At 36.0% G+C, this 72,089-nt stretch overlaps 1 protein-coding gene across 1 annotated transcript; it reads right to left on the minus strand.

Annotated features, from left to right (window-relative positions):
• Positions 1-16,785: 16,785 nt before the first annotated feature.
• LOC131028849 (WD40 repeat-containing protein HOS15) lies at positions 16,786-45,558 on the minus strand. The gene is made up of 14 exons (XM_057959219.2): positions 45,250-45,558; positions 38,067-38,212; positions 37,536-37,971; positions 36,962-37,059; positions 36,816-36,862; positions 35,564-35,714; positions 35,385-35,448; positions 34,541-34,699; positions 34,276-34,397; positions 31,500-31,574; positions 31,361-31,414; positions 31,184-31,257; positions 17,432-17,506; positions 16,786-17,177 (listed from the first exon to the last, which is right to left on the minus strand). Exons 1-14 carry the CDS (start codon positions 45,308-45,310, stop codon positions 16,958-16,960), a joined length of 1,782 nt encoding a protein of 593 aa, XP_057815202.1. The 5' UTR covers positions 45,311-45,558; the 3' UTR covers positions 16,786-16,957.
• Positions 45,559-72,089: the final 26,531 nt, after the last annotated feature.

Here is a 72,089-nt window from a genome sequence, read left to right on the forward strand (position 1 = left end):
CCTGCAGCAAAGAGAACACCTGTTAGGAAAAATAATACCTCTTTTGTGAAGATTGTCGAGGGTTAATACCTTATTTTGGATGAAAATCCAAAAGAAGATATTGACCTTAGGAACCAACTTCTTGTTCCAGACTTTAGCCCAGATGGGAATTTCTTCCACCGGGGCACTGTGAATAGCCACTGCAGAGGAAACAGAGTATTTCCCATCCAGAGTTTCCCTCCATATCAATCTGTCATCTTTGTTGTCTCTAGGGATTTTGGCAAAGAGAGCTATTTGAAGGAACTTGAGTCCCGGACACTGTTGGCTAAAGTCAATCCATTTCCCATTTCTCCAGTAGTCTCTTACCATTTCTCCATACCTGCTTTTGAATCGGTCTTTCCAATCTTTAATGATTGGGATTTCCTCCAAATGTTTATCCAGGATCCATTTATCTTCCCAAAATATTATTCTCCTCCCATCTCCAAGGTTCCAAGTTATACCAGCAACAGCCCAACTTTTAGTTGATTGCACAACATTCCATATGGCAGATCCTTCAACATTAAAAGAGTTGTCAAAGAATTCTTCCTCAGAAGGTTGCATATAGAGATATTTGTTTTTCCAGATAGAGATCCATTCTCTTTCTTCTTCTTTGAATCTCCATATTTGTTTGGCTAATAAAGCTTTATTCATAGTACCAATGTTCCTTATGCCCAGCCCACCAGAGGCCTTAGGGGAACAAATTTTATTTCAGGCAATAAGGGGGATTCTGTTTTTAGCTTCCACTCCCGACCAAAGGAACTTTTTTTGGATTTTTTCAATGGCTTCCGCAAACTTTGAGGGGATTTTGAACAATCTAAGAGCATACACAGGAAGATTTTGGAGAGTGGCTTTGAGCAGAGTGATTTCTCCTACTTGACTTAGGACAGCCCCTTTCCAGCCAGCAAGTTTCAAGTTGATTCTGTCAATTAGCTTGTTCCAGAAGGAATCCTCAGGCTTGAGACACAGAGGAAGCCCCAAATAGGTAGATGGAAACTCAGCGATGTTGCAGCCCAGGATCCTGCCAATCCTTATTTGCCTTTGAGTCGAGGTGTTGATGAAAAAAAGAGAGCTTTTATCCTAGTTGATTTTTTGGCCAGAGGCAGATTCATAGGTGTTCAGAATAATCTTCATATTTTTAGCTTCAATGATGGTGGCTTCCCCCATGGTAATAGAGTCATCAATGAATTGTTCATGAGAACAGACAACATTGGAAGAAGAAGGTTTCAGGCCCTTAAGATTGCCATCTTCCACATTTTTAAGGATGAACCTTCCCAGGCATTCAGCAAGAATAGAGAACGGGATGGGGGATATAGGGTCCCCCTATCTGAGACCTCTAGAGCTTTTGAAGAAACTGGACGGGGAGCCATTGACAATAACAGCAGAGGAGGAGGTTTCCATAAGTTGAGAGCAGAGTTGAATAACTTTGTCCCCAAAACCGAACGCTTTCATGATCCTAAGGAGAAACTGCCAGTTCACTCTATCAAAAGCTTTAGCCATGTCTAACTTTAAGAAGAATCACTGGTTATTCGCCACTTTCAGGAAGTGAATGTTTTCGTGAATGGAAATGATGGAGTCCAAAATCTGTCTTTCGGGGACAAAGCCATTCTGCTGGACAGATATAATCCTTGGAAGAATTTCCAATAACCTGGAAGTCAGAACCTTAGATAAGATCTTGTAGACATAGTTATACAAGCTGATGGGTCTAAACTTGTTAAGAGAATCAGCTCTGGGGATCTTTGGGATTCGGACAATGAAGGTAGCGTTCAATTCCTTTAGGAGTTTTCTAGAGCCAAAGAATTCCTTAACACCATTGCATATGTCAGCCTCCACTATGTGCCAGAAGTTTTGGAAGAAGAACGTGGGGAAGTCGTCCGAACCAGGGGATTTATCACCCTGAAAGGAGAACACCGCCTTTCTGATTTCCATATTAGAGGGGATGTGGGATAAAAGGTGGTTGTCAGCTTCCGACAAGATAGGAGGGATAGCTTGTAAAAGGGTATTTTGCTTGTTCAAATCCAGGATATCCGCATCACCCAACAGGGTACTAAAGTGCTCGAGAACTTCCTTCCTTATGTCACAGTCCTTTGTTAAGATACCTTTATTGCAATTTAGTCTAGATATTATGTTGGTTGCCCTATGCTTAAGAGCAGTAAGGTGAAAGAAGCGGGTATTTTTATCACCTTCCTTCAGAAACAAAGCTCTAGATCTTTGTCTCCAGAAAGTCTCTTCATTAGAAATGATGGAATGGTATTTAGATAAAAGATCATTTTCAGCCGTCCTAAGATCTTCGGTCAACCCCACCTCTTGGATTCTATCCTGAATATACTTTATTTCATCTTTGACTTGAATTTTGTTCTTGAATATGTCCCCAAAAAACTTTTTGTTCCAAGATTTAATTTTGGCTTTTATGATATTGAGCTTTTTGGCGATTCTAAAAAGAGCCTTGCCCTCCACTTCAGAGTTCCACCATTCAGCTATGCAAGCTTCCAGAGAAGGATGGGAGAGCCAAGCTTTTTCAAATCTGAAAGGGAAGTTTCTCTTTGCCGAAAAAGAGTTGGCAGTAAAGGAGATGGGGTAATGGTCCGAACCAATTTTGATAACAGAGGCGAGGGAACAATTATACTTAGAAAGCTAGTCAGGAGAAATTAAAACTCTATCAAGCTTGACTTGAATTAGGTTAGCTCCGGTTCTTCTATTGGTCCAGGTGAAATTGATGCCCTGGAGATCCACATCAATGAGAGCTTGGTCGTTAATGAAGTCCATAAGGTCTTGTTTCCCATCAAGATGTAAGGGGATACCTCCCATCTTTTCTTCATCTTTGAGCGGGGTATTGAAGTCTCCCATAATAATCCAACTTTGATTAGCAAACTGGAGTCTGTCAGCTTCAAGGCTTTTCCAATATTTGGCTCTCCCGGATTTGGTATTAGGCACATAGACATTAGATAACACCCAAACAAAGTTGTCCTTAATATGCTCAAGCTTAAAAGATATCCTATTAGTAGCAGAGATGATTTCCTTTCCAGTAATGGATTTTTGGTTCCGAAAAATCGCAATTCCTCCAGAAGCTCCCTCCGAGTTTGATCCTATTACTCCATTTTCTTTGAAAATTCTAATCTTTTCAACTTTTTCTTTAGACATCTTGGTTTCCTGAACAAGGACTACATCCGGTTTATGATCTTTGATGATGTTCCGTAACACATCCTGCTTATGAGGTGCATTCAGCACTCTGATATTCCAGGATATTATCTTCATACTTTAACTAGGGATAGGGTTGACTCTATGGAACACTATGTTCCATCAGCACAGTTCTTCTAGCTTTCCTATTCCCTTTGATGTTTTAGGGATGGCCTACCCTGATTTTTGTTTTGGCTTCCAACATCTGCCTCTTTCTTGATCTTGCTTCTGGTTGAGATTCCTCCATTGAATTCCTCCTTGTTCGATTTTCCTTCTCTCGTTTCGAGTATTCGGAGATTCCCATCCAGCAAATCCACACTATAAGAAGGGGTTTTACAGAGGTTGTGCTTTGGGCTTCCATTGGTTAAAAGTAGTAAAGGCTCAGAATCAGAAGGGACTTGAGCTTCATAAAAAATTTCCTCAATCGGTTTCGATAGAGATAGGGTTGGAAAGGTCTCTTCCTTCTCCTAACTCACTGATCCAACCTCCTGGTCCGGAGTAGATTCTTCCTTCTCCTAACTAACAGATCTAGTCTCCTGGTCCTCTAGGGTTTTTTTATTGTTCAACTCAGTTCCTTGCTCTGCTTTTTTAGTTCTCTCTGGTTGGTCATTGGAACAGACACAATCTTGTTGGTCGTTGCTACTACTCCCATTCCTCTTGGCTTCATTCAAAAGTTTCGTCATATCCTTATTTTGGTTACTCTCAGATGTTGATGAGTCTCCTTTTTTATTTAGCATTTTCTAGGTCTTTTTGTTCTTGTTGTTTCTATCAACCTTATTTTCCTTGTTTTTCTTGAGCGGGCAAGATTTAGCCCAATGCCCCGATTTTTTGCAGTGGAAACAAGCAAACGGTAGAGATTCATATTCAATAGCTTGGGACCATTTTCCAAGTTTAGAAATGATGTCTATGGATTGAGGCATATCTGTCATTTGATTAACATTTATGCAAATGCGAGCAAAGACTAACCTTGATTTAGCCGCCATCATCGAGTCGATCAACAAGAGTTCTCCGAAGGATTTCGCAATACCCTTGAAGACTTCCTCATTCCAGTGTTCCAACGGAAGACCTGGGAGGCGCATCCAAATTGGCGCAGAAACAAAGAAGGACTCATCGAGGACAAGATTCGGGGCCCATTTCTAAAGAGCAAGGGATGACTTGCCAAACATCCAAGGGCCTTCACAAAGAGCATTATTCATGTCTTCTTCAGAGTTGAAAGCGAAGGTAAAAAACCCTCTGGGCAGCGCTACCACTTCCACTTGTCCTTTAACAAGCCATTTTCTCCTTATGAAATTCCTAACATCATCAATGTTAGGCCTAAAGCCAGAGAATCATCCTACTAATATCATAGAAAGGCCAGAAATAGTCATATCGACCACTTTGTCTAGAACAGAAATGGCAAACTGTCCTGAGGCAGGATCTGAAATGTTTGTTACTTCCGGGAGCCCAAATTTAACCAATGGTTTCATTCCGAAGAGCGAGGACCATTTTTTTCCCTTACCCCTTTCGTGTGGGTCCCTGGGGTTCAAATATTTGTCCTCTCCCGGGTTTGCTTTTTCCTTGTCCTCTTTTGACCCTTGTGGCGCCTGACCCCCTGCCTGATCGCCAGTTCTAGTCCCAGAAAAACTGCAATCTCCATGGAATCCGCAGTTCCCAGGGATTCCGCCATTTCCCAATTTGAAATTTGGGATTCCCGCTCCTTTTCGCTCCGCGCTTGCCGCCATCTCTAGCATATCATGTTAGCATAGTTTGTTAAAAATTTACTATAACTTCATCATCATCGTAGCTTAGTATCATATCTTAAACACATCATATAGATCTAGAATGCATTGCATATAGATCATTATCATTTTATCACTCATTCTTGGAGTTGTCATTCCTAAGTCTTTTGCTCAATGATTTGAGAGAAAACATTGGCTTGAGGGATCCTATGAGATAGAGAACAATGAGACACATCTTGGGAAGTTAACTTGTTTATATTTGTTTAAACTTAGTTAATCTTTGTACTCAAAAGTTTCATTGGTATGTTATCTTTTGATCTCAATTTTATTATTTTGATCACACTAAATCACACTAAATAAATATAACCCTTGCAACCATTAAATCTGACCATCTAGAAAACCTAACCTTTGACCATCTAGTTTGTAGACGTATAAATTTGATAATTTAGTTTAAAAAAATATTTATTATTTATTTAACCATATTCCTATTAATTAAATTATATTTAATTAATCCCCCCACATTCCTCTATTTGATTAAATAAATTATTCAATTTAATTCATTTTTCCACATCCAGCCCATTAATTAAATAAATCACCTTTATTTAATTAAATCCCCTTTCCCATTTAATTAAATTCCCATTTAATTAAAAATCTCCTTCCAATTTAAATAAATCAAACTTTATTTAAATATCTTCTAAAAATGCAAGTTGTCATCCACTTTTTGGAATAAATCACTTTATTTCAAAATTAAAATCCAAAAATACCTCCCACTTGCATTCTCCTAACAAATCCACTTGCATAAATAATCCTCTTCTAGAACCTTCTAGATTCTTCTAAATCACCCTAATTAGCCTAATTCATCTCTTAAACATTTGCACATTCCTTAAGAGAAGTCACTTCTCAAAAATGCCTCGAAGTCTTTGACATGCATGGAAAGCTTTATGTCCTCAACAAGTTAACCTTCAAAGTCTTCCTAACCATTAATGGTTAATCCAACCTCAACTCATGGTTAGAGACTTTCTCTCTAACTTAACCCTCATTTAACCCAGGGGTCTCATCAAGCACTCATTGTTTTGACCCTGGTTATCCTATTAACCCTTGCACAAGAGTTTACCCTTTGGGTAAAAGCTTTATCCACCGGTTCATCCTAATTAACCCTAACCACACTCTCCTAGGGTGACCCTCATGTCTTCTCAAGCATGTAATGTCTCTTACATCTCCTCTCAAGCCACCTCTTGTTGACAATTATCACCATTTCATTGGTAAAATTTGTAAACATGGATTGAGTAACTTTCAATCCTAGCCCCTGTTAAGATTATTGAATCTTAACCATCCATTTCCCTATTTTCTCTATAAATAGGACTCACTTTCTTCATAATCCATATCCAAGTCTTTTATGCATCTACACTATAGTCTAATTTCATTAAAGCATCTTGCCTCTCTTTGTTAGAATAGCAATTTTAAGCATTTAGAAGCAATTTTAAGCATTTAGAAGCATTTCATAACATTAAATATAGCATATCCATGTTAGTATATCATGTTAGCATAGTTTGTTAATATCCTTACCATAACTTCATCATCATCATAGCTTAGTATCATATCTTAAAAATATCATATAGATCTTAGATGCATTCATGCACATAGATCATTTTATCACTCGTTCTTGGAGTTGTCATTCCTAAGTCATTTGCTCAATGATCTGAGAGCAAAACATTGGCTTGAGGGATCCTATGAGATAGAAAACAATGAGACACGTCTTGGAAGTTAACTTGTTTAAATTATTTTAAGTTTAGTTAATCTTTGCACTCAAAAGTTTCATTGTTATGTTAGCTTTTGATCTCAATTTTCGTATTTTGATCACACTAAATCTTGCATACATTTTTTGCACCCACCATGGGGCCCATCCCCAAATCTAACATCATTTTTCACGCAGGTTGAAGACAACAATCACGCCATAATACCAAAATAGCGCGTCTGCGAGCTTCTGTAGTGCATTTATTGCATTGTTTAGTACATAGAAATCATATTGTAGCGCATAGGAATGTCATTTTAGCACTTAGTTCTGTCAAAAACTTCAACACGTAGGAACATCAATTTAGCACATAGAGGTTTCAGAGTAGTGCATAGGCTTTACCTTTTAGCACTTAGGCACCATTCTCTAGCACATCAGTTCCATAGTTTAGTGCATAGACCAGACATGGTAGGAAATTTTGTAACAGAATCAGAAATTAGGTTTGTGAAGCCCACCATCAAGATTTGATTTTTGCTAACTAATTGTGTGCAGGTTCTAACAGTTTTGTGCAGGAACAGAATGAGTTGGTTTAGTTTTCTTTACTTTATTTCCAAGTTATTAAAAAGAGCCCATCTTTCCTTTTCTTGCAAAGGTTAAAATGAACCTCATGATTTCTAATGGTGCTTAAAGCAAGACTCAATTTTTCTTGCTTGCATAGGTAAAAAGAAACAAAAAACTCAAATCTTTCCTTTTATGCAAGTTAGGATCACATTTCTTTGGGCTCTAAAAAGAATAACACAAAACTTTCCATTTTTTGCAAAGAGGTTAAAATTGAACATCACTTTCCTTTGGTGCTCATTAAAATGAACCTCACTTTTTATTTGGAAGCTTAAAAAAAAACCTTCACTTTACTATTTCAAAGCTTTCAAATTGAAGATCGTTGTTATTCATTTTTGTGAATTTACTTTGGTTGACCAGGATTTCATTTGTTCAAAAGTTTTTACTATCACACACATATTGCTATCTTGGGTTAAAAAGAACCACATGTCTTTTTAAGCAACATCTCCAAGGTAGCTTTTTAGAAAACAATTGCGATATTGGATAATAAAAAAAGTGTGTATTCTGTGTTTCGGAGGTGTTAGGTATATGCTCTCCCCTTAATTGGGTAATCAAAAAGCCAAACACACCATTTTCAAGGTTTCTTTCAATTTAGCATTAAGATAAATCCTTTAGCAGGCCTACCCTCTCGAGGTGCCTATAAGGCCAGTGTGAGGGGAATGACCTAAGTGGGGAACGACTTTGTCGTCAAGTATTCCAACCCACTATAGTCAAATGTGGAGGCTAATGAAAATCCCCTCCAACAGTGTTTCTCAGTGATTAGCCTTCCCCCAGTAACCTTGTGATACGTAAAGTCTTTGTTCTAAAGGTTGGGAAGCCTCCCGAGGGAGTTTATCACTGAAAACTGAACGGAAGCTTGATTACAAACTTTAGAACTAGAAGCCTCACCATGTCATTTTTACCAAACATTTCTAATATCATAGTGCAAGGGTGGGGAAGAATCTGCCCCCAAGACACTCGCCATATATCTCCCAAGAAAACGATCCAATTGAGGAGCAATCTTCTTTGGTTCAACTTCTGGACAAAGGCAAAAATACGAGCACACCTTAGGGTGTGACAGGGTTGTTTGAGTTGATGGAGTATCAAGTGTAAGCTATTAATATTTTAAATGTCCCTTGAGAGTAGAGAGGTCTATCTGATGTGTATTTCTTGTACAAACCAGTGAAAACAAACAAGGATTTGAAAAGATCCTATTGAACATACACTCATTGTTTAGAATAGACAAACTATCTTCTTACTTGCTATTGTGTTTTCAAATCATTTTTTCAGAGGATCATCCATCAAATGAGCAAAATTTTCACAAACACGAGACAAATTATCCAAAACTTTCAATCACAGAGCAGTTTAGCGCATCTAAGGCAAACATTAGCGAGGCGAACATTAGCGCATCTGAGGAAAACATTAGCGCATCAGTAAAACAAAATTTTCAGCCACCTGGAGCAAATTAACACCAATTTAGCGCTTTGGAGGATAAATATAGCGCACTAAACTCAGATTTTAGCGCATTCATTGTTTGTTTTAGCTCATCAAGTTGTCATCACTGAAGACAGAGAGCAAAATAGGAATTTTCTCAGAAAAATGAAACCACTTTCAGACACCCTTTTTAGAGTAAAGTTTTTCTTTTATCAAAAGACAGTTTAAAATCTAGTCATTACAAGTGTCAATTGTCAACTAAACTTAGATCAATCAAAAGGGAGTGCAATTGATCGTTCTGATCTTTAGCTGAGTTTCATTATCAAGATATATTGTTCCTTTATCGCAAAACAAGGTTGCAAATCAAATTACCCTAAGTCATATCAATAGGAAGGATCTTTCCTATTCGACTTAGGTATCTCACATCACATTAGCACTCAAACAAAGATCAAAAGTTTAAAACAATTTCAAACACTTGTATGACAATTCATCATAAAACCGAGAAAAAGGAAACTCAGTCAAAGGAAATGAGTCCTAGCATAAATCAATATCACGATATCATGACTTTCAATCTGACCCCATTTTTTATCAAGATCTCGCCTGTCAAGAATCTTATGATGATCCCCTAGGCTTTTGGTATTCCATCCACGATGATCCCCTTTCATCAAGAGAAAAGTGTCCTCTCAAGTCTCATTCAACACCCACTGCTCAAGCAAGATCATGATATCCCTTCCATCTCCTTCAATGATCCAATTCAAAATCTAGAGCAAAGCACAAACTCAAATGATCCTATTCCAAGTCAAGATCAAGGTATCCCTTCATCCTCCAAATCCATTTTAGGTCCTTTCATTCCAAAGTTAAAGCCTTCCTTCCTTCTATCCATCTCAGGACATTACATCAACCCATCCAAAATACCTCTATATTAGTAATATCCATCCATGAATCCCATTCCTTTTGGAAGAAATTTGGATGTCACGAATAAAATCCATGTCTAAATACCCACATACAACCAAAGATCAACATGTTCAATCTAAAAGACATGTCAAATCAAAGAAAAGTCTGATCCAAAAGAAAAAAGCAATATCCAAAAGGATACAAAAGCCCTTTATGCAAAAGGAAAAATCAAAAATTATTTGGCTTCCTAAGTTGCTCATAAAAGCATTGCAATCCAAAGAAAAACCAAAATTGGTATCTAGCCTCAAAGCTCCAAAAGCTTCTTTCGATCATCTATCTATACATCTTCCACTTCCCAAATATATTTTTCCATCATCTCCTTCATCCATTTTGGGTCCTTATGTCCTGAAATCCACATCCACTCCTCCCTCAAAATCTCAACATCTAAAATCCACATTTCCTTCATCACTTCATCACCTCTCAAGTTGTGTGCCAACATTCATCTTAAAAAGAAAATCATCTATTCTTGCACAAATCTTCCAACAAACTATCTATTATCCAACACCTCTTTTCCATTCTTCCATCCCTTTCATTCAATCCTTTGCATGAATCTTTCATCTGTGAGATAGGTGTTTGTGTCATTGTGTCACACGCTTGCCCATGCTCAATCTTATGTTCAGTCCATTTCCTAGATATCTATTCATGAAATGCTTTAGAATCTAAGGTTGTTCCTCTTTAATATTATCTTTTGGTTAGGATGCATACTCAATCCAGAATAGAACCACTTATTGTATCTTGGTGTCGGTATCTTTTTTATTACTATATCTCATACACTTAATCAATTGCCCAAGGTCATTGTGATTTCTTAGTCAAAGACATGGCTAGTGAAAAATCTAAAATCCTACTTCAGCACCACTGTAACTCTCAAACCCACGTAAGCTTCATTGTTTACAAGCCAATGAAAGAAAAATAACAAGAGCAAAAAGCAAGATCAAAAGATCAAAACAAAAGCATGATCAAGAAAAGAAAAAGATGCAATGAAATGCAATATCAAAAGGCTTGGCTATGGGAACATGCAAATAACTCCATCGGGGCTATGGATGTCTGGTTGGCAATGGAGCAATATTTGTGATATTACAGCGATAAACTCTTCGGGGCTATGGACGCTTGTTGGCAGTGAGGCTCTATCCAAGATGCTTTTGAAGTCAAGGTAACTCATGTAGCTAGTCATGTCAAAATCTAAAGATTACCATGATCATATGAGCTAGAATAAACCCACTTGCACACACATGGGTAATCAAAGATTAGGTACCTCGATCCAGTTTGGGATTCTTCTTCCCTTTTGAGTATGCTTACTAGTCGCTAGATATGTTCGGTTGAATTTTCCGGAGGTTCTAAGTGTGGGTTGGGTCTCTATCTTTGAAATATTCAAGAACATTTATTCAGATGGTGCTAGATGTTGTGACAATCTCACATATTGACTTTTTGCAAATGGAGACCTCTATACTTGGGGGCAAGTTTCATCCACTCTATTCTTCCTACCACATCTCCCATTATCCTTCCTCCAATGTCCATTAACCTATCTAAATCCATTGCTATCTATGATATTGCTTCTCTATCTCCTATCCATATCCTATCTCCATCCACATCCCCTTTTCCATCCTAGATCTTGATCAAAACTAAGGACAGAGAAAAATGCATACACCATCCATCGAATCAAATCAACAACAGGCAAATTCTCCAAAGTCTACAATCAAATTGATCACATGTCTTGTTAATCAATCCATCGCTCAAAATCTATCAACATCAACTTGTCTTATACAAGGAAAGGTACACTCGAAACCAGACAGATCGGTCTTACATGGGGTACTCACTCTTTGAAACTAGACATCATTGTTAACCATCACATTAAGCAATTGAAAACAAAGACACATATCAGTATCCATCTAACTAATCTACCATCTCCTTCATCTATTCCTATACCTATCATATATCCACTATCCACTATCATTATCCATATCCATCCAGAAATTAGGCCTTGTATATATCTCGAGCATCGCAGTAAACATCTCACCATGGCTTGGTGATCGTCATCTATATCCATAACAAAGGTTGTGTCAAAACTGGGGGCAAAATCCCGATCTCAATATGGGCAATCCGTTTTAGGCATCATTGCATAGACAACCAACAATAGGGGAAAACACATCAAAACAAGGATCAAAACATACCTCAACGACAAATACAAAGCCAATCATCAAACTCAATATCAGGATCGAGTGTGTAACAGAACACAAATGGATAATATTTTCTTATTCATGATATGATTACTTTAACATGCAGTTTGATTGTTTGTATCTTGATTTTTGGGTTATCAGATCTCCAAAGCAACTCAAGGATGTCTTGAACTAGAAAAGTAAGGAAGGAGTCTGATATTTTCTTTGTTTGCTATCTGTGAGTGGAGCGGCCATTAATTAGCTTGCTAGCCCTACTAGAACTATAATGGGGGGTGATCATTAGTATTGTGTAAAGTTGTCCCAAGACATGATTAGAAACATATCATTAAGGATATTTCGCATTTGCATATACTAAATGGTTAACTCTTGTTTGTTTTACGCAAACAACACTCAGGTCATCTTGGTTCAATTATACCTCGACGCTTGTGTCATTTTGCAATATCAAAATCCATGTAAGTTGTACTCAGGTCATCATGGTTCAATTATACCATTGATGTTTGTATTAACTTCCAACATTTCAAAAGCTCAATGATGACAAAAAGAGCACAAACAATTGACTGATGGAATAACGACGTGTACAATTAGGCTTGCATCACTAAAATAGATCATCATTCATCATTGCATTTAGTTGCATTCATATCATTTAAATAAGCATCAATAAACATCAAGATACATGCATAGTCATCATATGAACATATCACAGTAAAATCATATGCACATCTATCACATCATCGTAGAATCATTCCTCACCTTAATATTTTCATCATTCATTCAACTGTCGTCTATTGTGTCTTATACAGGATGTATCTTTCCTTAAACCAAATGCGATCATCTATCTTTGTCTTATACGGGATGTATCTTTCCTGAAACCAGACGTTTTGATCATCTTCCTTATACAAGAGGTGTCATTTCTGAAACCAAACTCGATCTTAATCTTATCGATCTTATTGATCTTATCAATCCGATCAATCCAATAATCAAATCATCCTATCGAGAGATGAATCGATCAAAAAATCCTAAAAATTCCAAAATCTATCTGATTCATCTCCCGAGGGTGCATCATTATCGTATCAATTCTAACAATTAATATCAATATCCGACAACCAATATCTAGGGCAAAAATAAAAAAATTTGGCAACATCATCAGGGGATTTTTCTTTGAACTAGTGTGTGCACACACATCACTTCAAAGGGGCAAAATTTAGACGTATAAATCCGACCATCTAGTTAAATAAATATGTATTTATTTAATCATATTCCTCTACTATAATTTAATTAATCCCCCCACATTCCTCTATTTGATTAAATAAATTATTCAATTTAATTCATTTAGCCACATCCAACCCATTAATTATATAAATCTCATTTCCCATTTAATTAAATTCACATTTAATTAAAAAATTGCTTCCAATTTAAATAAATCAAATTTTATTTAAATATCTTCTAAAAATGCAAGTTGTCATTCACTTTTTGGAATAAATCATTTTATTTCAAAATTAAAATCTAAAAATACCTCCCACTTGCATTCTTCTAACAAATCCACTTGCATAAATAACCCTCTTCTAGAGCCTTCTAGATTCTTCTAAATCACCCTAATTAGCCTAATTCATCTCTTAAAAATGCCTCAAAGTCTTTGAAATGCATTGAAAGTTTTGTCTCCTCAACAAGTTAACCTTCAAAGTCTTCCTAACCATTAATGGTTAATCCAATTTCAACTCATGGTTAGAGACTTTCTCTCTAACTTAACCCTCATTTAACCCAGGGGTCTCATCAAGCACTTGTTGTTTTGACCCTAGTTATATTATTAACCCTTTCACAAGAGTTTACCCTTTGGGTAAAAGCTTTATCCACTGGTTAATCTTTATTAACCCTAACCACTCTCCTAGGGTGACCCTCATGTCTTCTCAAGCATGTAATGCCTCTTACATCTCCTCTCAAGCCTCCTCTTGTTGACAATTGTCACCATTTCATTGGTGAAAATTGTAAACATGTATTGAGTAACTTTCAATTCTAGCCCTTGTAAGGATTATTTAATCTTAACCATCCATTTCTCTATTTTCTCTATAAATAGGACTCACTTTCTTCATAATGCATATACAAGTCTTTTATGCATCTACACTATAGTCTAATTTCATCAAAGCATCTTGCCTCTATTTGTTAGAATAGCAATTTTAAGCATTTAGAAGCATTTCATATTGTTAAATATAGCATATCCATGTTAGTATACCATGTTAGCATAGTTTGTTAATATCCTTACCATAACTTCATCATCATAATAGCTTAGTATCATATCTTAAACATATCATATAGAACTTCAACATATCATATAGAACTTAGATGCATTCATGCACATAAATCTTTATCACTTTGGTTTTGCTCTAATTCAATCCTACAATATGGCCCTGACTAATTTACTTTAGCTTTGCTCTAGTTCAATCTTACAAGGCTCAAGATAAGATCATGATTGCAAACAATACACAAACTCTCAAACGCTTATATCTCAATAATCACAAATCCCTTTGGATCCAATATCAAATGCTAATTGTTTTCTCTATTACACCACTACCTTAGTTATAATCCAATTTCAAGGTATAACACAATCTTTGCCACTTTTTATTTTCAACGTATGTTAATTTAAAATTACTTAATCAGATTCACCTAATTAGTTAAGTTTAAATTACTTAATCAGATTCACCTAATTAGTTAAGAGTAACTTCTTATCTCACCTAGGGCCTTACTAGTTTTAATTGATTGTATTCCCTTAATAACCTTGCATATAGTTGGCGAGGTGGTTTATTTCCTCAACGACTAGAAATTTGTAATATCTACATGTACATATAAAACCACCATTTAATTCCTCCACACCTGCGCATCATAAATGGAGTTGATTAAAGAAATTGGGAGAAAATAGTGTGAGGAATTGGCATCCTCACACTACCATCAATGTGTACTAGTTTAAAGTTGATGCATTCTTTAAATTTTTCACATCAAATGTCTTTAACATCCTCACTCTAACATCAATGGATATTAGTGTAACGTTAAAAAATGCAATTTTAGAAACTAACTTACTCGACTCTTCACCTTTTAAAGAATAGTCCATCATCCAAATGGCATATTTTTGTCTAATATTTGCATCCAATCAATACGTTAACTAATTATGAGTCCCTACTCTCCAATTGATCAAATCTCAAATTTGAAATCTAATTTCTTTATCCTGATTCAAAACTAAAACTACAACGTCCAAATGGCATATTTTTGTCTAATAGTTGCATCCAATCAATACGTTAACTAATGAGTCCCTACTCTCCAATGGTCAAACTCCAAACTTGAAATCTAATTTCTTCTATCCTTGTTCAAAACTAAAACTACAACCTTGAACCTAATTCTAACCACCACATGCCAAATTCGCCTACAATTACAAATCAATTATTAAAAATGAGCCCAAGTTACCCACTTCCAACTAGTTTGCATGCAGAGCTGGTGTATAAAAAGAGAGCCTTAATTTTACATCATCCATGAATGAAGGAGCATTATCATTTGCCTAGCATTACAAGAGCATTAATCATCAACATCTACAATCATATGAACATAAGCGTATGCATTTTTTATTAGCTTATCTTCCAACTTGGACCAAATCATTGACTTGGTCAAAGACGCTCGACTGAAACAAAAATTTGGAAGCTAGCCAACTTCACTCCCCAAAAATAAGTTCCAACGATGCTTTTTAGCAACACCATTTCCAAATAAAATAAGCAAACATGAGTTTGATGAGTTGACGTGCAAAGTTGAAAGCCACAGAAAGAGGTTCAAAGCTGCAGGTGCATTAGTCAGGGCCAAATTGTAAGATTGAACTAGAGCAAAGCTAAAGTAAATTATAGTCTATCAAAGCTTAACAGTTACAGATCCAATTTAAAAATTTGAATTTAATCATAATGCACACCACACAACAGAGCATCCATTTTTGCATTTATAACTGAGTTCACATATCCCCTCGTCAAATTAATATTTTATTTGTTTACAAAATTGAAAATTTCAATGTTGTTTTGACAGTTGCTTTATCTGGATTTATATATAACCGAGATAAATTACAGAAAGAACATTTTATCTCTATTCAATTAGCAGGGGCCCCATGGATACGATCTTCAATTATATATTAGTGATTATCCCTCGCTTGCAACATTCATTAAAATCCCTCTACTAGCATTATCATGCCTATGGTGTGAGGGAGCACTAGCTGATATCAGAAAATAAATATTTAATACAGAATTGAAAAAGTGATTTATATTGACTATACCTTGCTTGCAATGTATGTATATTGAAATTTTGTAACATATCGAAAATACTGTGTATCACCAACTTCGCATGAAAATAAAGGTTGACTTTTTCAAAATAATTCCAACATTTTAAAGCATGTATATGCATCAAATTACCAAATTTATTTTTTGGGTTATCAGTCGCGTTCAGTGATTTTAATTTTCTAACTAGACCTGTTCCTACGCAGTAACTGGGAATAAAGGATGACCCCAGGCAAAATACGGAGAATAAACAAAACCATTTTGACCTACAAATGAAAAAAGCACATCTAGTATCGAAACACTTGGTACCACTTTAAATCATGAAAATATTGAAGCGTAGCAACTAAACTACAGGGCATATCAAGCATGACAAAGCTTGTTCGTCAAAGAAAACAGATTTCTCCCAGTGCTTCCAGAACCATACGAATTGGTTAAGCTCAATTAATTCAATGTGTTATTGATAATTAATAATTATCCACTTAGTACAACATTTTCAAATCTATTAAGAATAGACAAAAGACTGCCATATTCAAATGGACAAAGCACATCTTCAGGAGAAAACTGCTCAATCAATTTAGCTAAAAACAAGAATTCTTCTTGTGCTCATAAAACTACAGTTAAGCTGCCTCCATACAGTTGACATTACTTGGCTTACAAGCAGTAAACCTTGCACATTTTACAAATAATACTGAATAAAAACTTGTTATAATAAATTATAATAAATCAAAAAGAACATATACATAGATGAATTAGATTCAAATTTTCTATCAGAAAAATAAGTGTTGAATGAACGAAACAAATTAGATTTTCTAACTTGGGCAGGCATACATTGCTCAGATGGATTGTTTCTTTTACTTAAATTTACATCCTGAAGTCCAACACACAGACTGTGTTATTCGAGAAACAAGCTGCAACTTTATCTCCTTCCCTATTCCAGCATACTTCAAAAATTCCACCACTACCTCTATATGTTTTGACAAGGCTTCCATCCTTGACAGACCAGATATGCAAACATTTGTCAAAAGACCCACTTGCCAGGTATTCTCCATTTGGGCTAAAGGCAACTGAATATACAGGTTCACTGAATTGACAAACATCAAGAGGATAGAAAATGTCATTCATGGTATTCTCTATATTGTAACATTTGAAAAGATACAAAAATAAGTTCTCAGGCTTCTTCAACGTTACCAAGCTTTGTCAGGCTTTTGACATCAAAATCAATAAAACAAATATAGGACCAAACAACAATGTTACTGCAAAACACAATTGCACAAATTTTTTGACTACAAAAGAATCAGAGGAAAAGAATCAGAAGGGTGTAAAGAATTTGCTTACGAATGACTAGTCAAGCTACACAACGTGTTTCCTTGCTCAACATCCCATAGTTTAATTGTTGAATCAAATGATGCACTGCACATCAAAACATGATTAGCACACATAGAGACATTAAAAAATAGGTAAAGAGATGCAAGCATATGAATTATGACCACAACACAGGTGAATCTTCTATGCTAGAAACTTTAGCCCCAAAAATAAAGAAACTTTAGCCCCAAAAATAAACAAAGCCATGCATTAAAGCATCTAGCCCTGCATTGGATGGTATTGATCTCCCATGGAAAGATTCTATTCAATACTTGCAATGCGCTAAGTCAGAAAGCTGTATGTCCCCAATTTGACTGGAGAATTCGTTGGTATTCTTAAGCCAGTATAACTGTTGTGCTTTGCAAGGCAAAAAAAAGGTGGAATACAAATACAAACAAAGCTTCCTACTTGGAAATCAAATTGTTTCAGGTCCCGAAATAAATTATGACCAATAACAGCTTGGGTTTAAATTTTGAATCATTGATGCAATGGTACAGTTTGACATGTCACTAACAAGCATTTCAAGCTTAAGTTCTCGAATTAGCCCTTGGTTTTGGTAAGCCTTAACTGATTCAGCACCATAATTGGTCAAATGATTGAACACATATGAGAGTGTGTTGTCACAACAAAAGTAAAATAAGATTACAATGCAAAATCAAAAAACCAAACAATCTATTAACTGCAGAAGGAATTTGCATGCATACGGGCCAAATGAGGAACATCCAGCCTATGCAGGGAATCTCTGCATCACAATCTACCCAAGAAAAATTCCAACCCAATAACTCACAAGATCTGATCAAAACACCAGCCTTCCAGCTTTCAAAATTTCAGCCCCTCATCCTTGAAAGTACATCCTTAAGTAACCAATCACAGTGATTCTTGGCCTTCATCAGCAAACTTGAATAAGAGATCAATTTTGCCCAGTGTCAATGAACAAGAAAGTAACGACCAATAAAGAAAGAGTAAAACTGTCACTGAAGAAGATGTCACTTCAGTTCCAGCCAGTTCTAGCCAAAGTTAACTGATTGCCTACATGACATGCTTCAACAAACCACAGGTCAACTGCATAAAAGCTACACTCATGATTGCAAAACATAGAAGATTTAGCACAAAGTTTTGTGCAGACAAAACAACAAGGTGCAGAGTCTCAGGACAAACAAAAGCCTGTGCAGAAAATTGAGCTACAATCTAAAAGTAGTTTACCAACTTGCATGGTAGTATCGAAGTCAGCAGAGGTTGTGCAGTAGCATGCACAGTGTATGCAGGCTAACAGGCAAAAAGTTCATGACCAAACACACCCAATCCAACTTACAACTGAGCAACCAACTGCATAGGGTGGCAAAATGGAGATACAGGGTTGCACAAGGTACAAAGTTGCAAAACTTGCTGACTACTCACGAGCCAAATTGCCAGGTGAGTTGCCCAATAACTAACCAACAAGTTTTTGTAAAACTCGCAGCAATTTTTACCTGTATAACTCACAAGCCAACAGAAAATATCATGATCTTTGTGTTAATAACTGGTCCAAATCCATATAAAACCTTTCTTGCCTGTAGTTTAAAAAACACGACTTTCACTTCATTTTCGCATGGGACTGTCAATTTGGGACATGAATCACAGAGATTATTTTTCTAATATTCTGTTTAGCAAATGTTGCTATGATGAATAAGAAGTTAAAAAACTTTATATGATATTTAAAACATTTTTATAATCGAAAAAAGCAATAAAACACCTAGTTTCATCCTTCAGCGATAAAATTGTGAAAATGGTGTGCACCATGAATGTTTGTGTTGTTTTGAAGGCGTTTTCTGATATTCTGTTTGGCAAATGTTGCTAAGATAAATAAGAAGTTAAAAAATTTATATGATTTTTAAAACATTTTTTATAATTAAAAAAAGCAACAAAAACACCTAGTTTCATCCTTTTGCGATAAAATTGTGAAAATGGTGTGCACCATGAATGTTTGTGTGGTTTCAAAGGCTTTAATTTGGGCTTGATGGCATTGCCCCCAGACGGGCCAGACCCCATGAGGGGTGCCCCTCAACCCCAATGGAGTTTTCACTCCCAAATCCCCACTAGTTATTGGAATTTCTTGTCAAATAAAAAAACTTGATTACAAGGAAGGGGAAACAAGGAATTGGTATCTAAGTCTTGAGTGTGCAGAGTTAGATGTTATTGTATTGCCAAAAATCTCTTTAGATGAGGCAACTCCTACCTACGATATTGAAAAATAAATTGAATGAATGATTCAATAATCGGATGATCTATTCGACAATATACAAGCGTATATAAAGAGATTACAAGGACAACATTCTAAATTAAGAACAAGTCGTTTAAAGTGAACTACTAAAAAGCTAAATGCTAAATAAAGCTTAAAAGCTAATTAACTAAAAAGAAAAAGCTAAAAGCTAAATAAAGCTTAAAAGCTAATTAACTTAAAAGCTAAATGACCATTAAACAAGGAACTAAATATAGGTGACTAAAATATAATTAATTATTCTAATACCCTCCCTTAATGGTCATTCTATCTACTAACTACCCTACAGAAGACACTACGGGTCTTTTGATCACAAATGAAAAGAACACTCTGATGTGGTGGAGACCCTCCCTGGATCTGAAAAGTGTTAATGACCAAGAATACCAAAAGCCATCCAAGTTAATGTAGCCTTCACACGCGAATTAGAGATCTGGCACATGAATTACTGAAGCCTGAAACAATGATTTTGAGGAAAAAATCAGCAAACCCTTTTGCAGAAGAGTACCAACTCCAAAACTGATTGCAAGATACCACGGTTGCAGATGTTCGCCCTGGCAGGTGCGACCCAAACTGACTGCAACAAAGCATGATTTTTTAGGAAAAAACCGTCAAACCCTGAAATGGGAACCCTTGAAAAGAGAATTTACGATTTTGAGGAGAAAATCGAAAAACCAAGAAATCTGAGGTTACAAATCATCGTTTTTGTGGAAAAAAATGATAAAACCCAGATAACTAAAATCTTACGCGAATATCGCGGATTACAGATGAGATAATTTTTAAGGGAAAATTATAAACCCTACGAACAATTTTTGAAGAAAAAATCGTGAAAACATAATGATTTCTTTCAAAAAAAAAAAAAACTCCAGGTTGCAGGCCCGAAAATCTCTAGAACTCTAAAAAAAACATGAACTGCTGCCCAACACAGAAATTTGCCCACAAACCAAAAACCCTCAAAAAACCTTCTAAAAAGCAAAATCGTTTTTTTTAATAAAAAAACAATAAATAAATCTGGAAAATACTCCAGAAAGAAGGGCATGAATTTTTATTAAAAAATTCGCCAAACTTTAAAGAATCCCATTGACCCGCTCTGATACCATGAAAAATAAATTGAATGAATGATTCAATAATCAGATAATCCATTCGACAATATACAAGCGTATATAAAGAGATTACAAGGACGACATTCTAAATTAAGAACAAGTCGTTTAAAGTGAACTACTAAAAAGCTAAATGCTAAATAAAGCTTAAAAGCTAATTAACTAAAAAGAAAAAGCTAAATGACCATTAAACAAGGAACTAAATATAGGTGACTAAAATATAATTAAATATTCTAATAGATATGGCTAGTGGAAGTGACATTGTAACTCATTTGGAGGTTGATATTAATTTTTAGTCTATGATGTCTATTAAACACTAATTTTGATTTATATATGATGGAAGTCAGTAATCTGTTATAAAAATTTAGTAACATATATTTTTGAAGAATTATTTTAAAAACATATGTACTAACTGTTGAGTTAGTACATGAGTTTTTGCCCAGTCCAGGGTTTTTAAAAATTTTGTGCCTACCCAGTAATTGTCTAGTCCAAGCTATATAACTATGGGTTACACAATCCAGTATTCTGCACCTCTTTTGCTGCCTAGTATGTTTGCAATGCTCAACAAAACTTCTAACATCCTTATAAAAACTAAAGCCAATAATACTTCTCCAACACGGTCTATGTCTTGTCTAAACCACTTACTAAAAGGGGGCCAGGGGGTTGAATCAGTATAAGACAAACTTTTACTTTTTCAAAACTCAACAAGCATAACAATATCAATTGCACAACATCATTCACATAAGAACACAAGATTTACATGCAAACCCTTTCAAGAGAAAACCACAGCAAAATATTACTTATATAAAAACTCTTTTACAAACTTTGTACGCACCACCTACTGGAGACACTAATCCCCTCCTAAATGATTTGTAGGAACCAACCCCCAATGCAGACACCAATCCCCACAACTGAGCACCAACTCAGAAAGAGACACCAATCTCTTTTCATAGGAGGCACCAACCTCTCCAACACGAGGCACCAACCGCAATCATAACAAAGTCTTTGTCTCCCTCAAAACCTGCTCTAACCAATCTACTCCTTTGAAATCTGATATAAATCATCTTGAAAGGTCAGCTATAATTCTGCCTTAAATCACCTTCATAATCTGCTGCTATAAATCAATTAAAAGTCTGCTCATGAGATCTGCATACATCTGCCCATAATATCATCATAAATCTGCCCATAGAGTCTTCACAAAGTCTTCATAAATATGCCCTTTTCTCTTTCTTAAATATGCTAAAATATATTTTCCAATATGCTTCATTACTCTACTCCAAAATCTGCTCTTATCTTCTAGATAAATCTGCTCTAAAATCTGAATGATATTCTTTTTAATTGCTCGCATTTATAACTCCCATCTCACCTCCGTTTATTCATCATATGTTTCTTCAAAAGAATGCAAACCTTCACAAAGGAGGTCAGCCTTAAGTTTATTTTCCATTCATTAAGGGAGGTGACTAAGAAGTGGGTCGGACATATATTAATCTTCATTGTTGCTTTATTGGAATTGCTTCTTCTTCATCTTAGAAATCTGCTCCTTAACATGTATTTAATTGCTGCCCTCTAATTGCTTGTTGATCACTTAACATGGGTGGTTGTCTTTTTGTGAATTGTGTGATTGACCAGTACGCAAGATTTACTGTTATATTCCAAAGGGGGTCAGCCACCATTAATATGTCATCATGAATATGTTTTGGATCGGCCAGCAATCAATACATTTTTCTTTCATAGTCAACCATCATAGAAAAGATGTGAGTGCTGTCATGAGGTTGGCCAGCAAATATGTATTATATAGATCTTCTTCATTCATACTTATGTCTCCTTCATCCGTTCCTTGTTGCACATAATCAAACCAGGAATCATAATTAAGCAAACTCTTCTTGACGCCCTCCTCATATTGAAACATCTTCTTACCATAATAACATCTTCAATACATTCTCTATTAATGACAATACTCTTGAATGAATAATACTCTTTCCTTTGATATCAATGACTACAATATGACTACAATATTTCCAACAAATTTAGCCTCTGAATTCAGCACCATGCAACTCATGAATGAGTTTTTCCCTCATCAAACCATGTGAGATACATAACTTATCCTTCCTAAACATGTATCCCTCCTACACCAAGTACTCGGCATATGGCCCTTTAGCTCCAACCCACGAGTCTATGCATGCATGCCATGCATTTACAAAAGTTGGATCTATGGCATACAAATCCTTCATTTCCATGCCTGCTAATTCAACACTTATCAAGGACCCGAACGCTTGCCTCCTAATCAACCAATCTACAAGTTTGTCTTACAAACACAATGCTTCAAAATAAAAGAGTAACTTTAAAGATATCCTGCCCAGCTAATGTGCCTCTAATTAAGCTTTGCTTGACTTTTAAGGAATCTCGACATGTTGCACTCCTAAGGCAACAAGCAATGCCTCTATTTGTACAAAGACTGAACTATAGCATAGAACTCCTAGTCATCAGCAAAATATTTCTGCCTAGCCTCATTCAATTTCTCGCTAAAAAACACAGCTGATCAACCTCCTAACTGAACACAATACCAATCGCAATTCCACTAGAATTACCAATTGCAATTCCACTAGCATCACAATCCACCTAAAAAACCTTTATAGAATCATAGAGAACCAACATAGGCACCTTTGTCACATTTTTTATTCAAGACTGTAAAACTTGGCAGCAGAAATCATACAACTAAATCCTCCCTCAAACAACAAGTGAAGGGTCTGCAGATCTCATTTAATTCTTGATGAACTTTAATTCGAAGCTCACGAGACCTTGGAAGCTCCTAATCTCTACTGCACCAAGTGCCTTGACCTTTTCAAGGACCACATTCAATACCTCTTGAGATATGACAAATCCCAAGCATGTAAGTTCTTTCTGCAACAAGATACATTTCTTTGAGACAATGTGCAACTTTCCCTTTCTTAGCTGCAAAAAGACTTGTTGTAGGTGCGCAAGATGTTCCTTCCTCATCTTGTTACACCAAAATATTATCCCAAGTAAACAACCACCAATTTGCCCAAAAACAGCTCCAAGTGTTTGTTAGATTGTATGGCATCATTCACACAAAAATGTATCATATGACACCTAGACAATTCATTGGGTTCCAATCACCGAAACCAAAAACTATACTTGATCATGATCTTATTGTTCAGAAAAAATGAACTAGTAAAAAACTTAGTTATCTATTAACTGAAGGAAAGATTACATTTATAGAAATGAAAACTATTGTAGCTATTAATGATGTCTAACTACCTATAACTGCTGACTACTATAGACACCTAATTACAATATTGACCATTAACATTATATAGAATTATTATTCTAACGCCTTGCCTTAATTGTCAGTCTATCAAAAACACCAAGTTGCCCCTTGAATTTTACAAATTTATCTGGGCTTAGAGACTTGGTGAAAATATCTGCAGTCTGATCCGCTATCGGAACATACTGCAACTGAACTAATCTGTCTTCTACCAGCTTGCAGATGTAGTGACAATGAAGTTCAACATGCTTGGTACGTTCATGGAAGACTAGATTTTTGGCCAATTTGAGCACCCCTTGATTATCAATATACAAGGGAGAAGGACTTGCTTACAGCATCTGCATGTCAGAAAGCATTCTTCGGAGCCAAACTGCCTCACATGCGGCCTTAACTGTTCCCCGGTATTCAGCTTCGGTCGAGTAAAGAGCCACGGCCTGTTGCTTCTTGTTGCTCCAAGTGACAGAACCTGTACCCAAACTGAATACGTACCCAGAAGTGGATTTTTTGTCATCCAATGATCCTGCCCAATCTGAGTTAGTATCACCAATCAGCTTTGGATCGTTGCACTTGCCATACAGAATGCCATAGTCTTAAGTGCCTTTCACATATCGCAGCACTCGCTTTGCTGCAATCCAATGATCAGCTTGTGGGGCTGTCATGAAGCGAGATATGTAGCTAACAGCAAAACAGTTGTCAAGTCTAGTAGCAGTGAGGTAGATGAGGCTGCCTACTAGTTGCCTAAATTCAGTTTCGTCTACTGCAGGTGAATCAGATTTGGCTGATAACTTCAACCCTTTCTCCATAGGTGTGGAAGCAGTTTTACAATCTTGCATTCGAAACTTGTCAAGCAAACCACGGGCATACTTGGACTGCGAAATAAAGATATTGTCACCAGTCTACCACACTTCGACACCTAAGCGATAATGGAGAAGCCCCAAATCTGTCATGTCAACAGCTTGGCACAAGTCCTGTTTGATGGCTGTAATCAAATGTGCTGAATTGCCAGTAATGATCAAGTCATCCACATAGACAACAAGAAAAAGGATATCATCACTGGAAAGTTTAACATACAGATTAGTGTCAGAGCGACTGCGTTGAAAACCATGTTCAACCAAATACTGATCAATCTTTAAGTACCAAGCCCGAGAGGCTTGCTTCAGGCCATAGAGGGCTTTTACCAATCTGCAAACCTGATGTTCCTTACCAAGAACATTGAAGCCATGAGTTTGAGTCATATAAACTTCTTCCTGCAACTCACCGTTGAGAAATGCACTCTTAACATCCATCTGATGAAGTTTCCATCCAAACTGATGATGGAACTTTCTGATCTTCCACCAAGGAAGAAACCCATTGGCTGCAAATGGGTCTACAAAATCAAATACAAGTCTGATGGTACTTTAGATAGGTACAAAGCTCGTTTAGTTGCAAAGGGCTTTTCTCAGCATCAGGGCATTGATTATGAGGAGACCTTTGCTCCTACAACAAAGATGAGCACTATCAGATTAGTCCTAGTCATGGCAGCACAGTTTGGCTGGAAGGTCCATCAAATAGACGTCAAGAGTGCTTTCCTGAATGGTGACCTACAAGAAGAGGTCTACATGACGCAGCCTCCAGGTTTCAAGGTTGCAGGTAAAGAACACCAAGTTCGTAGACTGGTGAAAGCTCTCTATGGTTTGAAGCAGGCCCCTAGGGCATGGTACATGAAAATTGATAAGTACCTTAGTGATCAAAGCTTCAAGAGGAGTTCTTCACACTCAAACTTGTACATCAAAACTACTGACAGTGATATCATCCTTCTGGTCATTTATGTGGATGATTTGATCATCACCGGCAATTCGGCATCTTTGATTCAGGGAATCAAAGAGTTTATGCCAGTCTTTTGACATGATTGACCTTGGGCTCATGCATTATTGCCTAGGTGTTGAGGTTTGGCAGCAGCCTTCTGGTATATTCATTTCTCAGTCTAAAAAAGCTAGGGCTCTGTTAGACAAGTTTCGTATGCAAGATTGCAAGATTGCATCTACACCTATGGAGAAAGGTCTGAAGTTATCAGCCTAGTCTGATTCTCCTCCCGTTGATGATACTACATACAGGCAACTAGTAGGTAGTCTCATCTACCTCTCTACTACTAGACCTGATATCAGCTTCGCAGTCAGCTACATTTCACGCTTTATGACAGCTCCCAAGGCTGATCATTGGATAGCCACAAAGCGTGTGCTTCGTTATTTGAAGGGCACTACTGATTATGGAATTCTCTACTCTCAGAGTTCTAATCCTAGACTCCATGGATTCACAGATTCAGATTGGGCCGGTTATGTTGACGATAAAAAGTCAACTTCTGGATATGTTTAGTTTGGGATCTGGTGCCGTCACATGGACCAATAAGAAGCAGCAAGTTGTTTCTCTCTTCTCTACAGAGGCCGAATACAGAGGGGCAGTTAAGGCAGGTTGTGAAGCTGTCTGGCTTTCGTCGGATGCTTGGGGATATGCAGATGTCGCCAGCAGGACCAACCACCTTGTTTGTTGATAACGATGGCATTATCAAGTTAGCATGGAATCCAGTCTTCCATGAACAAACCAAGCATGTAGATGTTCATTGTCGTTACATACGGCAGCTGGTTGAAGACAGGATCATAGACTTGCAGTATGTTCCTACAGCGGATCAGACTGCAGACATTCTCACCAAGCCACTTGGTCCAGATAAGTTTGTCAAATTCAGAGGACAGCTTGGTGTAGTGGATAGATTAACCATTAAGGGAGGGTATTACAATAATAGATAGTTTCTATTTATTGTTAATGGTTATCTACTGTAATATTCTGTAAATACTTAGTTAGCTGTTAGCTAAAATAGAATGTTTCTATTCTTCACGATCGTTTCCTAAGGAAACATCGTCTTTCTTCTTGTATATAAAGATCTATTGATCTTTGTTAATTTTTATTCAATTATTTACCAATTACCTGTGTAATAGGTACATCTTTTTATTATTATTCAATCAGGTCGGTTGTATTTAAAAAAGGATGATAAAAATATATCGTATATGTGGAAGAGGCGTAAAAAAATTATAGGAGCTTGAAGAATGATGTAGCATTTTTTAAGATAAAAACAGCCCAATGACAGAGGTAGAAGCTGGAGATTTACGAAGTTCAATGATACGCATAATTTTGATCAGAAATGGTTTTTGGTGCAGATATGTGTTATGATGAACAAATGTGTTTCTCTTTATTGTGATTATATTCTAGCTGCTTTTGGGAGTGGTGTGGGTGTTAGAAAAAAAATTGATTCTTATAATGTGTAAGGGTATGTTTTTGTCAGAAGAATATTGATTTTTGAGTGTAGCTGTGTTGGGCTTTGAAGGTATATCCTCTTCATTTTGTGGGTTGTATCTGCTTCGTCCTGCTGAAGCAATGTGTGGTTGACAGAAACAAAGGCATTTTATTTCTCTTCAATATCAATTTTTAGCTGTGGTGTGTGTGCTAAAAAGGCACAAGACATATGAAGCATTGAGAATAAAGCATAGTGATTGTGTGTCAAATAGTTTTATTTTTGCTGTTACAGAGTGAGTGATTTTATTGACAAGAGTTTTCTTTAAAACTCTGTGTGGAAAGAAGTGTGGTGATTGTATATCGTGAATACTGGAAGTTGTGTTGTAGTCAGAAAAGAGTGTTGCAGTGCAGAAAAGTGTTGAGAACGTTGGATTGGATTGCATGAGCTAAAAATTTGAATGTTATTGATTCAATTAATTATCAAAATTATCTCACTTTAAGTGTATGTTTTGAGTTGGTGCTCAAACTAAGGTTGGTAACTTAGATATCTTGAGTTGGTGCTCACTTTAGTGTGCCAGGTTGGTGCCCTCTATAAGTTGGTGCTCATTTTCTGTATTTCAGAGTTGGTGCTCTTTTAATGAACAGATTTGATCCGCTGTGTTTTTTACAAGAAAGGGTTTTCCACATGAAATTATGTGTTCCTGTGTTGATTGCATATTTTCGTTTTTAATCTCTGTGGTTTGAAATTTTCAAAACTGAAAATACTGATTCACATCCCGGTTGAATACTATATGAATCATGTTGTGGCTCATACAGATAGTATCCTTGAGCTCACAAGATCTTTCATATTGCCAAATTTGGAAGTTAGTAAGATCGTATGGTAAGAGCTGAGCACTAGCACATACAGATAGTATCCTTGAGCTCACAAGATCTTTCATATTGCCAAATTTGGATGTTAGTAAGATTATATGGTAAGAGCTGAGCACTATGGAGATTCAGTGGGTCCAATTTATGGCTCTAAAAAACTAGAATCTTGTCCCTCAAACTGGTCCAAAGTCAATAGTTCATGGGAGGAAGAATGTCGCTGGCATGCATCTGCTGGGTGGATGTCAGCTGATTAGGATAATGCTATGATCATATTTTAAAAAATAAAACTGAAATTGATAAAGATCTCTAATTTCTAGAAAAATTAAATCAAAGCTTCAGTAAAACAAAAATATTCAACTGCTGCAAATAGCCAATGAAATCAGTAGCTGCTGAAAACCAAGACTGACTCTTTGTGTAGCTGCAAAAAAAAACAAGCTATTTAACAATACCAAAAATAGAGAAAGACGCCAACTCAAACCAAGTCCAGGACACCATAGACACTGTCTTGGCCAAGCACAATCATATCAATTGTGCACAGGAACTTCAAGTCATCAGAACTGTACATAAGAGCTTATTTCCCAAAGAAAACATTCTTATGGCATTGGGGTCTTTTCTTATTATAAATTTTCCCTGTAAACTTTTTACAATTTATTTTCCCAGGCTAATTTGTGTTTCCCTGACTACCAAAAATACACCAAATAAACTGAAATCCAAATGTACCCAACAAGGTACAATGCTTATCGCTCAAGTTGATTATTATTGATCATTGTAAATTTGCATTGCCCTAAGGGCCTAAACCAATTGTAATGATGAGCTGCAATATTTCTGGATCCTGGATCCTTCCATATTGCATCCTCCAATTGCATATCCTTCACTGGATGAAACCAGTATACCCAGACCACCAACTTAGACTGACTTTAGGAGAGGCAAAAGTGCTCTTGTTGGGTACCATATGACCTGTATCAAATAAACCTTGGATTTTTTTCTCAATTCATCATTGACTAGTTTCAATGAATGTAAGGAAGAACAATAACTAGTGGGGACCCCAGTTCCAACTCAATAATGTTTTCTTCACCTCTATTTGAAGGTAGGCCTTTTAGCAAGTCTTTGAAAGCATTTATATATTTGTCAACTAGCTGTTGCATTTCTTTCTTTTCTATCTGGATTTTGGGTTCCACTTTGCCATGAAAACCTTTCATACAATTATGTTGAAACATAAGAGTCAATATAATTCACCTTTTGCAAGCTGTCTGTCCAATGTACGAGTTAAAATCAATTTGTTTGCAGCTGTCAGAAGCCCCATAATCATAACTTGTTGTTGCCTTTACTCAAATTTGGTGTATATCTGATTTGATTCATCTGACTCAAAGGGGGCAGGACTCAACATTTTAGCTTACCATCTAATGGAGTCTTTCAATACATCTATATAGATAACAACTGCCATTCATGGACAGATTCTCCAGAAGCAAGCAATCTTGGCAATATTTGCTTGTATAGTGCGTACCTGTTCTTTGTTGCTTCATATTTTTGTGAACCAAGCTGTAAATCATTTTATGTGTAGACCTAGAAACCACCATAAAGTATAGTGACAACTTGAACCCATGGGCTTATTTTCAGTTGATCAAATGCAATATTCTATTCTTATTCACTCTCACCCATCTGCAATCAATTATATGTAAGCCCATGAACAGGTTAGGTGGCATATCAGATTTCTTCAAATTCTCCATAGGATTCAGCCAAAAAAGAGATCATAGCTTCTCTTTGCAAACCTTTAATCTATTCATGAACCCAATCAAACTTAGTAATTGGATTTTTTACAAGCAACCTTCAATCCATATGATATCTTCCTTGGGAATTATCATTTAAAATGATTCCTTTGATTGATCCACATTTCCATGGTGCCAGTTATCCTCTCATCAAATCTCCAGGTCTCCTATATCCTTCCTTTTCTATGCCATTCTCAACTCTGCTTTACCTTCTCATTTCTCTATTGGAATTTCAATGGCTTCCTCTTCTGATCATGCAAAATAATATCTCAATTACCATCTATGTGATGGCTACTAGAAGTATCCATTGTCAGTGTTGTGCCCATAAGGCCAAGAAAGTAGTTCTGATACCACTATTGTGATCTTAAACAGATTACTGCTAAAAGTAAAGATGAAAAGGCTAAACATATAACTGATAATGCTAGAAACAGATTTTTTTAACTTTTAACTGATAGAGATCTGACACTATATGAAATCTCAAAATTCTGAAGATAAGTTGAATCTGAAGTTACAGTAAATCAAAACTGTGCAGTTGCTAGAAATAAAAAATCAAATATGTAATTTTTGTAAAATCAGAGCTGATTTTTTCCTTAAGACTGCTCACTGGACAGTAAAACAAGCTATAAGTCTGTACCATTGCGGAGAATGAAGTACCTTTCCATCACATAGACAAGAACTTCCTGAAAGAGATACATATATCAACTAAGAAAAAAACTAGGGCAGTATGAATGTTCTCTTGGCCAAAACACAATCATCAGACCTGTGCACAACACCGTATTTCAAAAAACATTGTATTCTTACAACCATAGGATCTATTTTATAATGAATTTCCCCTTGCTAGTGGGACAATTAACTTAAGAATAGTGTTGTTTTCCTAACTAACTAAAAATACACACGATGGCTCAAACCCCAAATGTACCCCACAAGTTACAATGCTTAGTGCTGAAGCTTACTTTTATTGTGCAGTGTAACATACATATGTAAAATTAATAATTGCAATATATTATAAATCCAAGCTACAAATGGCCCCAAAATTGAACATAGCAAACATATTTTTCACACAATTACAAATATCAGAGAGAGCATATCTAAACACATGCAAATTACATACTAAGAACAAAAACATAGAAAACGTATTTTTCCAACAATTAGGAATACTGGAAAGAGCATTGAGGATTAGAAAGTTACCTTGCTAAGACCAACTGTTGATTAGGATTGCTAGTGCCAGGACCAGTGGGACTCCACTTGATAGTATAAATTTCCTGCAAACATTCAGATGTTTCAAATAAGACATTCCAAAAGCATAATAGTTAAAAGAGTAATAAAATCCAAGTTCTACAAACAGATGGTAACAGTAACACAGACCTTACTGTGCCCTGTGAGATCATGCAGACATTTGTCCTGCTTCACACTCCAAAGCTGCATGAACATTACGGACAATATTATGTTCCACATAAAATAAATAGCACAAGAAATGAGAAACCATAAAGTTTAAAGTTACTACCTTTGCAGAGCAATCATCAGAGCAGGAAGCAAGAAGAGACCCAGTAGGATCCCACTTGATGGCATTGACCTCATCCTGAAAAATATTCAAACAATTTAAACTTCAACTTGTATACTAGCATACTGCTGTGAACCCACAAAAATCTCACTGCAAACCCTCAGTAATCTAAAACCAAAACTGAGCAAGAAGTAGAGATTGAATCTGCTTGAAACTCCTGGCAATGAAATTGCAGAAAAGCTGAAACATTGTAAAATTTAAAATTTGAAATGCTATGAAGACAAATATCATCATATTTGTAGTGAAAATCTAGAGAAGCCCTATATATCTTAAATCTGAATATATATGAAAATAAATAAACGATACACTGATTTCTTAAACTGCAAAGAACTACAAATGTTGGGTGCATGCAGCAAATGGCCATTATTCTCCATCATTCAGACTGCCAAAGAGACCAAACTCCAAAACATAACTTCACATAATATAACCTCTTCTAACACCTGTTTACAGCTAATTCCCACTTTAAATCTCTTTTCTCTTTACATGTGAAATACTTTATGTTATATAAGAAGTGAACCCACCTATATGCTAATGTTCCCACAAATTACTGTTCTTTAAAACCTGGGATATTTATTTATTTTCAATAGACACAAAATGATTCACTAGTGCCCCTGCACACCCCTGCCCTCGTCTTGCTTTGAAGCAATTGTGTGTCAGATGTGTATTATATCCTTCTTCATGACTGTGCCCTACAGCAGGCATACACCCAGAAAATTAACTGCATTCTCTTGCGAGGTTTGGGTCAATGCTCTTTAGAGAAACTTCATGGAATATGTCAGAATTGCCTCCATCAAAAGAGGAATGCCCTTTCATCAACTAAAGGTATAACATCACCTCATATATGATAACATTGCTAGTTTAAGATGACAAAATCAGATCATCCATGAGAATAGATGTCTATAATTGAGCAGCTGGGTTGCCAAAAAAGAGCAATAAGGCCCTTTGTACCTTTCAAGGAATTTTAGTAAAGAAGTTTCCTTCTCATTTTAAGCCTAGCCAATCAAATTTGTCATGTCCCCTGTTTCTAATAACTTGTCGTATGGGTCAAAATGCCTATTTCCTATTTCTTGCATCTCCCTGGTCCAATTTTGTGTGTGTGTTCTTCCCCGTATTTCCCCCTATGTCCATCTAAGGTCACCATAATCTCTAAATATGGTGGCATTCTTCCTTGTCTAGGCACGCCTTTTAGTCTATAATATTTCACAATCCTGTGGATGTAAGAAAGGCCCTATAACTTCTTTATGTTTGTAACCCAATTTGAAATAGGTATCGATCAACGCAAATCCACATTTACAATCTATGTTTGTCAAATCTGAGCAAATGTTTTAATTTGCAGTTTATTCTCATTTGGTGAGCCACACTATAATATTATGGTTAGAGTTATCACATGAATGAAAGGATAAATTATGGATTTGTAAAGTAAATTAAAATATCATTACCCTAAAAATACTTACCCCAAATTATAAAGTCTGCAGCTGGTTTTAAATGATATCCCAGAAGGTTTAAGTATTATTTGCATTAATATCCATTTGGGATATTACAAAATTCAAGACAGACCTCGCCTGATCATGGGAATGGGCAGGTTGATCATTGGGCCAAGCCAAGGGCGGAGACAAGATGGAATCCACTGAACCAGGGCTGGGTGAAGGTAAATTTCAATAGGGAACCCGGGGCAATCGAGCGCAAGGTGTATCCTAAGAGACCAAAACCAAAACATGCTTCCTTTGGAATCTAAGAGACTAAACCATGGGAACAATAACGAGGCCGAATTCCAAGCAGCTTTGATGGTCATGGACCTGTGTCAAACTTTGAACTACAGAAGAATACACTTGAAGAGCAATTCAGAAATCACCATAAATGCAATTCAATGTCAAATGACACCAAATTGGAAGTTGAACAAGTTTTTTAATACAATCTAGAAGAGTTTGGAGGAAATGAAGAATTCAAAATTTTGCACATCTATCGAGAGGGAAATTCTATAATCAAATGTGCAACTTTGGAAGCTAAGAGACTAAAGCATGTGAAAAATAATGAGGCCGAATTCCAAGCAACCTTGATGGTCATAGACCTGTGTCGATCTTTGAAATACTGACGAATACAACTGAAGGGAAATTAACAAATCACCATAACAATTTGATGCCAAATGACACCAAATTGGAAGTTGCAAAAGTTTTTGAATCCAATCTGGAAGAGTTTGGAGGAAATGAATTCAAAATTTTGCAAATCTGTCAAGAGGGAAATTCTATAGTGGCTCAACTAGCGAAGTGGGCAGTTGATATGATGGGGGATAGATAGAGGTTGGAGTTTCTATATTATTTGCCATTCTTTCAAGTGATTTTGAAACTTGGAAATATTCTAAGAAACATTCCAAGAAAATCCCTGTAGCGTGCCATTATTACATTGGGCTTCAGATTGGTTTCCTTTCAACCTTTTCTTGCCAGCACTCAAACAACAGAAAGCAATAGCTTATATACTCTACTGGAAAGCAAATGTAATAAAATTTCCTCAGTGGAAGACAACATGGAGACACCAAAATGTCACCTCTTTGGAGAACTTCTAAAGATCAAATACTCATCACAAACTCTAAATGTTCACGGATTGTATATCCTATATTCCATGACAAACAAAACCAAACAAAGCATAAGAAAGTTAATTTAACAATGAATAGTGAAACATAAACTTGGTAAAATTTGCCATGCCGCAGGAAAAAATAACAAACCTGATGCCCAGAAAACGTTTTAATAGGTCGAGAATCACCAAGTTTACAAACATAGATCATCTTGTCTGTTGAACACGTGGCAAAGGACACATTGTTGCGCCAATCAACATCAAGAGTTGGTGCTGTGGAAAATAATCAAATCAGTATGTAGAAACAGCATTTAAATCTGTAAATATTTACCATGCCCATAAAAAGGATAACTACTAGAATTAAAAACTGCAAAACTTTTTCTAACCCAAAATATATTGGCAGATTTAACACAAACCAGAGTGAAACTCGAATTGCTGCTTGCATTCTGCTGTTTTGGCATCCCAAATTATTGCTGTTTTATCAACACTTCCACTGAGAAGACAGTCTCCTTTTTTGTTCCATTTAAGAGAGAAAATAGGCCCTCTGTGTTTGTTAAATGTATTCTTCAATTCACCTAAAGTCATAAAACAAGTTTAAACAAATTTGCAATAATGAATTTTGTAATAAAATCTGAAAGATGAACAATACGGATTCAAAAACTCAGAAGGCACATCAAACAACGACCAAATCAATTGAAAGAATGGCAAATAATATAGAAACTTAATGAGCCTTTATAAATGCTAAAGAACCCCAGTATTCTTACAGAGTTGTTGACATGTTTGCAACACCAGACTCTTGGTGTTTAACTCAAGCTACTATGGATGCTACAATCGATAAGAGAATGAACTTTTGTGTGCTTTGAATACCTTTCCATATAAGCAAATGAGCTTCCAAAACTGAATTAAAGCACATTCCCCTAGCAAACAGTCTCAATGGGTAGAATTCTAATGAACACTGACAAATGAAGATTGCACCCATTGCCATTCCCATGAAAATATGTAATCCGGTTCTGAGAGAAAAAGACGTTACACTGTCCTCATGTATTCAATAAAAATTTACCCATTGTTAATGAAAAGTGAAGTGGATAACCTACATAGACATTTCATTTCAAATTATCATAAATAAACAACCAGTAGGCTTTGGATGATAATTGTATACCTAGGAAAGAAATATAGATTTCAATAAAGTTACTGCATAGAAACAGTCGCTTGACAAAACTGACTTAGGACGAAAAAATAATAATTAAAAACCAACCTTACCATCTTTACTCCAAATCCTTGCTTGTCCATCATAAGACCCAGTTGCAAGTAATGTTCCTTCTCCCTGTAGCAATCCATTTTGTACAAAAAAAGGATTTTCAGAGGGCTTATTTGATAAAAACTGGAAACCTTAAACAAAATGAGCACAAGATCAATGCTTCTGCAATGCTATAACTTACATTCCAATCGAGGGTCGTAACATCTTTACTCTTCTCATTTGTTCTACCCTTAAAATGTTTCAAAACAAGAGCTTTGGGAGGTGTATTCTGCAACGAAGATCCGCATGGGCCATCTGCAATTGTCCAAATTCGAGCTGTTGAATCTCCAGATCTGGAAGAAATTGAAGAGCATAGTTAAACATAATTCCAATGATAATTAACATACAGCACAGCAAACAAGTTAAGAACAAACATTGGTTCTGAAAACATGTCTCAGTATAACACGATATTAGAAAAACTATGAGAATTTTTTAATGCATCCAAAATGTCACACACTAGCTAAAATGAAAACAGCAGAAAAGCATTATGATAGAAGCCTCCAAAATGCAAAAACGTCAATCTCCACACCCAATTTTGGAGAAACAAGATCCATTCTATCAGGCACACAGGCAGTATTTCCAAGATTGTGAAAATTTCCGAATTTTGGGGATTTGTAGAGTGCACAGACGAGAGAGCAAATTTTATATAGATTTGACTTTCAATTTTATAATAAAGCTGCTAAACATCATTAAGCCTTCTAATTCTAAATAGCTTAAGTTCAAATGACAATTATATCTATGACATTGAACATGTGAATTCAACATCAACCAACAAAACTTGAAAACTGTCCAAGCAAGTTGAGAATAATTGGTTAAAACATTCAGTTCTCATTGTGGAGACCTAAGTTCAATTCCCCATAGGAGGTGGTTTCTAAATTGTGACTCTTGATCTTCCATAGTAGAATTCTAAGTTGTCACTCTTGGTCTTCCATAGGAGGTGGTTTCTAAATAGAAGTGCATTTCTAAGCAGTGACTCTTGGTCTTCCATAGGTGATTTCTAATGTGTTTGCTTGTAAGGAGCTTGTATTTGTCTAATATTGATGCTCGTTTGAGCAAGATATTTGTAATCAATATTCAATTCAGAAAAAAAAAAAACTTTAACTACTACAGAACTGAGTAGAATCCTGAAATATAATATGAAATGTGTACATGAATAATATCCAGACTTCATGTGTAAACAATGGGCTGTTACAATGAATAATAACAAGACTGTGTTCCCTAAACATTTACATAATAACTCATAAACAATTAAATATGAAATATAACATAGCATAGCCATAATTATACATTGAAGCATATAGCGACAATTACCTTTGATAAACATGAAATCCAGTATGAAATAGTATAGATAAGGTATGACAACTATTTTTTCCCAAAAAAATTAATTAACTTACCCTGAAGCAAGCAGCGAACCAGTTGGACTCCATGCACAGATGAAAACCTGCATATCAGGAATCAAACACATTTATACATTTAGCAGCATTGAATTTTACTTTTCACAAATGGAAAAAGCTTACTGCTCATTTCGGAGAATGCAAACCTCAGAGGTATGTCCTTCCAGAATAGTAACATCTGAACTTAAAATCTCATTAAATGGGCATGAAGATGTAGCAGTTGTAATTTCCATTGGTTCTGGGCCTGAAAAAACAGGATGCCGAGAAAATAAGATGCAATCTTGAAATGACTAAACCATTGAAGAGAAACCTATTCTAAAATGTGTCTTTTCAAATACAACGGCACAAAATGTCCCCCTATAGTAAAGGAGCAGAAATATCTATGATACAAATGCAGTAAATAACAATATTGACTGTGTTAATCATACAGTAGGAACATAAATCACAGAGCATTTGATTTATATAAATAGTAAATACTGCAATGTGAATAATATTCTCCATTGACTATTGAGTCTTGACCCAGCTAATACACTGCTAGATATAAATCATAACAAATTCTCAGTCTTCCCCAAGAAACAGACAAATGAAGGTAGTTGCAAACAAGCATAATTAAGTTTCTATTCATCTAACGTATTCGAGCAAATAGAAATCAACAAACATCATCTGAATATCCATAGCAAGAACTGTTAGTTGAAACCCGTCAGAATGCAACCAGCTTACCTGCCAACACCCTAGGCTCCTCAACTTTAACCTTGACTTTTTCTTCTCGTTCACGGTCTTTCTCTTTCTCAGCATAATCCTCATGTTCCTTTTCCTTCTCCTTCTCCTTCTCCTTCTCCTTTTCCTTTTCTTTTTCCTTATTTTTCTCTCTTTCTCGGTCCCTCTCTTTTTCTAGTCGTTCCCTTTCTCGATCTCTTTCTTTCTCCCTTTCTTGTCTTTCTCTCTCTTTTTCTTTTTCCCTTTCACGCTCACGCTCATGTTCCCGTTCACGTTCACGTTCTCGTTCTTTTTCCTTTTCCTTCTCTTTCTCTTTCTCTTTCTCCTTCTCAAGTTTTTCTCTTTTCTCTTTTATCATTTGTCGCAACTCGTAAACATCTTTTGTGATCAAATCCAATGGTTGCAACAGAGAGAAATCACCATCCACATCTGTACCAGTCTGAGAGCAACAAAGTAAAACATTTTTATTATATGAAGATGAAGGTTGTGATGAGATGTAAATAAGGTAAAAACAAACTTCACCTCTATACTTACATTGGTCAGGTTTGCCTCCAATTCTAAATATTGTAACCCTTTTTGAACGAAGGACACAAGCGCACCAGGAGGGACAAGGTTGCCATCTATAGGATTTTTGTGAATGCCTGCTTCATACCCTAGCGTAAAAGCGGCATGAATAAAACCTGAAAAAAATGCCAATCATAGTAACAAAATAATGTAAGAATTTAAATACATAGACCTAGAGGAAAAATATAAAATTCCTCAAGAAACACACAATACATATATCAATCAGATCTATACTGCAGGTAGAAGCAGCAAGCTAGAGATGGTCACACAGGAAAGGAGTACAAAGAAAGTCCAAATAGATGAGAGAACCAAAATCCAGAAACAGATATTCCATAATAATTTTGCACCATTAACCAACAAGCACATTTTGCTGATATGCTTTTCTAACAAAATAAAAAATCCATGCCTGGGATAAGAAAAGTTGGATTTAAGAAAATTAAAGTGGTCACATGACGAGTCCTTGCCTATTTATGTAAATTTCTACAACTAGAGATTCAAATCCAAAGTTCCAAACTTTACTGAAAATTCTAATTGACATGATATGTTTTGACTTTTTTTAGTGATGTAGCATCATAATTAATGAGCTGGAAATTATATTGGTTAATCTAGAATGATGCAGTAGAACTGAGTAATATGTTGTTTGGCAGTAAGTTCACATGCTTGCAGGAAGATTTTATGGGTTGTGAGCTTCAGCTACCTATCAGTGCAATGCATGGCCTTAATGGCATTATCAGTACCAAAATTTCAGTCAATCAAGAAGCCTTGTTTTAAGAAATATTTTCTTTCTTGCTTATGGCTATGACACATTATTTTTCGGCCTCAGCTTTAACTGACGAAATTGCATCAGTAGCAGCTCTTCTCAATGTACCTTTGATGTAATGTCCCCCCCTTTTAGGATATTATTTAAAATAATAGAATTCACTCAAGATATAATAAGAGTTTTACAAGGATTGCAATCTATATAAATATATTCAAGTTAATAAATCATACCACAATATGTAAGTTGATCAAATCATGAATTCCCAGTAAATACCTTGCAAATCTGCTTAGCTAAACAACCCAGTCCCTAACTCAACAATGATGAAACCAAGGACCCCGTCCCTACTTTGTCAAAGTTAAGAAAAAGACCCTCCAAACCCTAGCTCACCCCGTGAACCAGGACCCTGTCCCTAGATTGCCAAAGGGTAGGAAAAGACCCTGTCCTTCCAAAGCTTAGCCCACCACATGGGCCCAAACCCCATCCAGTTTGCAAGTACTGACTAGAATTCAAAATTGACGACTTGGTATAGTAGCTAGACTATTACTGTCTGAATAATATTTCTTGATGGATTGACAATCAATCCCTTGAATAATATTTGAATGTTCTTAGGAGTAATTCTTGAATGAATTTATGAGATTATAAGTATTGTTGAGTGTATTTCTGGAATTCTCCCTTGAATCGATGAATTGAATTATACATTGATGCTTGATTGATTGTTAATTGATTTATGTCCTGCTGTTCTGAATTTATCTTCTGAGTTGATGATTTCTCAGATGAATTATGCTCCTCTTTTATATCTTCAATTGATGGAAGAGTCACATCTTTTCATCCAAACTGTGGCCCTTGCAAGGGGTACACCTCCTCATGAACAAGTGCTACCTTTATGTTTGTTTTGATTATTATTTCAGATCTTTTTGGTAATTGCCACCAATAACCTTTCTTAACTAAACTCAGTCGGCCTTCCCCTTTTAAAATAAATCAGAAAGGTAAGTTTTGCACATGCATATCAGCTTCCATACAGTCATTTTGCAAAAAGGATATACACATACATCATAGACATTTAAAAATGAAAATGTTCAAAAAAACTCTTTCTATATGACTGAGCTGATTCATTCAGATTAAAAAGGCAGGTGGTTAATCTCCAGAAAAAAGATTGTGGGCATCCACACAACTTTACACAAGCTTAAAATGATAACAAAACACTCTCTTGGGTTTAGCAAACTTGGCATATCCCAAATCCTTCAAGACAACTTTTGACAAACATAAATGTTGTACAAAAGTTTCAAGCAATTATACAAACTCAAAATGTATAATTTCCAGCCAGTTCTGAAAATCCATGTTCTATTCACAATTGAAATAGGGCTAAATTACCATGAATTGAAATAGGGCTAAATTACCATGGCCTACATTAAAGATTAAACAGATACCTATAGGATTTCAAAAAAGATTCTAAAAGCATCTCACTTATTGCATATTCAAAAAAAATTTGTCACTGTGCTCTTAAGTTTCTCGCTGAACGCTTTACACCGCCTGCTACTCTTGTTAGGGCTCAGATTACATTTCCTATAGTCCAGACTCCTTACTAGGGTTTCGTCAATGCTAGACTCTAAATAGTATTTTTTTATTCTAGGGCTTCATTTTTACACTGCCATGTTCCAATGAGTCAGATTTTAGATTTCACTAGACTCCAGTTTATTTTCCATTTTGCTATAGTTCTATTAGGGTTTCACTTAGCGTTTTGCTTACTCAAGGCTACAATTTATGTTACACCCTCCTATATTTCAAGCAGGGTTTCAGTCAATTTTTAACCTTTTTCACAACTCCTGTCGACAGCAATATGTTCCTTGATAAGCTACAGCTTCACTCATGATCTTCATTTTAAAATAAAAATGAAAAGGAATTTCAGCCCCCTGTCCCAAGGTTTATTTTAAAATGAAGGGTTCAAATATTAACAAAAAAACAAACATTGTGCAAACATATTCAACAGACTTTGGCATCCCTATGATTCATTTAGTTCTGAATTCAAATACAAGATTCAGAAAGATTTGTTAAAGCATATAAATAGTGAATACTTAATCTAAATGATGCAAATTTGTTCAAAATAGGTCATTTTTTCTGGTTTAGCAATTGATCGAATCTCACATGAATCAAACGGGCATACGGTGAAGATAAAATCAAAGGTCAAAAGTCAATACAATTTTTTTTGCTGCAAGGATATTTATGCAATTAATATATACACATCAAAAATTTATAACTTTGTTCAAAGAGGATAAATGTTAGTTCTGGCTTGGCAATGGTTCAAAAAGGAACACACATTGTGCAAACATATTCAACAGACTTTAGCATCCCTATAACTCAGTTAGTTCTGAATTCAAATACAAGATTCAGAAAGATTTGTTAAAGCATACAAATAGTGAATGCTTAATCTAAAAGAAGGTGCAAATTTGTTTAAAATAGGTCATTTTTTCTGGTTTGGCATGGTTAGAATCTCACATGAATCAAACAGTCATACCATGAAGATAAAATCAAACACTTCTTACAACTCGAAAGGTTTCATACAAATGTCAAGAGTCAATGCAAAGTTTTTTGCTGGAAGGATATTTATGCAATGAATCTATTATCTATACACATCAAAAAATTTATAACTTTCTTCAAAAAGTTTAAATGTTTATTCTTTTCTGAGAATCTAACCTGATTCATACAAATAACAAAAAAGTTATAACCAAATCAAAGGTATGTATTTGCTGAATCTATTTTATGAGAAGGAAATGCTAGCTATCCTAAATGTAGTCAAGCAATGGAGAACTTAATTGATGGGAGGACACTTTAAGGTAGAGATATCACAATAGTCTTAAGTACCAACTATGTATGAAGGTAATGCTACCACATGTTGAATCCCCTAGAAAGGAGAGATCTATCTACTATATTTGTTCATGCTTGATGAATATGAGTTCAAACGTAACAAATGTACAAAAGCAATTTGTTTCTCTTCTATTTTCTATGCAAAAGGTTCAATACTACATGCTAGTAAAATAATCAAGGCTATTGTTCAATTCAAGCCTCTTTGGTACCTCTTAATTAAGCCTAACCTTCGAGGAAGCTCAAGCAAAGGGGTAATGATACTTAAAAATTTTGACCTTATAATTGTTAATAAAAGGCCCAAAAATGACTTAGCAAAAGTTAAACAACTTCCCAATAATTCTACTCTCAAGAACCAATGAACGATAATTTTCTATTTTTCATATGAATTTGTCTACTTTGTTGACCACACCAATATTGCCTAATGCATATGGTGCGTATATATTATTTTTATACCTTCAAGAACAAACTTATCCCAATTGCATTTCAAATTAATGATATCAATGCATCCACATGCTTTCCACTGGATATGTTATCACTCGTCAAACTCTTTGAGAAAGGTTTTGACACAATGTATAATACATGGAGGCAGCTGAAACAATTTAAATTGTACTAACATTACTTGTATGTAGTGAGCCTTGCTCGTAAGCTCCAAGAACCAATGAACGATAGTTGACCACACCAATATTGCCTAATGCATATGGTACGTATATATTATTTTTATACCTTCGAGAACAAACTTATCCCAATTGCATTTCAAATTAATGATGTCAATGCATCTACATGCTTTCCACTGGATATGTTATCACTCGTCAAACTCTTTAAGAAAGGTGTTGCCACAATGTATAATACATGGAGGCAGCTGAAACAATTTAAATTGTACTAACATTACTTGTATGCAGTGAGCCTTGCTCGTAAGCTCCAATGCCTCACACATCTAGAGGCCTCTAGGTTTTGCCTCTTGTGTTTGCCTAAGGCCTTATCCTACTGTGCCCAAACCACCACCTTCATAATCCATTTTTATAGTGATAAATACTCCTGTAGGATATGTTTGTTTTTTGGTTTCAGTCACAACAAATTTGTATAAGAAGTTTCCATCAACATCCCATGGAAGATCCAATCATTTTGATTCACTTCGATCAGCTATTCTTAGGAATCCACCTCCACAATGCCAAAATTTACACATTAAACTTTGCCGTCAACTTGCTTCACTTCTGAAAGCTTTCTTGTGACAAGCACCCCAATCGTACTGCTGATGTGGGTGCTTGTCACCAGCCTTAGGTCTAAGTTGGAGTTGTAGTAATTATAGTAGTTATTCCATATTTTAGGAGTTTTGAGCTTAGTAAATGTATGCCCCAACCAACAAATGAGGGTGGTGTCTCCTAACTGAATGTTAAAGGCAGAAACAGGCTATCTAAGTGATTGCAATCAACAAACACTACTTGCAATCAAGCCAGCTAGTCAAACTATATTATTTTCTCTTAACCCACCAAACGTAACCATCCATTAGTAGTTTGATAATCACCAAATACAACAAACTGATTGATAGGTCATGTAGTAGAGATTTAATAATTTATTTTAATTTATTAATCACCTTAGAGGTTAGAAACAAAATAACCAACTTAGTTTACTACATAGATTTGTTTTGAATTTTGATATAACTAACAACCCCTATGACATGACAAAATTTATTTTAATTTCCATAGCTTCTATTTTGCTATGAAATATATCAATAGTCGAAATCTCGAATTATAATATTTGTCATAATAATTTTAAATTTAGAAATGTATCGATATAATTATATTTAGAATCAATCCTAAAAATTTGTTTATTAATTTATTTTGCACTCTTTATTACTTTTTAATAAAATTTATTGAATTTATTGAAAGTTAGTTAAAAACTTAATCTTAATTTAATTTATCAAGGTTTATATTATTCAAACTTAATGACATTTTTTTTACTGAAATTTATAGATTGTTCCAAATTTTTAAATTTTTTCTTCACTGAATTCAGACACAAACATGAATCTTGTGACTTAAACTATCACTATGCTATAATGCCATTAGGGTTTCGAGTCTCAATTATTTTACAACCCTAAAATTCTCTTAGGGTTTCACTTATAGGTTTATTTTTGCTAGGGTCCCACAGAAATATTAAAAATAATCTCATTCTCAGCTCCAGCCCCAGTCAAAATTTTATCCTAGACGATAAGAAAAAACTAAATTTAATTTCATTATTGGAAGCTTTAATATAAGAAAATATTAATCAGTCAACCGAGTTCATCTTTTAGCCTGGTCGACGAGGGTTCAATTCTTATTTAAATGTATTGCAGACAGCAAATCAAACATTATTAAAATCCCTGCAAGTTATGACTAGGGTTCCACAGGGACATTTCAATCAGACTGGAATTTGGCAATGGAAGCAGGATGGGCAAATCCTAATATCACACTTTCTCTTCTCATCGTATTCAGCAAGGAGCATTCATGACCCACTCTTGCTCGGGCTTGGCTATTGCCTTTCCAGTTCTTGCCTAATGCTTTTGCACTTGAATACAAACCTCCACACAGTTTCCTTTTCCTTTCTAAAAAGAAATATACAATGTTTATATTCACACTAACCAAAAAGTGGCATAATGTGGCTGCCTGGATTTCAATATGCAATTCTAAGAAGGGTTTGAATCGCTGAACCCCGAATCAAAGCATTTAAAAAAACAGATCCATAACGGATTTCGACAACATTGTCCATTCATCCCAATTTTGAAAAAAAAAATTGTCTCCCTGCTCTATAGATAATTTCTGAAAAAAATAAAACACGGCACACTGCTCTTGCTAGGGTTTGGGTCAATTTAGCTGTGCTCCAGACTCCTCATTAGGGTTTCAGCCAATGCTACATGACACTAACTTTCCTTCTGGGGATTTACTTTATTTTGCACTACGTTAGATTGTTAATAGCCTTTCAGGTTTCAATTTATTTAAATTACCCTAAATTTCCATTAGGGTTTCCGTTACAACTATTTTGCTAGAGCTCCATCAAAATAATAAAACACACTACTCGCATCTACAGCCCGTTTAATAAAAGCTAAGCCTAACCTGAATTTTAACTCGCGATCAAAAAGTTTACTAGGAAAAATATGCCCATTCGACAAGCGTTCAAATCCTAATTAAATATATTTTACAGTAACTACCAAAAAAACTAATTCGGAACCTGAACTTTCGAACTTGCAAACAAATTCCGGTTTGATTTTTGCTACAAACGCATATACAATGTTTAGATACACACAACAAACAGGGAAACCTGTTCAAACGAGTTCAGGTTTTTAGCCTTTTCAACCGGGATTCAAAACTTAAATTGAACATATTTAACAAAGCAAAACAAGCACATTAAAAATCCCTATGATACAAGAACTTAAATATCATAATTTAATAGAAGCCTTTCTATAAAGGGTTTTTTCAGGAAGAGTATATGTGCAATGTATATGCACACCTAATCTTTGAAAAAAAAATTCCCAGTGGTTTTTTATTTCTTCCCGCTTACCTGACTCGTGCAAATATCGGAAGACCAGGTAGTTCATCTCCAGAGAAGTGATCGTGGCCATCCACGCCGCTTGAGATAAAATCCCCTGCAATAATATATACTGCCTTCTTTAACGCAGCAGATTGAAAGCTATGGAAATCGTTCATGGCCAAACTCCTGAGATTAAAATTGATTATGCTGCCAATTAGACATGCCCAGATCACGAGAGCCGAGGGATAGTATATTTTGGGTGTGTGTATATATGCTTGTGTGTATATGTCATGGGGTTTTTACAATTGTGTATATATCACGGGGGTTTGTAGGCTGGGTTAATGTCTCTGTCACGGGGTTTCACCGGGTAGTTGCGCTCTATGGTTATCCGGACCACAAATCGTTGGTACATCAACGATGCATAGTGATTAAAGATTTGTTTGAATGCATGATAGCCGTTGATTCAGGATGTTATATGGGAAGTATGGAGATTTTAAAAGGTGTAAACCATGTTTGACGGGTTTTTTATTTTATTTTAACTTTTTTTTTGTGTCTAGTGGTAAAATAATTATTCTTGTGTGGTTAATCTGTGCTGGTTAAATATATGCAAGTTAACGAGTGTGTCAATTTGAATTTCATCATCAAAATACTACCTGCAACATGTTTGTTTCACAAAATATAAAAGAAATGCTACATGGAATCCAAACCCAACCAATGAAACTACATGAAATTAATATTGAAATAAAAACATTATTTTTACTTTCATGATTTAAGTCTCATTATGTCCTAACTCCACTGAAGAATGGACTAATAACTGGTAGTTAACTTGAAAATTCACTTGAAGACTAACTCTTTCTCAACTCAAACTCCCACATTTATAGACTTTGAGAGGATAAGATGATGTGGCCTAGATCAACGGTCATGATCAGATCTGCAGATTTGGATGGTTGTAAGCAAAAGTGAAGGTTGAAAGAAAATGGGAAGGAGAAGACAAGTGTTACTCATCTCACCTTGACTGGGTTGCTGACTAGGGGAATCTAGAAATGGTTGGAGAAGATTTAGGCATGAGAGGACAAGTGGACTTAAGTCCTTCTTAAGATATAGGGATGTTGAAGAGAATATAGAAGAAAGTTAAGAAATATGTGTACGTACACAATATTTCATTTATTTTGGAAGTTGAAGATAAGTGGCTAATAAATGTTTATTTGTTTAATTTTATTGAATTAATTTAGCCACATGATGGATGAGTTGGCAAAGGAAAAATGAAGTGGAGATGGAAGGTGAGTTGGAAAAGAATTAAATAATTGAAGAAATCATTTAATATTTGAGACTATAAGATAGATGAATAACCATTAAATATTAGATATTTAATTGATTGACTAGAGGAATAATTAAATATTATATATTTAATTAATTGGTTAGAGTAAAAGGATAAATGAATTAACTAATAAAATGTTTCAATTAAATTAATTAATGGAAAGACATAAAATGAATTAAATAAATTAATCTTTTCAAATTAATTATTTAATAAAAGAATCACTCGTAGCCATTTTTATGTGTATATATTTTGCCCCTCTTTGAAATGATGTCGAAACAACATTGTTTCAAAGATTAAATCAAGTCTCGAGTGTACCTGATGGAAATAAAAATTCTGATTGTGTGCCCCCTTGGGAGATTGATCGTGAGTTTGTTGAAAATTTTGGATAAGTGATTGATCTCACAATAATTGAAAAGATCCTTCAATTAAATTCATTTATGAAAAATAAATAAAATTGCCCCATTTAAAAGCATTAATTACCCTCCCAAATGGTAAATATAAAATTAACCAAAGTTAATTTTAATCTCATTTCCATCCTTGTTAGCTTGTGAAGAAAATTGTCTTTGGTGAGGTGGCAAAATGGTTATCTCGTTCAAAAACCATCGATTTGAGCGCGTTCGACAATATCAGCGACCTCCTAACTATGGTTATCTGGTATGTACCTTATCCCGAGCTTTTTTGCACCTTGTCATTTGATTTTCCTTGTTTTTCAATGCATGTGAGGCTATTTTGAATTTTTTCGATTTTCGGCTTTATGATTTAATGCTTTTGTTTGTTATTTTAGTGTATTTGCATTGGTTGTTAACGTTTTTGATGGTTTTAGCACATTTGGTTGTTTTGTTCACGCCTTTATGATGTGTGTTAGCGTTTTTGTTATGTCAGCGCTTATGCTTTTAGTGTTTGCGCATATGTTAAAAAGGGTAGTACATATGATTGTTTCACGCTTTTGTTCCAAGGGTTAACGCTTTTGTTCCAAGGGTTAGCGCTTTTGTGAAAAAGTTTCACGCATATGTGTGTTTTAGCACCTGTGTTCAATAGAATAGAGTTTTTGTTTCGAATGAATTTGTTTGATGTTGTTCATGTTAAAATTCATTTTGAGGATGTGATTGATGCATTTTGATACGCAATTGTGATTGATAGGTATTCGATTGATGTCATGATTGATAGAGATTTGATAATGTTGATTGATAGGATAAACGGCTGATTGATTTGATTTGATCTGTAGATTGATAGATTAGCTCTAAGAAACTAATTCAGTTTCTGATGAAGAGCATAACAGAGTTTGATTGAACTTATTGATTGATAGAAAACCATGATTGATAGTTTTAGATTGATTTGATAGCCCGATTTGCTTCATTTGAAAAGATGTACCAATTGTTGATGTGATAGATTAGCGATCTCTTTGATTTGATAGATAGATGAGTGATGATTAATAGAAGTCAAATTTTCTTGTTAAATAGGAGAAACTCGATGTTCTCCAGTGTCGGGAGAAATTCTCGGCTATACGCCACTTAGTGCCAGAGCTTACATAGGCTGAGATTAGACACATAGATGCCTACAGATTACGCCACTTGTTATATATGCCTGATATTACCCATAATAGGGGTTTATTGACTGCCTTAGCAGAGAGATGGCATAACGAGCACAACACTTTCCACCTGCCCACTGGTGAGATTAGTGTAACACTTGAGGATGTCTACAGGATTCTCCACATCCTTGTGACTGGTGAGTTAGTCCAGTATAATTTCCAGGATCGTGGAGGGACAAAGGCTTGCAGAGCTGTATTTAGTGATGAGAGCATTTCCAGAGGAGAGATCCGATTGGAGGATATGATTGTGTATTATGAGACTCTCCCAGTGATTCTTGCAGGTTTGATTGGCGGATTTATCTATCTAGACAAGAGATCTCGAAGTTTTGTTGTTGGTTGGGGTGAGATTCTTCAGAGCATGATGCAGCATCGGACTCGATATGCATGGGGTGTTTGCATGCTTGCTCATTTGTATCCTGATCTTCATCAGGTTGTTTTTTATGAGAGTGCTAGTCTATCTACAGGATGCACACTTTTACAGATCTAGTGTTGGAGGCACATTGTTATTACTCGGCCTATCCATCATAGAGTTTGTGGTGAGAGGCAGTCGTATGTCTATTTATATGCAGGTATCCTTACTCAGCATAAGCTGGGTAAGATGGAGTATTGGTGCTAGGTTCTAGATTCATTGGATAGCGTTATTTGGAGACCTTATATCGAATGTGAGCCATGGATAGATGATGCACGGGCATTACCATATATTATGTAGAGTAGATATCTCATTGGTCAGACTCCATACATTATTGAGCGATAGTTGATTAGTCGCATTTTGAGACAGTTTGGTATAATTCAGCACATGCCTACTGGTGTCACTATATATGCATGACGGTACAAGGATAGGCGAGATTGGGGACCGTCTTTGTCTTTTGAGATAGCACCCGCAGAGTTTCTGGCTACTCCTAGGGTGGCTTATGATTTGAGATTACACATTCTGCATCCTGGGGTGACTACAGATTATGCTCAGTACATGCTTGCACACCCATTTCCTTGGATTACCGATCCAGCAGACCCTCCTCCCAGCTCAGGAGATGAGGAGGATGATTCAGATGATCTTATCATTAGGAGACGAAGACAGAGAGGAGTGTTAGGGTTTCTAGTAGATCCGAAGCAAATATGAACTAACAATTATATGCAGATTTAAATACAAAAGATAAAGAAATAAAACATGACATAGATAACACAGAGATTTAATGTGGTTCACCCGTAATGGGTTACGTCCACCATACACAGTCGTCCAATCTTTCTTATTATCCAGCAAAAACAGTACATCAACCTTACAATGCCTTAAGCATCCCAGCCGCTTATAACATGCGTTTTTAGGGCAAAAAAAAGTCAGCCTTTTTAGGGTTTTATTACAATGTCGGTTTTCATCAAAAAAAGTTGGTCTTTTTAGCACGTATCCTTGCCGGACCCTAGCAAGGATACGTGCTGAGTGTACAGTACTTTGTTGATCAGTCACCACATTTCAACAATCTCCCACTTGGAGATTGATCAGGCTCCACACCGAACAAGGAGAGCTTAGAGTTGCTCAAGAGGTCGGAGGTGATGGAGATGAGGGAAGAGATGGAGGCGAAGGCAGTAGGAGACCCAGATGGAGAGGAGGTCGATTGAGAGTCCGTGGAGGACCTTTTGGATCGGTTGGCAGGATTGGAAGACCACTTTCCATGGTGGGAGAGAGGCATGATGGGTTGGGAGGGACACTAGCAGGGCATGTATGAGATCAGTGAGAGGATTACCCTCTACAGGAGGAGGCAGGATTACTGGACTGGATGGGGGTTGCGAGAGAGGCATTGATTTTGGTCAGATTCAGCCGGACCCTAGGGTTATTTCAGCTCATGGTGGAGAGGAGGAGGATTTAGAGGATCATGTTCCTCTTATTAGACGACGAGTTCTAAGAGCTACTCAGATTGAGATTCCAGCAGGTGGACAGGGAGCTGGAGTTGAGGGGATTGAGGGTCATGTTTCTCAGCAGGATGTGCTAGAGAAAGATACCTTGGAGAGTCTCGGAGAACAGATAGATCAGCTTAGAGCACAGGTACAAACACTCATGATAGAGAGAGACAGGGTTGTTAGGAGACTGCAGGATACTCAGGGTCTCCTTGATCACATTCAGCAGGTTGGATCGGGCACTCTCTCAGCTAATACCGTTAGAGCACTATTTTGGGTTGGGAAGGAGACATCACACTGGCGACAATTATATGAGGATTTAGTCGCAGAGAGCTAGAGGGCAGGTAGCTATCATACCACTGTGAGGATGGATACTAGTAGCGGTGGAGTCATGGGACCTCCTCAGAGGAGTGGTAATCATGCAGGACAGACATCTAGGGGATCTTCTCGCCCACAGCCACAGAGATGAACAGAGTTAGGTGGTAGTGGCATAGGACTGCCTTGACTTGATTTATATTGATGAGGCACTTGTATTTTTGATCCGATATCATTGTATACTTGGACTTTTATTGGTTTATGATGATATGCAGACATGGACTCTATATGATGATCTTTTATTATGCATGTTACTCTATATGATGATGATCTATATGCATTGATTACATGGATGATGTTATTTTCTTTTATTTTCATGATGATGATGGTCTATATGATGCAATGATGCTGAAATGAAAAATGCTTTTGATTTTTTGTTTTTAATGATCATGGATGCAAATGAAAATGATTACTAACTTAAATAATGCAAATGCAATGACCTATATGAGAATGTTTCTAATGATTGGTTTTTTTGTTTTTAATGTGTATGCATATAATGATGTGAAAATGCAAATGATTTGTTTTTTATTTCAAGTTTGATGATGTAAATGCAAATGATAATTATGAATGCTATGTTTGATCAAACTTATAATGATAAATGAATCTAAGTGCAAAGATGCAACTAAACGACTTTAATGAATAAAAAGAACTTACAATAATAATGATCCTAATACAAATAATAATGATGATATACTACATGATTAAATGAGATGCACTTAATGGAATGCAAACTAATGCAACGATTGAATGCAACTAAATAAAATGAATGATGGTTGAAATGATTCCAAAGATGAATTCACCTACAATGATCAAATGTAAATTATTTTTGTTTGTCCAAGTATACTCAATATTTATTTATAATTGTTGATCTCTGAATGAAATGATATGGCTATAATGCAACCGACAATGAATGCTTATAATGCAGGTGAATAATGAGCTAATCTAAAAATTATCTAACTAAAATGATACTTCCATTCTTCATATGTTGTCTTGTAATAGTGCTTGATTTCATCATTGAGCTTTAAAATGTTGTAAGAAAATATAAGCAACTTGACATAAAGATCCAAGTTGACCTGAGTATTTATTGTAGAACATACAAGGATCATCTCCTTTCATGCATGACTCGGAACGTCCTCCTTGATCTTTTGTCGATCATATCTTTATACAAGTACATACCTTAACAAGAGATAAACCACAGACAACAATCAAAGAAAATAATCATGTCTCATCATAGCTTCTCTAGTCATGGACATCCTTGAGTCACATAGAGCATGATTAACAATAAAATCAAGATATAAACATTGAATCTTGTATTTAATTCACATGTTCTTATGGTCATTAACTGATATAATCATCTTGATGAATGATCATTTATAATATTTCATTACTTGCTGGTTGATTCTTCATTTTCAGAGTTTCATGATTCAGTTGTTACAAAATGCCTTGATCTTCATTGCTTTGTTGCTCGTTATCTGTTTCAAAATCCTAGGTGTTTTTGGTTTTTTCTAAGTTTTTCGAATTTTTTTGGATTGTCAAAGATTTAAAAGATCACCTTAGGAAGAGGAATTAAGACTTTGCCCCCAACGGAAACAAAACTTTATTATGGATGTATGAATTGATCAAGATCCAAACCACGATGGGATACAAATGCAGATATGATTGATTCTGATAAAATCTAAGATAGTGACTACGATAAGTATGTAAAAAACTGATAACTTGTTTGATAAGCTACATATTTCCTGCTAAATGGTTCAAAGCAATGGATGTGAAAGATGAAATGGATGAGATAAGATAGATGGAAGTAGTAGATGTGATAGGATGAAGTGGATAGGTGCGTGAAGCGATCTCGTAGATGGAAGAACTCACTTTTTAGATAGCGCCTGTTTACCAGGTTTTCACTATCTAAATTTATTGCATTTTTTCCATATTTTGATTTTTTTTCTTTTTTCTTTTTGTTTTATTCTTTTTAGGGATTTTCTGATTCTTACTGATTTCTTCAGGACTTTATATGTTTGTTATTGATTTATTTTAGGACTTTACATCTCAAGCATAGAATTTCTTGAGATGGATAGAATTGATAGGTTCATCAAACCAATCACCTTCAGGAGTAGATAACTTGTATGCTCCTGAGCCATATGCTGCTACTATGACAAAAGGACCTAACCAATTTGGTTCAAATTTACCCTTCTTTTCTCGATCTTACTGATTTCTTGGATTCTCCCTTAGAACTATATCTCCAATCTGAAAAATGTGTGGCTTGACTCCATGATTATAACTTATTGCCATTCTCTATTGATATACCTTCAAATGATCTGTTGCATTTTGGCGACGTTCCTGAATCAACTCAAGTTCTTGAAGCTTAGAGACTCGTTCTTCTTCTTTTGGTATAAGACCTTTCAAAGAAACTCGTAGAGAGGGTATCTCTACTTCTATTGGTAATATGGCTTCTAATCCATAGATTAAACAATATGGAGTTGCCCCTGTTGGTGTGTCGATGCTGGTTAGATATGCCCAAAGAGAAGGATTTAGCTTAATGTGCTAGTCTTTTCCAGCATCATTGATTGTTTTCTTTTATATTTTCAAAATAGTCTTGTTTGATGCCTCAGCTTGACCATTTCCTTGTGGATAATATGGAGTAGAAAACCTATGTTGGATATGGAATTGCTCACATATTTCCTTCACATCTTGATTCTTAAATGGTCATCCATTATCAGTGATAATGGTCATAGGAACTCCATAGCAATAGATTATATAATTCAAGATGAATGATGATATTTGTTTTCCTGTCACTTTTGTCAAAGGTACTGCTTCAATCCATTTAGTGAAATATTCAGTAGCAATCAGAATGAACTTATGTCCATTAGAGGATGAAGGATTTATCTTACCTACCAAATCAAGGCCCCATTAAGAAAATGGCCATGATCCTACTATAAGATGTAATTCTTGTCCTAGAATGTGGATGAGATTCCCATGGATCTGACATTGTTTGCATTTCTTGGCATATGTGAATGAATCTCTCTCCATAGTAGGCCAATAGTACCCTATACGAATAAGTTTCTTAGCCAGTGTTAATCCACTTGAGTGTGTACCACAAATACCTGCATGAACTTTGTTAAGAACTTTCACAGATTCTTCTTGTTCGAGACATCTCAATAAAGTGCTATCTAGACCTCGCCTATATAAGGTATCAACAATAATAGTATAGCAGGATGACTAATGGATAAAATTTCTTCTCTGATTGTGGGATAGGTCAGGAGGAAGGATATTCTCTTTTAAGTATTGATAAGTTTGGTCGTATAAGGATTGACTGGTTCCCGATATATGGAAAACCATGTAGGTATGATGGGATTGAATGGTAGGGGTTAAGATATCTTCCATCAGGAATTCATAACGATGTTGATTCTCCTGATTCTGCAAGAGAGATGCTATTGTAGTCATTGCATCTGCTTCTTTATTCTCATTTCTTCGGATCTGGGTGAATGACACTTCTTCAAAGTATTCTTTAAACTCTTCTACCAACTGTTTGTAGGGCATGAGCTTGTCATCCTTAGTTTGATAATCATCATTTATTTGGTTGATGATAAGTTGTGAATCACCATAGACATGTAATTCCTTGATATTTCATTCAATAGCCATTTTGAGACCAATAGTCAATGCTTCATATTTTGCAGTATTGTTTGTGCATGGAAACCACAGTCTATATGATTTTGGAATTGTGTGTTCCTGAGGTGATGAACAAAATTCCTGCGCCTGATCCATATTGTGTATAAGAACCATCAAAGTACAACTCCCAAAATTTTGTACTTATTGTCAGAATGTCTGCATCAAGAAATTCAATGTGCAATGGTATGTCATCTTGAAAAGGTGATTCAACTAATTGATCAGCAATGACTTGTCCTTTCATAGCTTTTCGATCAGCATATTCTATATCAAACTCACTTAGTACCATAACCCACTTTGCCAGTCTGCCTGTCAAAGTTGACTTGCTCAGCAAATACTTTAGTGGATCTATTTTTGCTATCAGTTTCACATAATGAGTCAGCATATTATGTCATAGCTTCTGAGTTGCAAATATAACTACTAGGCATGTCTTCTCTATTGATGTATAATTCAATTCATAGTCGACAAGTGTTCTACTGATGTAATATACTGCTCTTTCTTTTCCTTCTTCATCATATTGTGCCAGGAGAGTTCCTAATGATACATTTATCGCTGAGATATAAAGTAACAATGGTTTCCCTTTGATTGGTGATACGAGTACTGGAGGATTCATGAGATATTCTTTGATTTGCATAAAAACCTCTTCACACTTCTGATCCCATTTGAATGGAACATTCTTATGTAGAAGATGAGTGAATGGATGACATCTATCTACTAATTGAGAGACAAATATTCTGATTGATTGCAATCTTCCTTGTAAAGAACGCAATTGACTTATGTTCCTAGGTGACTCCATTTCCATGATAGCTTTGACCTTTTCTGGATCTACTTCAATTCCACGAGTTGATATAATGTGCCCAAGAAGTTTTCCAGAGGTTACTCCAAATGCACATTTCTTTGGATTTAATCTCAACTGATATCTTTCAAGCCTATCAAAGATCTTGCCCAATATGTTCAAATGTTCTTTTCTTGTATGAGATTTTGCAAGTATATCATCTACATAATCTTCCATAACTATATGCATCATATCATGAAAAATTGTTGTCATAGCTCTATGATAAGTTGCTCCTGCATTCTTAAGCCCAGATGGCATAACATTCCAGCAGTAAGTACCCCATGCACAGGTGAATGTTGTCTTTTCTTGATCTTTAGGGGTGATTATTATTTGATTATATCCTGATAATCCATCCATTAATGAAAACATCTCATGTCCTTCTGATAAGTCCACAATTATATCAATGTTGGGTAGTGGGAAATCATCTTTCGGACATGCCTTGATTAAATATCTGAAATCAGTGCAGACTCTTATGCTTTTATCTGGCTTTGGCATTGGCACAATGCTTAAAACCCATTTTGGATAGGCAACAGGTCTTATGAGACCCACATCTAATAGTTTCTTTAGCTCAACTTTTACAAGGAGAGCGATGTGTGGATGCATCTTCCTTAGCTTTTTTTTAACTGGTTTTGCTTTTAGATCCACATTGAGATGATGCATGATAAGATCTGGATTAAGTCCTGACATGTCTGCATAGGACCAAGAAAAAATTATATGTCTTTGTCTAAAGAATTCAATGTATTCTTTCCTCTCTTTATCTAATAATGATCCAGCAAAATGAAGTATCTTGGGATCCTTTGGTGTGCCAATGTTTATTGCTTCTGTTGGTTCTATTAGAATAGCAGATCTCTCCTAAAAATATGCAGGGAGGATGTCAAAGTTTCCATCTTTTGGCGCCTCAAAGAGGTTTTTACCGTCAGATACGTCCTTTATTTTTCCTCTTAATTGATCTAGTGTTGCCATGAAATGGTTTTCAACACTAGGTCTTTTTCCTTGTTTTGTTTCAATTTTGTGACTGGAAAGTTTGGCATTCTCCCGACTGCAAGAAACGTTACTTGATTACGTGATGGAAGATATCTTAGGCGTTACGGGTTTGACAACATTAAGATATACAACTAAGTCATGGTCATTGGAAAAGACATCCAATTCAGGGTTTTCTAGATTATCCCAATCAATTAGTTGTGGATGAAGAAGGGGTAAGTCATAGTCATCGTCAGTGTTAGGTGCTTCAAGGTTCATGAAATAATAGTCATAATTTGGTGTAGAGTTGGTAATGTCACAAACAGAACGTTCTTGAGGATAGTCTCTCCCAATTGTTCTCCAATCAGTTCTAACAAAATCAATATTGGTATTTTGTAGTTCACACTCAAGTGACTCTTCATCTTACATTTGTCCCTTAAATGAATGGATTATATCAACCGACACATCTTTAATATTTCAAGTTCCTTCTTGATTAATGTTAATAGATTCATTTGTATTTCAAAGTTGACATACTTGTGCACATGATATAGAAGATTCTTTTGATAGCTTATGTATTCTCTCGAACTCAGCTTCTTCTGGACTAATAGTCAATCCTACTTGACTATCTCTTAGTTCTTCTATGGTTCTTCCATACCTTGGTATATCTTGTTCCTCATTTAATATAAATCTGATATGTCCCGATGCTTGATCCATATCTGTTTGTATTTCTTGTGGCGTTACTTCTTGGTCTTTTTCATCCTCTCTCTTTTGTTGTCTTGTATATGCCTATTTTCTTTGGATTCTAAGTTCTTCTTGTCTTCTTTCTAACTCTATCTTTTGTTTTATAAAAGACAAGTATTCATTGGTGATAGATGCTTTATCTTCATTCTTTTCTTCACTTGATACACTAGATGATACATCTGGACCTCATTCATAGTCATTTGAATCTATCTCTGAACCATTGTCTAGGATTACACCACTATAACATACAGGATTATTGTATGGTGCAAATAGTTCTCTGATTTAGATCATCTCTTCTTTTACTGCTTCTGAAATATCTTGTTCCGATTTAGCATTTGCCCTTATTCCTTGAACTTGTTTACAAGATTCTTCTTCTCTTTTGATTGCAAGTTCTTCTTGTTGTTTCTCATATTCTTCATGTTTTTGCTTATTGGCTACTATTTCTGCTGCTTGATGTAGCTTTTCTTGCCATTGTTCTTCTTTAGGGACTAATTTCTTTCTCCACTTTGGCTGTTGATAATTAAGTTGCTTTTGATTTGGTTTTGAATATCCAAGTCCCGATTTATCTTCTTTAGATTGTGAGTGAGAACAAATAGGTTTTGAAATACCTTGATGACACTTACCAATTGGTCCTTTTCCTTCATATCCCATTTTTTGCATGATCTTATAACCATTGCCATGTTGCTCTATGGGAATATTAACTTCTGCAACTATTGCTATAGTTTCATTTTCATCTTTGTATAACCAACAAAGAATGTCCTTATCTTCAGTTTCTTCTGCAAGTGTTCTAGCTCTAACAAATGCTCCATTAAACATTTCTTTTGATTTTTCTGAGATCCGAGGTTGGATATTTGTAGGCTTTCTATATGATTTAGGTGAAAGTGGAAAATTATGCAAAGAATATTTTTCCATTCCTTCATCATTTAATTTGAGCTTTTTCTTGAAAGTTTCTCATAACTATTCTTGAATTTCTTTGGTAAGATATACTGATTCTCTGTTATGTGGAACTCTTGTATCTTGTGTTGGCTTCAGATTATTGCAATATTGGCTAGAGTCTGTAATTATAGTGACCTCTTGTCCCTCATGAGGAAACTTTACACATTGGTGATATGTAGAAGGAACTGCTTCATGTTGTGAATCCATGGTCTTCCCAGAAGAATGTTATAAGAGATATTCAAATCTAAAACCTGACATAATGTATTCCTTTCCACGGATCCTATTTTGATTGGTAACACCATAGTTCCTTTAGAAGAACGCTCCTCTTCATCATAAGCCTTAATGGTTATTTTCTTCTTTGGATCTACTGCATTTTTTGAATATCCCAAACCCTTTATTAAACTTAATGCACAAATGTTTAAGCCAGCTCCACCATCTATGAGTACGCGTTTGACATGAGTTTTATTAATGGTGACTTAAACATGTAAGGGAGCATTGTGAGGATGTTGCAAGGATGCGTCATCATTTTCAGAAAATGATAAGCAATGAGGGGCTATAAGGTGTCCCACCATGTTTTAGAACTGATCTACATCCAAGTCTTTTGAAACTGTTGTTTCCGTTAGAGTTTTTTCCAAAATTTCCTTATGCATAGGTGAAACTTTGAGAAGTTCTAGAATTGATATTTGAGCAGGTATTCTTTGCAATTGTTCCACCAAGTTATATTGTCATGAAGTGGAGGTTGATTCATTTGTTATACTTGGAAATGTGACCTTCGCTTTGCTTCTCGTAATACCGTTGATTGGTTCTGAAGGTGTGTTATCTTTAAAGATGATGACATTTACCACATCATCATATGTATAAGTGTAGTTCACTTTGGCTTTGCCTTTGTCATCTTTTGATTTAGATTGTTCACCTTTTTCATAGTTTGGAAGCGGAGTTTTGAATGCTAGGTGGGATTCATTTGTCTTATGACTATCCACTGTGATAGTTCCATTATCGATTAAATCTTGGATAAGGTGTTTCAATCTTTGACAATCATTAGTTTGGTGTCCTTTATTTCAATGGTAATTGCAAAAATGATTGTCGTTCCACCAATTTGGTTTGACTTGTGGTTCATAACTTCTTATTTCTGGTAAAATAATCAGTTTGTTTGCAAGAAGAGTTTTCAAAGCTGATTCCAAGGGTTCTCCAATGTTTGTGAATTTCCTGCGAGGATTGGAGAAGAAAGACTTGGATTTATTATTTTCTTGATTGTTGTTGCTTGGGATTTGACTTGATAGATTAAAGATTGGTTGTTGTTTCGTAGCATTACTGTCATCATTTCCTTCATTGCTGACATTCCTATTCTTTGACCAGAACTTGGGTTTGTCATTGTTGTTGTTGTTGTTGTAAGAATTATTGTAAAGTTTTAGCTCTCTTTTCTTTACCATTGCATCTTCTATTTTTAGACCATTCTCAATCATCTTAGCGAAAGAAGGAGGACATTGCATTTTTAGACGATAACTCATTTCACTGATAATATTATCAATGAATATGTCCATCTTTTCTTGATCAAGTACATCTCTTGGATACCTATTAAACATTTGTTTCCAGAATTGCAAGAAGATCATGAAAGATTCACCATTCTTTTGTTTAACATTGCATAAATCCAGCATTGTTATCTCATTCCTTACATTGTAGGAGTATTGTGAAATAAATGTATTCACAAATTCTTCAAAAGATTTGATTCCAGATGGTAATCTGGAGAACCATTCCATTGATTGTCCATTTAAACTCCTAGGGAATAGACGCATCAGGTAAGTTTTGTCGTGTGCAAATTCCATACTCATAGTACAAAACTCCCTAATGTGATCTTGAGGATCAAATTTCCCATCGTATTTATCATATTTAGGAATCTCGCAATGCTGTGGAAATGGTATCATATTCAAACTTTTATCAAAAGGATATGGGCAGATATCTTCCAATGAATACTTCTTGGAGCGTGTTCCATTCTGCATATCTTGTATTTATTGTTGTAGAGTTTGCATTTGTCAAGTGAGATTTAACAATGGATTATCCATACGATTTCTCCTTGTCTCTTCATAATTTCTTCTATCACTACGCTCTCTTCTTGTGTCATCATGTTCTTTTCTTGTTTCTTCATGGCTTTCTTTGTTTATATCTTCATTATTTGGATCTTATGTGTTTTGAGTATTACTTGTCTCCGCGTCTTGTTTCAAGCCTTCTATGTTAAAGTCTTGTGGCAATTTAGCTCCTGATTTTGCCAACATCAAAAGATATTTTTCTTTTTGCTTTGCTAATAATTTTTTCATTAGTCCATCAAATTTGAAATCTTGCTCAAGGTCTATAATGGCATTATTGATCGCTTCTTCATCAACAATTGTATACCCAAAAGTTTGGAACGTTGAATTATCTTCTTCTTCCATTTGTTTTTGTTGTTTTTTGAGTTGTTCGTATTGAGCTCTAGTCCAAACTAGCATGTGATTGGTTTGAAACTTTTGAAGTTTTTGACCTTAAAAATAACTCAATAGGTGATTATTGGTTTAGGAAGGTATGCTATGTTGATTTTACCACTGATTTTTGTTCATTGTGATAAAGAATCTCTTTGTTGAAAAGCACGTCCTTGCAAAATTTCTCCGTCAAATTTTGTCCCATATCCATGTAAATAGTGATGAAAATGGTGTAGGAATGTCCTATGTTATAATAAGATCTTGCGATTGATATACAAGAATCTTATCCTTTTCTAAGTAGCTTTATAACTGGGTTTTCTTTTCTTAAGGCGATACTTAAAAGTCATATAAGTATATGATGGTTTACAAGTTTGCTTGATTCCAATGTGAGTGCAATTCTGATTTTGATAAAACCTAGGTTGAAAATAGGAAAGATATATCCAAGATAATGAACACAAGGTGGATTGATCAAGTTTCGTGATAAAGGATTTGATATATCCTGATGAGAAACTAATAATGATGTTGATTTCTGCACTTAAGATGTTTGAATCAATATCTTATTGAATGTTTTATGCTTATGGAAACCTTTTTGGAAATAGCCTGTTGGATTGGTGACCCAATTATCGAACTAGTTTGAAAATGTGTGATAGTTTAAAGACAATTTTACTCAAGAAGTGTTTTGGTACTGACTTTGAAATTTTGGTTTGATATGCTTTGTCATACATGAGAAAGTATTTGTGCTAACTTTTTGGTCAAAAGTGCTAACTTATGGGACAAATCCGCTATTTTGTTGCTTGAAAGTGCTGCCCTGACTATGTTTCAAGGATTCTTTTCAATTTCTCCAGCAAGTTGTTGGATTTTTGCTCATTTTTAGATGATGACTTTCTTCAATTTTTTACCATTCCGAGCATGTTATAGACATAGAAGACACAATGTTTGAAAAACAAAATGCACAAGCAAGTACAAATCTTATGGCAGGTTGAGACAATAATCATTGAATCTCACATGGGGTTTCCCCCGAGGCTACGCTATTCAAAGTGGATATTTATATGCTTGACCCCACTGGCTCCACCCTTGGCACTCACTTCTCTGGGCTAGCTAAGCACTAGTTTCCATGAATACTCCCCATGGCAAACTTTATATCTCTACTATGAACCGTATGTGTGTGAGCCGCTTCAGAGGTCCGACCTCCTGTGCTAATAATTAGAAGGATTTTGGCAACTAGTACAAGTGGTTTTTGTTAGGCCCAATATGGAAAGCTAATGTACTGAGAGGGGAGGAGTGAATCAGTACTCCAAAACTTTTATTGAACAATAACTTTACTGTTATGCATAAACAAAATAGTGCAGTAACATAAAATAAAGTTAAAACAAATAGATAACAATCATACATGATTCACTCCATAACACATATATTTTGGTTACGTAGAAACTCTTGGTTAGAGAGAAAAATTGCGGTGGGGATGGCACCCACAACTTCACTACTACAATAATAAAGAGTGCTCGGTTAGCTTACATATTAGCTATTTCTGATAGCTTACCCTGTTAGGAGTAACAAGATCTGTTAGATCTACCTTGCTAAAGGATTTTACAACACTTAATCTAAATGCTACACCTGGTTAGAGGCTTTACAATTTATAGACTTGATTAGAGCCTTTTACCCTGTTAAAGGTTTCTCTTACAACTTCATAATATTACAATAAAATCATTACAAATATCCACAACTTTACATCTGAAATGTTATAGCAGATTCTATGTGCTCAGAATAGATTACCTTGCTTATAGCATACCTCGGTAACCCATATAGTAACTCGGCAAACCCTTATGTTTACTCTGTTCTTCGACCGTTCTCTAAAAACCTTCTCAATGACCTCTTTGTCTCTGTAACAGTCTTCTTACACTCATGCACACACCCTTAACTCATGCTGTATAAATAGATCTCTTAAGACGGTGATCCAATTCATTGCTTCGATCTTACAAACACGATTTATCGAATGAACAACTATACAAAATATTTCATTGGTTAGATTGATCTCAAAATCATACACAATCTTCTAGTGCAATTTCCAATGTGATAACGGTTAGATGTGCCTCGATCTTGTAACACGTTTTCATATGCATGTCCAGGTTCAATGAATCTGGTAACACGTTTCACTTGGTGTTGTAGACACCTAAAATTGTCATGTCTAATTAAATAAATATTTTATTTATTTAATTATCTAAGCCTAATTCTTCTATTAATTAAATAAATCTTTCTTTATTTAATTAATTCATTTATCCTCTTCTAGCCTTATTTCTCATTTAAATAAATACATTTATTTATTTAAATTATCTTTTTTCCTAAATTAAATAAATGTCTTATTTATTTAATTGATCCCACTTCTTCTATTAATTAAATGAATCTTTATTTATTTAATTAATTCATTAGTCTTTTCTACCCATGACACATGTCATTCATCTCTTCATTCGTACACTACCTACCCTTTCATTATTTTATTATTTTCTTTACCCACCCTCTAATCATAGTCGACCTCCTTTTACACCTCTCAATCTTATCCCTCCATTTCATATTGTGTCTTCTATATAAGGAGATGCTTCCTTCATTATTAAACCCTAACGACCTAGCTAATGAATCAAGCTAACTACTACTTGGCATATGAGATTCTACTTGCAACCACATTCCGTTCTTTGTTGAGCTCTTGTGCACATAAAATCTGAGAGCAAATATATCAAGCAAGATCAATGGAGATAAGAAGAATGGAGATCGAAACCCTATTGGACATGTGATGGTATAATTTTTGTGATTTCATTTGATTTGCATTGTCTTAGGTAATCTTCATATGTTATGGTGGATCTTTGTTGTTGTTAGGCTAGGGTTTTTGTGGTTGAATCTATTTTAGTCTTTCAATATTATATTATTGTTGTATCCATTTCACCATATACATTTTGGCACGCCCGATGGGACTCTTGTCCCTTTTGCATTTAACATCCTTGTTGCAGATATTGTATTTTGAAGTTGCAGATCTGACATTTTCAACGACATTTTGGTATTTTCGCGTCTGCGTACTTTCGGATCGCGTTTTTGGTTTTTTGTCGCGTTTGCAACGTCTTGGATCATGTCTACATCCTCGACAATATTTTATTTATGCAGATTCTGAAAACCGCATCTGTGTCCAGAAGACGCGTTTGCGTTCTGAAACCGCGTCTGTGTTTCACAGAAGCGCGTCTGCATCAGAGAGCTGCGTCTGTGTTTGGGGTAACCGCGTCTGTATGCATTGATTTCATTTTTGGAGTTTTATTGATTTGATTTTTAGTCATTCGGTTTTATTTTTCTTTAGATCTGGATTATTTTGAGCTAACATTTGCAAATCTAGCTAACGAAATTGGTGCAGCTTGTCTTGAAAGCAAAATCGTTTTGTTGAAGGCCCCTATTTTCACAAAGCCTTTTGGATCTAAAATTTACCTAACTTGTGTGCTTGTAGGAAGGGGTGATCATTTGAAACAATCCAAACTACTAATAAATCTTTGTTGCAGGTCCTTGGCAAGGGTTTTTGGATTTTTATTGTGTGCCTTGTTTTTCATAGATTAGCAAACACTTCAATTGGTGCACTAAAATTGAACCATTGCCTTTTGTGTCTTGAGCAATAGGCTCTTTTTGTTTAAATCTTTAGAGGGCCTGTCTTCCTGTGTGGTCATTAGGACTACTAGTGAGAAGAGAACGACCCAAGTGGTAGCAAAAGAAAAGCCATCTTCTTCCAAACCACTATAAATAACTGTATTCATGGTGAAAACTATGGATAACGTGTGCTGATTAGTTCATACCGACACTATATCTCCCCATAAACCCGTTTGATCAAATTTATTTGATCAGTTGTAGGGCGTAACCCCTACCGACTGGGAGCCTTATGTATTTATAGAGCTGAAAGTGCCGCATGTATGGCCACATGAGCGGATGCCCTTACTAGCACCTTTTTGTTTTAGAAGCGCAAATCCTTCTAGTTGTTGGGGCAGGAGGTCGGAACTCTGGTAGCGGCTCACACACATACGGTTCTTAGTAGAGATACAAAGTTTGTCACTAAGAGCTTTCATGGGGACTGATGCTTGGCTGACCCGAGAAGTGAGTGTCGAGGGTGGAGCCAGTGAGGTCAAGCATCTAAGTATCTGCTTTGAATAGCATAGCCTTGGGGGTAAAACCCCATGTGGGATCAAAAACTATTGTCTTGGCCAGCCGTAAGAATTGTGCTTGACTTATTTTAAACATTCAAACATTCAAGACCAAACATCAAAACATTGTGTCTTTTGTGTCTTCAAGTGTATGCAAAACAATTTTACATCAAACAACACACTTTTCTTTGAGTCATATTTTCGAGTCTAGACACTTGTAAACATTGAGTCCTCATCAACACGGTGTCCTCTTGTCACGAAAAACAGTCAAACATTCAGATTTGGTCACAAAATAACTTCACAGATTAGAAAAAAATGTACAAATTTTGCAGAAACGTGTCTGTGTCTGATATAACCGCGTCTGTGTTGTATAGCCGCATCTGTGAAGGGCAGCAACGCATCTGTGTTCTCAGTATCAACATTGCATTTACAAAGTCTCAGAATCGCGTATGTGTTAAACAGAACCACGTCTGTGTCAGGAAATTGCGTCTGTGCAGCATACAGCCACATCTATGTTCAGTATTGAAAAACTTTTATAGTCCAGCAAACAAACACAGTCAGTTTCAGAATTCTTGAGCTTCCTAGGTTATTTCTCCAGGGTTTCATCTAGCATTCAACCTGTCTTTGGGTCTCACAGAGTCCATCATTTCTTTACACCTTACATTACATTCACATTTGTCCAAACTTGAGTCAAAAGGTCACTTGCTTGTCCTCATCATACTTTGTCAGCACACTACATACAACAACATTTTGCTAAGTGGTCCCTCATCAAGGTCTATCACCTTTGGGTCTCATTTGGTCTTACTTAGAGTCAAGGTCAACTTACCTCATCAAGAGAAACTATCATCTCTTTGGAAGCCACACCTACTCTACCACATACATACTTAGTCTTACACTTTGGACATTGCAAGTAAACCTTAGATTCATTTACATTCCATCCAACTCTTGGTCTTCCATACACTTTCCATTTTTCATCCAGTCTCACACATCTTGGTCAATACCTAGTTCATGGTTGAAACTCGTTCCCAAAAATCTAGGAGAGAAACTAAAGAGGCTCAAGAGTCCGCAAACATGAGCTCCTATGAGTATGACAATGATATCTTTTTCAATTCTGATCATACTACATTACCTGACATGGATGCCTATAGAAACATTCCAAATGTTGAGCACATGGACACTACAAACAACAATGATACACACGATGACAATATGGACAACATTTCTATACATTCAGCAAAAGTGGAAGACACCATTATGAATCCTCATTTTAATCGATTGGTTGAGGAAATAATGAGGAGAGATAGACAATACTTTCTACAAGTGATTGCACAAAGTGGAGCCAAGATACCTCATTATTTTGACATGTCTCAAATAATGGAAAATCGGCCTTTGCAACAACCTCACTCCAACATGGATCAAAGGAGGCCTAATAGTGGAGGCAATAGAGGACCACATATGGTGCCTGAATCACCATCATCTTTGTTTCAAAAACCAGAGGTCCCATACACACATGGTCAAGCATATGATACTCATCTTCGCAGACCATTATGGAAGTCTTATGCAAAAAAATATGCTCAATCACATATCAATGCTAAGGATCAACCACCAAAGCAATTGGACATTCAAAGGCATGCTCAAAATTTGGACACAAGGAAACCCCACGTTAAATTTGCAGACAACACACTAGAACAAACTCATGATATTCCTATAGAGTATGGTATACATGGACAAAGCAGATATTTTGTTCCTCAACATGAATCTATACCAAGTGGTCCATATACGCAACATCATTATAGACCTCCTCCATATGAACATGTGTATGATCAATATCATCCATACATGCAACATGCTCCTCCTCTAATTGGTGTCTCAAGCATGGGGTATGGTCCAAGGAGTCGATCTCCACCTAAGAACAATTTGGAGCAACAAATCAGGGACTTACAAAAGAAAATGGAGGACATAAATACACCGAAGCCAATTTACATAATGAGAGACATATGTCCTTATCCATTTGACAAGAGCATTCCAATGCCTCCATTTCCTACACACTTTGTGACGCCTAAGTTTGATAAATATAGAGGAAAAGGGGATCCTAAGGCACACATAAGACAATTTTTTACAACTTGCATTGAAGTGGCAGCAGAAGAGACATATTTGATGAGATTATTCCCACAGAGCCTAGGCGATCAAGCTATGGAATGGGTCTCCCAACTTCCACCTGGAGTTAAGTCATGGGGTGACTTGGCAGAGGCATTTATCCAACATTTATCCTACAACATAGAGACAGACATATCGGTCACTACTTTGTGCAACACCAAGCAAAAAGAGGGAGAGTCTTTTGCATCATTTTTACAAAGATGGAGGAATCTAGCCAGCAGATGCTCTTGCGAAATTCCACAAAAACAAATGGTAGAGATGTTCACCCAAAATGTTAGCAAAGACATTGGCTATGATCTAAGGAAAGCTTGTTTGTCCACCTTCAAGGACGTCATTGAAAAAGGCTTAGCGATAGAAAAGGTCCTAATTGAACAAGGAGTCATTAAGATATTCAAAGAAAACAAAGATGACTTTAAAGGAAAAGATAAGCCAAGATTTTGGAATAAAAACAAGAACACAGTCAATGATGGTTTTGTTGATGCCAATATGGTGCGACCAAAAATTGTATTTTTTGGATCAAGCTCTACAAACAATCAGGTGAATACTCAAACAACTTCAAAATCACGAAGGAAGTATACCCCATTGAGAGAACCACTTGAGTTAGTTTTCAAGAAGCTAGTGGCAAACAAAATAATAACAATTCCAGATTTGCCTCCATATGAGCCAAAGGTTAAACCGAATTGGTGGAATGATGATGAGTATTGTAAATTCCATAAGAGCAAAGGTCATAAAACAGGAAATTGTCATCGACTGAAGAACATCATACAAGATCTTATTGATAAAGGTGACATTCAGATCGAGGAACACTCATCCAATCAGGAACATGAGATGTTTAAAGAACCTTTCCCAAAACATGACAAGGGAAAAGCTAAAACCACTGATGATCAAACCAACTATACCAGAGCATCTTATAACTATGATTCAACTATCAATCACATTTTGATGGACAATCATGTCTCTACCATTATCATCAAGGACAAAACATCTGAGAATCCTACCCAAAGACCTAAGATTGTCCTAAAAGGCATTGGATCTTCTTCTGAACCTATCTCTGAATACAATGTTACAACTCGTGAGGAAAATTGACTTTGCAAGGTGCTCCGGCTAAAAACACTGCTTCCTCATCAACCAAACCTGAGTATGACCTTGTAGAACAGTTAGGGAAAACACCCGCGCTTATTTCCATCCTTGAGCTCTTGTGCATATCTCCCACACATAAAGCAATTCTTGACAAAATATTGAGAGAAACTTCTGTCCCCACTGATCTGAACGTGGACCAGTTTCAAGCCATGGTGGGATACCTTTCCATTCCACACTCCCTTACATTCACAGAAGCCGATGACGCCTCCGTAAGTCAGCCACATAATGCACCATTACACATTGAAGCCTTCATACACAAACATCGAATCAAACAAGTCCTGATAGATGGAGGAGCAGGTCTAAACATTTGTACATTGAGCACCATTAAACAATTGGGATATTTTGACAAGGCTGTAAATTCTACAAACAAAATCACTGTAAAAGCATATGATGATGAAGAGCGTTCATTCAAAGGCACAGTCACCTTACCTCTCAGAGTTGGGCCAGTTACAAAGGATGTGGTTTGTCAAGTACTTGATCTTGATCTCACATACAACATATTGCTAGGACGTCCTTGGATTCGTGAAATGAGGGTAGTCCCGTCTACATATCATCAATGCATTAAGTTTCCTCACAATGGAGTTGAAATAACAGTTAATGGTGATCCTAATCCATTCATATATTGCAATAACTTGAGACCAAAAACTGAGACCATCATTCCCAGTAATCGTGAAGCTATTCCTTCTTCTGCGTACATTGATCTTGAGTCATTAAAACCTTCGACATCAAAACAAGGTGAACTTAAGGGCAAATTCCAGGACAAAGGCATGGGTGAATACACTTTGAATCAGACCATGTATTTACAACAAGTCATGAATTCACCAAAAGAATATGGACGACCACATCCTACTAAGCGGGTATCTATCATTACACTTGAATGGGATCCTACAATCTTCCAAAAATGGGGTGAACTAGAAGAGGAAGACTTATACAAAATGCTTTACAAAGACCTTGCAAATGATACACAAGATCACATCAGTTTACCATGTGAGAAGTATGGCAAAGGGTTCAAGATTCTACAAAAATTTGGGTATGATGGCAAAAGCCCTCTTGGGTTAAGAAAGGAAGACATCATTGAACCTTTACAACTTGAATTGACATTCAAAAAGGAATGCTCGAAGGGACTCGGTTTCGTGACTCAAAAGACAGAAGAAGCATTACAAATCAAAGATGCCAAAATTCAACAAGAAAATCGCTATTCTACAAACTCCAATGAATGGGAATGGGGTTCAAACAAATCCTCTAGTGACTATGAGCTCACCAAGATATTCTAAGAACCAAGTGAACTAATAGAAGAAGAGGAATTTAATAGGAAATTCAAAGTTGGTCAAGAAACAACTCCAGAGGAACCCATACAGTCTTTGTCTCTAGGTTCTAGGTCGAAATCACATAGAATGAGAACACCTGTCCCAGAATGCGCTACTAGTGATGATAATTTGGATTCACGATTGAGACTGATGAGGAAAGTGCCAATGATGACCTTGATAACTACCTCAACATACCTGAATATAACTGCATCTTCACTCTTAGCCCCACTAACTTCGAAGACATCAAAGGCCTTCCCCTTGTCCACCACCAACTTATTGACTGGGATCCTGAAAGACCTGCATAGTTTGACACATTCCAAAATGATGAAGCTTTTATTGACTATCTTGGCATACGAGATGATCTTCCCCCTAGGGACCATAAAGCGGGATACACTATAGAACTCAATAGCGTGGCATATTTTGGTGAGGGTGTCAGATCTTCCAGTCGCAAAAATATAAAAATAAAAACAAATCAAGGGTCTTATGGCGAAAACCACACTGTGGCGCTGTCTAACCCCAAAAAAGTAAAAAGAAAGGACGTATCTAAGGGCGAAAACCTCTCTAAGGCACCCGAAGATGGAAGGCTCGACATCCTCCCAACATCATATGAGGAAAAGTCATCCATGTTGGTAGAGGAGACTATCAAAACAAACATTGGTACAGAAGAAGTTCCACACAACATATTCTTGGCTCAATCTTTGATAGAGTCAGAAAGGTCAAAATTCATAAGTTTCTTCACAGAGTGACAAATCAACTTTGCATGGTCATACTCCGATATGCCTGGATTGGATCCCGATTTGGTAATGCATCATTTGACAGTTAAACCGGGGGAAAAACCAGTGAAACAGAAATTAAGAAAGATGCATCCACAAGTGGCATTACTAGTCAAAGCAGAACTTGAGAAATTATTGGATGTAGGATTCATACGCCCGATTGATTATCCTGATTGGATCTCCAACTTAGGGCCTGTCAGTAAACCAGATCATAGCATCAGAATATATACAGATTTCAGAGACATCAACAAAGCTTGTCCTAAAGATGATTTTTCATTACCAAATATTGACCTGATTGTCGATCTCACAGCAGGTCATGCGATGTTATCCTTGATGGATGGATTCTCTGGTTACAATCAAATAAAAATTGCATCCAAAGACCAGCACAAAACAACATTCACTTGTCCTTGGGGAACTTTCTGTTGGAATGTCATGCCCTTTGGGCTAAAAATGCGGGCGCTACATATTAAAGAGCCATGACTACTATCTTTCATGATCTCATGCACGTAATTGTGGAAGATTATGTTGACGACCTCTTGGGTAAATCACTCGACAGAGAATCACATTTGGACATACTTTCAATCATCTTTGATCGGTTGGAAAAATATAAAGTAAGATTAAACCCCAAGAAATGTGTCTTTGGAGTAACCTCCGGGAAGCTCCTGGGATTCATTGTATCAAAAATAGGAATTGAAGCCAATCCAACAAAAGTTAAGGCTATCCTAGAGATGCAGCCACCAAGAAATATCAGTCAACTTCGATCTTTGCAAGGGAGACTCCAGTCCATACGAAGATTCATAGCACAACTTGCAGATAAGTGTAATCCTTTTCAGCACCTGCTACATAAAAACATCAAATTCAAATGGGATGATAACTATCAACAGGCTTTCCAGATACTCAAAGATTATCTTATGAATCCGTCAGTTTTGATGCCACCAGTTCCAGATCAGCCTTTATTACTGTACATATCAGCTACTTCAACAACACTGGGGGCACTCTTAGCACAACAAGATGCTGAAGGCAAAGAAAAGGCAATATACTATATCAGTCACACATTGGTAGGATATGAGCTAAACTACACACCAATTGAGCATGCATGTCTCACCATGGTCCTTGCTTCACATAAATTACGACATTACATGCTAACTCATAAGACTAAGTTGGTTGCAAAGATAGATCCATTAAAATACCTTCTCAACAAAGCAACGCTTACTGGGTGACTAGCCAAATGGGTAATGATCCTGAGTGAATTTGACATCGAGTATGTGGACAGAAAAGCAATAAAAGGACAAGCCATCGCAGATCAATTAGTAGATGCTCCCATGATAGATTATGTTCCTCTAATTTCAGAATTTTTAGATGAATCCATTTTAACAACGTCATATGCAAAACCATGGCAATTATACTTTGACGGCTCATACACACAGCATGGGGCAGGAGCTGTCATCCTCTTTATAACTCCTCAAGGGGATTCTATACCAAAATCATATCACTTATCATTTCCTTGCACTAATAACATAGCGGAATATGAGGCATTAACAACAGGATGACGGATTGTTGTTCAGTGGAAGATCCAAGAACTTCGTGTTTTTGGGGACTCTCAACTTGTAATCCGTCAAGCAATTGATGATTACCAAAAAAAGGATGAGAAATTAATGCCTTACAAAAGAATGGTGGATGACTTGAAACAACATTTCACAAAGATAGACTTTGAGCAGATACCAAGAGAGCAAAATCGAGCTGCAGATGCCATGGCTACAATTGCTTCACTGATTGATCTACCTCCGAATGAGACCCGCTATGAGTTCTTGGTGGATAACCTTTTGGTTCCTTTGTATGAAATCTCTCCTATTGAGATGATATGTGTCGTCGGTCCCGAGTCCCAGTTATATGGTTCTATTTTCACATACCTTCGCGATAATACCCTTCCTCCCGACATATCCAATAACCAACATCGCACTTTCATTCGCCAATCTTCTCGATATGTCATTTTAGCCGATATCCTATACCGTCGAGGTCTAGATGACACTCTTCTTAGATGTTTAGAAAGTGACGAAGCTCAGATTGCGTTATGTGAAGTACATGAAGGGATATGTGGTCCACATTCTAGTGGTCCTACCTTGGCCAAGAAACTTATCAGGACTGGATATTACTAGCCCAATATGGAAAAAGATTCATATCAGTTTGTCAAGAAATGTAAGTAGAGTGAACTTCATGGAGACCACATCCATGCACCCGCACAAGAACTTCAACTAATTGCGACTCCTTGGCCCTTTTGTCAGTGGGGACTCGATCTCATAGGCAAGATTCACCCTCCATCCTCCAACGGTCATAAATTCATTATCACTGCCACAGAGTATTTCACAAAATGGATCAAAGTTGTGCCTCTCATGCAAGTCACTGGAAAACAAATTGCTACATTCATTCTCAACTATATCATTTGTCGATACGGTATTCCTGTTTCCATTATTACCGATAACGGGCATCCCTTCAAAAATCAAGATGTTCGTGAACTCTGTGATCGCTTCCATATTACCCATCGTTTCTCCACACCATATTACCCCCAAGGTAATGGTCAGG

Source organism: Cryptomeria japonica, chromosome 5, assembly GCF_030272615.1.
Source record: "Cryptomeria japonica chromosome 5, Sugi_1.0, whole genome shotgun sequence".
NCBI lineage: Eukaryota > Viridiplantae > Streptophyta > Pinopsida > Cupressales > Cupressaceae > Cryptomeria > Cryptomeria japonica.

Excerpts from the sequence above, each read along its gene's own strand:
- LOC131028849 (XM_057959219.2), bottom strand. The coding sequence starts at position 45,310 with ATGGCCACGATCACTTCTCTGGAGATGAACTACCTGGTCTTCCGATAT. Across the intron at positions 36,863-36,961 it reads TGGAAGGACATACCTCTGAG|GTTTTCATCTGTGCATGGAG; the intron begins GTTTGCATTCTC and ends CCTGATATGCAG. Across the intron at positions 31,415-31,499 it reads CTGATGATTGCTCTGCAAAG|CTTTGGAGTGTGAAGCAGGA; the intron begins GTAGTAACTTTA and ends ATGTTCATGCAG.